We start from the raw sequence: 70699 nt of genomic DNA on the forward strand, positions 1-70699 counted from the left end.
AATTATATCTACTTCATGCATAACATTCACTTGTACAGATGGAATGTAACTTACTTAAATGATTCAGGGAGTCTTTCAATTGCAAGTGACAGAAAATCCATGTCAAACTGACTTAAACACAAAGTCCAGGGGGAGATTTGGTCTCAGGCATGGCAGGATTCAGGGCTCAAATAACGTTGTGACATTTCTGCTTCTCTTCCTCTCCTTTTGCTCTTCCTTCTGCGCTTTGGTGCCACTCACATGTTGCATGTAGAGGCAACAGTTCCAGAGAACGTGCGTCCGGGTTTTTGCCTGGCAGAGGAGAACAAAGCTCCATTCCGGCACTCGCCATGAAAACCGCGTTGCCCTCGTCCCATAGCAATCTCGGAGTCTTCACTGCAGCTTATGCCCAGGTCATGAAAGACTCCTGGAATCCAAGTGTTTCACCAGAATAACAGAGATTGAGAATGAGGGGTGAGGGGGTGGAGGAAAGGATGGGTCTTCCGGGGGAAAAAGAAGGATGGTTACCAGAAGGAGAATGGAGGAATATTGTGTGGCCAAAATAAGTCTCACAATTCATATGCTTGAACATTTAGAACGCATTTTGTATTGTTTCTTAGGGCTTTTGTCACAAACTACCACACACTGGATGGCTTAAACAGAAATGTATTTTCTCACAGTTCTGGAGGCTGGAACTCCAAGATCAAGGCGGGGTTGGTCCCTTCCGAGGGTTGAGAAGGAAAATCTGTTCCATGCCCCTCTCCTAGCTTCCACTGGTTCGCTGGCAGTCTTTGGCTTGTAGATGCATCACCCTGATCTCTGCCTTCATTGTCACATGGTGTTCTGTCTGTGTCCAAGTTTCCCCTTTTTATAAGGATACCAGTTGTATTGGATTAGGGGCCCAGTACTTCAGTATGACCTCGTCTTAATAATTATCCCTGCAAAGGTTCTGTTTCCAAATACAGTCGATCACATTTTGAGGTACTGGGGGTTAGGGCTTCAAAATATGAATTGTGTATGTAGGGGGCACAATTCAACCTATAATATGTCTTTACACACTTAATGTTTCCGGCTACATTTAAGGCCCATGCAGTCTAGGTTTGAATGATGAGTCTGGCTACTTCTCTCTTGCTGGTGTGTGGACTAGCAGATTGGATGAGGTGACCTCTAGGGCCCCTTTGTGTTTAAGGCCTTGGGGGCTAGGGATCCATCCTGTTGCCTGAATGTACCCCCACAGAGCCCCACCACTGCCTAGCTTGTGGACTTTGGACAAGTGACTTACCCTCTGCAAACCTCAGTCCCCTTAACCAGTAAAATGAGGATAACAGTCCTCCACTCCTTGGGTTGTTGTGGGCCAGGCACATAGCGCTCAGGAAATGTTAGTCACTGTACCACCTCTTCAGACATGTGAGGACCGGAGAGTCAGAAGAGCCTGACATAACCCCAGTGTTCTCACCTTTTGTGATAATTTGGCTCAACAACTTCTGAGTTTGTCCCAAAAGAAGCTTAAGAGATGCCTTAGGCATTAAGGGATGCCTTGTTAGAGAGCAAACCAGAATTCAAATCCCGTCCAGGGAACACAAAGTATTCTCTTTCTCTGCTAAAGCCAGATGCTGTAAATGCTGAGCAGGCTCCTCCTAGGCGGTGCGGTTACGAAATAACCTGTTTCTTTTACGTCCCCCTTATCCGTCTCTCTGACACTTCCTTCTTTCTCTTACAACTTGATCTTTCCCACCATCTATCAGATGTGGGCTGGAACCAGTCATTTTATTTACAATCTCTCTCTTTTTGGCTCTATAAATTTGGGGATATGGAACAGCTGTCTGCTGCTTGCCAAGGCGCCACATCTTTTAGTTCTTTCAGACTTTTTCTACAGGGCTTAATTTAGCTTGTCTAAATGCCTATTGAATAACAACCAGAACTTCCAGTTCTTGCAGGCTGCAGGACCTATTTGATAAGGTGTATTAAGGCCTTCGCCAAGGTCAAAGCAAGAAGTGTAGGTCACCTTTAAACACATGGTTACTTTCATTTAGCAAATATTTCCTAAGTGCTGACTCTGTGCCAGGTGCTGTTCTAAGCACCAGGGTCCCTTACCCTTGAGGACTGCACATTCTAGGGGCATTCATTCACACGGAAAATATGCAGTGAGAACCTACTACACGGCAGGAATTGTTCATCATTAAACAACACAGACACAATTCCTGCACTGATGGCTATTTTGTGTGTGTGTGTGTGTGTGTGTGTGTGTGTGTGTGTGTGTGTAAGAGGGGATAGAATACAATACACACAAGTAAATTTTTATCGTAGTAAAAGGTGATAAGCACTATGGAAAAAATACAGCAGGGTAAAGGGGATTAGGAGTGGTAGTGGAGTTGCATTTTAAATAGGGTGGTCAGAGAAGGTCTCTTTGAGAAGGTGGTATATAAGGCACCTGGGTGGCACAGTTGGTTAAGCGTCTGCCTTCAGCTCAGGTCATGATCTCAGGGTCTTGGGATGGAGCCTCGCATCAGGCTCCTGGCTCAACCGGGAGCCTGCTTCTCCCTCTGCCCCTCTCCCTGCTTGTTCTCTCTCTCTCAAATAAATAAATTTTTTTTTTTAATTTTAAAGAGAGAAGGTGATGTGTAAGCAAAGACTCAAAGGAAAGATGAGAGAAAGGTGAGGAAGACAGCCCTCATATTTGCTGGAAGAGCAAGTCCAAAGGCCCTGGGGCGAGTGGGCCTGGTTTTTCCAAGGATAGCAAGGAGGATAGTTTAGCTGGAGCAGAGTGAACAAGGTGTGAATAGAAGGAAGTGAGGTTAGGGGCAGATCGAGTAGAGTTTTTGGCTTGAGTGACACGAGGAACCAGCAGAAAGTGCTAAGCAGAGTAGCAACAGGATCTCAGGACTGACCCGGCTGCAGTGTTTAGGCCAGACTGTGCAGCGCCGGGGGCAGTAGGGAGGTCAGTGAAATCAATCACACAAGTGCGCCAGACCAGAATAGGACTGTTGGGGGCGGGAGGGGGGCGGTGAGAGGGGTCGGATTAGGGATTTATTTTAAAAACAGGTGAACACGATTTTGTGGCCGACCTGATGCGGTGTTTGAACGAAGAGGGCAGGGGTGACTCCAAGATTTTGGCCTGAGCATCCTGAAAGAATGGAGCAGCCACTGACTGGGATGGCCAAGACTGGTGGAGCACAGTTTTGTTTTGTTTTGTTGCTTTGGGCCGGGAGCGCCGTTCAGACATGTTAAGTTTGAAGGGCTTGTTAGCTCTCCAAGTGGAGTGGCCAGCTGGATTTGGACGTTGCCTGGGGAAGTGATTTTGGGGGACATCTCTAAAGCCTCAGGAAGTGAGACCCTGCTGAAGTACTATGAGAACTGGCTTCGTCTCTCTCCTCTCTGCCCTCCTCAAGGCCGGAACCTCCCTGGAGGGCAGCTCTTCGGGCCACAGCCCTTTCAGCCGGCAAAGGCCCTTTCTTCTCTTTGGGGAACAGTGAGAAAAATCAACAGAAATGGTGCGCCGTGGCACGCCTCCACCGCCTAACTCGCTGCAGGGAAAGAGGCAAAGCCCACTGGGGTGGAAAGCTGACCCGCCGCCTGCTTCCCGCCTCCCTGACCGCCCCCTGGAAGGTCCGCGCCGGTGGGCGGGGCCTGCTGGTGGGCGGGGCCGCGGCGCGAGCGCACGCCACAGAAGGGGGCGTGGCCTCTCGGCTCGCGCGCTTGCAGCGTGCGCGCCGGCCTCGCTCCTTCCTGCTCTTCCCAGGCTGATCAGCTGGTCTGCGCTCCCCTGACGTGGGTCGGGGCACGTCACCGCCGAATGGCAGCCTCCAGAAAGGCACCGCGAGTAAGGTGAGGGACTCTGCCGGGGATCCGGCTTCTGGGCAGTGCGCGATCCCCGGGGCCCGGACGAGCATGTTGCACCCCGGAGGGCAGGAACGAGAGGGGTAGAAGCGGCAGGCGGCCCATCACAGTCTGGAGAGGGCTCCGGCTTGCGGGAGCCCCCTGAGCGGGAGCAGGGGGAGGGGGCCATGCAGCCGGGCAAGTTCCGGTTCGTTTCAGGAGGGCCGCGGGCATCCTTGGGCAGCCCGATCCCGGCCCCCGGATGTGTGTGCCCGCCGAGCTGCGGCGCTCAGCCCGAGGGGCGGTGGCCGTGTCCCACCTCTCCCCCTGGCTTGGCAGGAAAGCCCCCGCTGTTGCAGGAAGTTGGCCCCTCCAGGCGCCTCCGGGTGCCCGGGGAAGTGGGCGAGCCCCTGCCCTCGCCCCGCTTCCCGTGGAATATAATCTTCAGATTACAACCTTGACAATACACCAGCAATTCGCCTTATTGATGTGCCATGGCCAGGAAGATAGGCACCTGCGGGCCCATCCCCACCCACATGGTTTCAGAGGTTGTATTAGGGAATACTTCGGCATAATCTCTAGAAAGATCCCACCAGTAACCTGTCCTGGGCTTTCCCTGGGGGTAGGGAGGTGGGAAGGATAATCTCCTGGTCTCAGACACATTTCAGCCTATACTCCCCCCACAACTAGGGTGTACTTATTACAGTAGCTAACAAGGTGGGAGACTGAGAAATGTTCTGAGATCACAAAGGCTGGAAGCCAGAATCCCTGGCGATCCGCATGGGATCAGGGATCAGCCATCCTCAGATCCGTTGAGACTTGAATGAATACACTTGGCAGCATGGCCAGGCTCCCTTGCTGAACACAGACCATGGCTTGTACTTGTGATTGTGAGTGGACAGATCCCAAGCTGACCTTGACCTGGCCTTGGCCTTGCTATGTCAGGTTGGGGGTGAGTAGAGAACCAGACCTATCTTGGTGTAAGGATGTGGGGAGGTGTGGCAAACCTAGTGTGGAAGGAGTTGCCCCTATGTTAAGTGCTGGCAATGGGGTTAGGCAAGTGGATAATGATGAATTAAGTCCTAGGCACATGAGTAGCTTTGAGGACCAAGATTAGATTTATAGAATCACAACATTTTGGGGGCAGAAGGGTCTTTCAGCATCAGCTGGCAGAGCCTCCTTACCACACACAGAAGGCAACTGAGAGGCTGAGAAGGGCCATTTGCCCCAGGCCCTTCCCCTAGTGGCAGAATTTAAGTGATATTCAGTGTAAACACGAGAACTTATTGCAGTTCAGGTAAAATTGACTTAGGTAAAAAGGGGTTGAGCTGTCTTCTAGTGCATCTGAGTCCAGGAGACCAACACTGGCATCAGACTTGACCTCTTTTTTGCATCTCTTGGCTCTGATTTCTTAAGGCTTCGTTCTAAGGCAGACTTTCCTTCTGGGAGGTATGACCATTCTGTGCTGGCAGCCCCAGCAGAAATAGAGCCCTCTTTCCTAATGGTTGGAGCACAAATCCCAGATCTGATTTCCAGTGGGCTGACTTGACCTTATGTTTATTCCTGGACCAGTCGTGGACACAGGGATAGATTGGGTCCCAGAACTTGGTGGGTTAGGGGATGAGATTCATCCCAACTCTGTGGACTGAAATGGAGACAAGACAGTCTCAGATGGAAACCATTGTGCTTTGACCAAAAGAGGGAGGGATAGATTTGGGGTGGGAAGAGACCACATTTCCCACTACTGCACCCTATAACTTGTTTCGGTCTACCCTTATCTGAACTCCTGAGGTGTGATTGAGCAAGGTGGTCCTTGTTTTGCCCCATCCCGAGTGATAGATGTGTCTGATTCTCATCATGGACCAGGGTAAGGGGGATGATAAGCACACAACCCTGCTGGGACTTCTTTAAAAAGAGAGACAGAGAAAGATGTGCCCTTCCCATCTTATGCAAAGATTGAACAGGAAGTTCTCTGCATGCTTCTTTCCCCTGACCCACCTCCTGGCACATGGCACATCATGATGTTGAGAAGGTGTAGGCTGAAGAAATCCTGGAAAGGGGAAGAGCACTGTGCTGGCAGTTGGGAGGCTGGACTGTAGTTCTAGACAGCTGCTCTGTTACCAGCTAGCTGTGGGGCTTCCAGCAAGTTGTTTGATCTGTTTCTGTTTCTTTGTCTAGAGGAGGGAGCTGAGTTGGATGGTCCCTAAGGTACATTGTAGCTCTAACAGTTAAATGGTAGCGCTGCTTCAACTGAGAGCCTGAGAATGTATCTGTTCAAGTAAGTGAAGGGCTGCTGGATCTTGGATTCTGCAGAGACCAGGGTAGGGCCTGAGCAGAACAACTATAATGTTTAGCTGCTTCATGGCCCCTTTGATCTTGATAGGAAGGTAGAGGTAGTGATGCTAAGGGAGAGAGCTTGAATTGAAATTCTCCCATGAGCATCATGTGTCAGACCTGATTTCTTGTGCTGGCTTTGCAGCTGAGGTGTATGGCCTGTGGCAAGTCATCTTTGTTCTCTCGTGAAGTGAATGAATAGAGCTACTTCTGAATAATTTCCCTCCAACTGTCTTGCCTGTGTCTTTTTTTTTTTTTAAAGATTTATTTATTTGAGAGAGTGAGAATGAGAGAGAGAGAGAGAGAGAGTACATGAGAGGGGGGAGGATTAGAGGGAGAAGCAGGCTCCTCACTGAGCAGGGAGCCCGATGCGGGACTCGATCCCAGGACTCCAGGATCATGACCTGAGCCGAAGGCAGTCGCTTAACCAGCTGAGCCACCCAGGCGCCCTTGCCTGTGTCTTAATTAGTCACTGGGCCCAGTTAACTCTGAACGTTTAGAGAAACTGACTTCCTTGGCTCACCATCTTGTCAACGGGTATATGAAGTCAAAGGAAATGGTGACAATGTTACATGGATCTCTGTCCAAAAAAGAGAGGTTTCTTACTTTGTAAAATATTATAACAGCTTTCTTGAGATATAATTCATGTACCACACAATTCACCTTTTTAAAACATACATTTCAGTGGCTTTTAGAATATTCATTAGAGTTGTACAACCATCACCACCATCAGTTTTCGAAACATCTTTATCCCCCCTGCCAAAAGAAACCCTGTACATGTTAACAGTCACTCCTCATTTCTCCCCAGCTTCACTCTAGCTCTAGGCAATGGCCAATTACTTTCTGTCTCTATGGATTTGCCTCTTCTGGACATTGCATGTAGATTCATACAATATATGGTTTTCTGTGACTGGCTTTTTTCATTTAGCATAAAGTGTTTTCAGAGTTCACTATGTTGTAGCATGTTATCATTACTTGATTCCTTTTTATTGCCAAATAATATTCCATTGTATGGATAGGCCACTTATTTATCCATTCATCAGTTGATGAACATTTGGGATGTTTCTACTTTTTGGATATTATGAGTATGCTATGAACATTTGTATACAAGTTTTTATGTGGACTTATGTTTTAAATTTCCCATACCTAGTGGAATTGCTGGGTCATAGGATAATTCTTTATTTAATGTTTTGAGGAGCGCTGGATTGTTTTCCAAAGTCACTACACCATTTTATATTCCCACCAGCAATGTTTGAGGGTTGCACTTTTTCCACATCCTTACTCATACTTGTTATTGTCTGTTTTTTTTTTTATTATAACTTTCCTAGTGGATGTGAAATTATATCTCATTGTGGTTTTGATTTGCATTTCCTTAATGGATAAAGATGTTGAAAATCTTCTCATGTGCTCATTGGCCATTTGTTTATCTTCTTTGGAGAAATGTCTATTCAGAAATGTCTATTCAGATGCCCTGGACCATTTTAAAATTGGGTGGTCTTTTTATTGTTGAGTTGTAATAGCTTTTTATATACTCTGGATGTTAGACTCTTACCAGATATGAGTTGCAGACATTTTCTCTCATTTTTTTGTCGTCTTTTCACTTTTTTGATGGTATCCTTTGAAGTACAGAAGTCTATTTTTTTTTTAAAGATTTTATTTATTTGTCAGAGAGATAGAGAGCACAGGCAGGGGGAGTGGCAGGCAGAGGGAGAGGGAGAAACCAGCAGGGAGCCCAATGTGGACTCAATCCCAGGACCCTGGGATCATGATCTGAGCCGAAGGCAGTCGCTTAACCGACTGAGCCACCCAGGCGCCCGCACAGCAGTCTTTAATGAAGTCCAGTGTATCTGTTTTCTTTGGTTGCATATGCTTTTGATGTCATACCTAAGAAATCATTGCCCACTCCAAGATCAGGCAGATTTGTGTCTATTCTTCTAAGAAAACATTTATGTTTATGATCCATTTTGAGTTAATTTTTATTTATGATGTGAGGGTGAAGGTTCAGCTTCATTCTTTTGCATGTGGATATCTGGTTGTCCCAGCATTTTTTGTTGAGGAGACTATTTTTTTTTTTCCCTCCATTGAATAGTTTTGGCACCGTTGTCAAAAATTGACAGTAAATGTGAGGTTTATTTCTGAACTAATTCTGTTTCATTGATCTATAAGTCCGCCCTTATGCCAGTATCACACTATCTCTTTTTTTTAAGATTTTATTTATTCATTCGAGACACAGGGATAGAGAGCATGAGCAGGGGGAGAGGCAGAGGGAGAAGTAGGCTCCCTGCTGAGCCAGGAGCCGGACGTGGGGCTTGATCCCAGGACCCTGGGATCATGACCTGATGCTCAACCATCTGAGCCACCCAGGCGCCCCTCACCCTGTCTTGATTACTGTAGTTTTATTAGTTTTGACATCAGGAAGGATGAATCCTCCAACTTTGTTCTTTTTCAAGATTGATTTGGCTGTTCTGGATTGCATTTTCATATGAATTTTAGGATCTGCTTGTCAATTTTTGCATATACAAGCTAGCTGAAATTTGATAGGGATTGCCTCTAGATTATTTTGGGGAGTACTGCATTTTAACAATATTGAGTCTTCTAATCAATGAACATGGAATGTCTTTCCATTTATTTACGTCTTTAATTTCTTTCAACAATGTTTTGTAGTTTTCAGAATATAAGTTTTGCCTCTGTTTTGTTAAATTTATTCCTAGGTACTTATTCTTTTGATGCTATTGTAAGTGAACTTTTCTTAATTTCATTTTTGGATTGTTCATTTTAAGTATATAGAAAAACAATTTATATTATATATTGATTTTGTATCCTGCAGTCTTTTTTTTTTTAAAGATTTTTATTTATTTGAGAGATAGAATGAGATAGAGAGAGAGCATGAGAGGGGGGAGGGTCAGAGGGAGAAGCAGACTCCCTGCTGAGCAGGGAGCCTGATGTGGGACTTGATCCCAGGACTCCAGGATCATGACCTGAGCCGAAGGCAGTCGCCTAACCAACTGAGCCACCCAGGCGCCCATGTATCCTGCGGTCTTGATGAACTTGTTGGTTCTAATTTTTTGGTGTAGATTCTTTAAGATTTTTCTATACTGAAGATAATGCCCTTTGCAAGTAGAAATAATTTTACTTCTTTTCTAATCTAGATGCCTTCTGTTTCAGTTTTTGCCTAATTGCCCTGGATAGAACCTCCAATACAATGTTGACTGAAGTAGCAAGATTGGACATTTCTGTCTTGTTCTTGATCTTAGGGGGAAAACATTCAGCCTTTTAATATTAAAGATGATGTTAGCTGGGGATTTTTGTAGTATTCTTGATCAGGTTGAGGAATTTCTTTTCTGGTTTTTGGAGTTCTTTTATCATGAAGAGGTGTTGGATTTTGTCAAAGTGCCTTTTTTCTGTTGAGGTGGTCATGTAGTTTTTATTTATTCTATTGATAATTGTGTATTACATTAATTTTTGTATGTTGAACCAATCTTGCATTCCTAGGATAAATCCCATTTGGTGATGGTGTATGATCCTTTTTATATGTTACTGGATTCAGTTTTGCTAGTATTTTCTTGAGGATATTTGCATTTAATTTATAAGAAATATTGATATGTCTTACTTTTTAATGAAAGAATACATGATTCCCTCAGTAAAGAACATCCCATTCTGTCCAACAAAATTAAATTCTCCATCTGAGAACAGGCCTGGAGTGATTAGTGAAAGTGTCTGGTCTTCTGGTTCTCTGTGTGGGAGACTGAGCTAATGCGGGCTCTTCTCCCTCTACTACCACATAAAAATGTGGTAAAATTATAACAAAATTACTTTTAAGTTCATAACTGAATAAAATCCAAACGCTTTGTATAACCTATTACGGGGGCTCCTTGTTGCCTCTCTGATCTTGTCTCCTAACCACGTACCTCCTCACCTGCCAGCACAGGTAACCAACTGGCCTCCTTGCTTTCTCTGATGTATACCAGGCATACTCCTGCCTTAGGGCCTTTGCACTTAAAATTCCCCTTTTCTAGAACGTTCTTTTCTTGGACATTCACATGGCTTGATCCCTTACTTTTTTTTTTAGGACTCTGCTAAAATATCATCTGTTAGCAAAGAGACTAATTTTCATACATAAAGTAGTTTCTCCTGAAGATAAGCTCTTAATAAAAGATTACGAAACAAATAAGGAATAACTTACTGAGGGGGAGCCAGCAGACCCAGCAAACTTGAAGATTACTATCCCAAGACCTTCTAATGGGAAGTCTGAAATGAATTTTATTTTTTTATTTTTTTAAGATTTTATTTGTTTATTTGAGAGAGAGAGAATGAGAGACAGAGAGCACAAGAGGGAAGGGGGTCAGAGGGAGAAGCAGACTCCCTGCTGAGCAGGGAGCCCGATGCGGGACTCGATCCCGGGACTCCAGGATCATGGACCTGAGCCGAAGGCAGTCGCTTAACCAACTGAGCCACCCAGGCGCCCTGAAGTGAATTTTAAAATAAAGGCCCCAAATAATTAAAACTAAGAGAAGGAATAGAAACCACAGTGAAAGAATGGGACACCATGAAGAAAGAGCAGGCAGATTTAAAAAGAACCAAAAGAATTTATACATGTGAAAAATACAGTCATTGCAAATAAAGTCTTTTTAGACTAGGTAGGAGATTAGACATAGCTGAAGAGAATTCAAGAATTAGAGGTTAGATCTGAGAAGGTTTGCCTACCATGGTGCTCTTTTAGCTGCAAGTTTTATCCGAAACTTTTACTTATTTCGTTATGATACTGGGGTGAGAGTCCTTCTGAGTCACGAAGGAAAATTGCTAAGTCAGGTAGATATCCTCGCTAACTAAGCCTTGCCACGTTTCCTATGGTCAAAGTCTGCAATATCCTGTTTTTTCTCTTCTTAAGGGCGAATCATCAGGATTTTCAGCTGAAAAATTTAAGAATAATTGAGCCTAACGAGGTGACACACTCAGGAGACCCAGGTGTGGAAAGAGGTAATATTTTACTTATTAATTAGATGGAATGTCTCAAAAGAATTTTAGGTTCCTGTACCCTAACCCCAAGCTGGGAGAGAATAGAGGGTAAAGGATTAATAATTGCTCATGGCTGGGACTACGGGGACATATATCTGGAAATTAAAAACCATTTTGTCCTTTGGGTTCTGGGTAGTTGGTTACTATTTGTATATTTACCACTTTTTTTAGGTAGTAAGTTAGGGAATTATAATTTTTGTATGTCCTGTTTCTGGGGATTGGGCAGTGGTGGTAGAGGAGATAGGTTATTACTGAAAATGCCCTATTCTAGGGTCTAGGGGGTGCCTGGGTGGCTCAGTTGGTTAAGTTTCCCACTCTTGATTTTGGCTCAGGTCATGATCTCAGTCTTGTGAGATCAAGCCCTGCATCAGACTCTGGGCTTAAGAGTCTCTCTTTCCTTCTCCCCCCTACCCCCTCATGCCCCCACTACCCCCCCCCCCCGCAAAAAGCCCAATTCTAGTTTTTCTCATCTCTAATATAAACTTTTATTGATTACCTTAGAGGTTGGCTTTCAATTTTTGTCATAAGATTTTGAAAAGAGAAAAGTTTAGAGTATATTACTCTGCTGTATAAATTATGCATTCAGGAAAATCTTTTTGGGAAAAATTTCTGGAACCATGCTCTCTTCCCAGAACTGGTTATTTGTATTGTTGGGTTGCCAGAAACCTGAATTCTGAAAAGTGGTATATTACTATATTTCTATCCCTTGAAAGCTAGTGCTTTTCTGTAGGCCACCCAGGAGAACCAGAGCATTTTCTTTTAGTTGACTGAAAAAATTGATTACCTGAGGTTCATAAATCATGACTGGTCTCTCTTTGGAAGAGCAATGCTATAATTGCATGCAATTAGGTCTCTTTTCTTTAAAAATACAGATATCCAACATATTTTGGGCCATAATTCGGAAGGAGAGGAAGAAGGAAGAAGGAAGAGGAAGAAAAGTAAGGAAAGGGAAACTGATAGAATTATCAAATGTAGAGTTTAAAGAGAACTTCTTTTTAGTTTGTATGAAGAAATAGAGGTTCAGGGTACATCAGTTGTCTGAGGTTGCAGATCCAGCTGGAAACTGGAATCCACTTGTTTTGATTCCATTGGCCTTAGGATGTTTTAAGAGAGCCTCTCATGTCCTCTAGATAATATGGTATAATGGAGCATCGACTTGGGAGTTGGATAGATATTGGGTCCTGGTGCTTGATAACCCAGTTGGCTGGGGCGTGTATTTAACTCTTGTTTCTTTATCTGTAAAATGGGAATACTGAAACCTCCCTTGGGAGGCTTATTTTGAGAATTAACCACTAATGCCGTGTAAAGCCCTTGGTCCTTGCTCAGCAGTGAGACAGAGAAACAAACCACTGTCTCTAAAGCTATTGATGCTGGAAGAGCAGCCTGGCATCTATGCGTGTGTTAAGATGCTGAAATTGGCGTAAATCAGCCCCTTCTAGGCTTATAACAAGGTGTGTAAGAAACCCAGCTGGTGCTGCAGACCCAGATTCAAATAATATTTCTTGAGCCTTTATGATGTACCAGATGCTGTACATGGTGCTTTCACACATGTTGTTTCAAGTTGAATTCTCCTACCCACCCAGTGAGGTAAATACGGTGTGCTTTTCATGCACTCCTAAGCAGTGAAAAGTTTTGTTTATGATAAAGGCTGAAGGTTTGGGAACTTATTTCTAAAAGCAGGCCCACATATGCAAGAGACTTTGAAATGAGTCATTCTCTTTAAAGCATGATTTAAACATACCTGGCAGTGTATGGGCTAATGTTACATCATGGACTAGGCTTGTTGCTCCTGGCCTCCTGCTTCCCTGCACACCCTGATTAGCTCTTGGCTGCTTCTTAATTTCTGAAAGTCATGGAATGTGGAATGAGCAGATGCTGTAATACGACGTCATCTGATATCCTAGCTCTCTTCTTTCACTGAAGGAAGATTCATTACTGTTGATTATATTGAGTCTGAAAAGATCATGACACAAAGGTGGGACATTCCCTCAGCCATCTTTGAGTGAGTTATACGTAGGTTTAGGTGGCGGGCTAGATACCTGGATTCAGGAACGAGGATGACATGTTCCTATCTTAAGGAGAGGCAATATATATACACCTGTTGCACTGTTTATCACTTTGCTTTCATGGCTAGTTAATTGTGTGTCTAACTCTATGAATTAAGCACACATAACATTTCCTATGTGCCAGGCACTGTTTCTAAGTGCTTTGCACATGGTAACCCATTTGATCCTTGTAAGACTCTCATCTGTGTCTTGGCTGCTTCTCGTAATTGTATCAGCTTTGTCCCCTCCTCAGCTAGCTGCTCACCCGGTCAGTCGCTTTCACGGCCTCTTGTGCTTGTGGCTACAGCTGCCCCAGCCATCTTTGGGCATTGTCATCGCCTCAGTGGAAGCTGCCTCCACGGCCACAGCCCATTGCTTTGGCCATTGCCCGTCACTGTCTTCTTCACCTTTGCTGTGGATGCCGCCGCCGCTTACCACGTCCTAACTGCAGGTTGTGGTATTGCGAGTTCTCTCTTTGTGTCTGATGTGGGCGGCAAAGCAGTGGCTGCCTCTGACCCAGGCGGCCAACCAAATGTGAAGGGCACGGAGGAGGAGGGAGCAGGGGCAGTGGTGATGGCAGCTGGCATTGTTTAGGAAAGTGTGAAATGCCGCGCTAGAGAGTAAGGCCGGTCAAGGGGAAGAAGGTGATGGTGAGGCAGGAGATGGTAATGAAGGCCAGAATGTGGTGGTGAGGAGGCAGGAGGCAGGTTCTGGTGCCCAGGAGCCAGGGGATGCCTTTGACCGGTTCCATTTCACCTTTGATGGTTTTCAGTTTGTAATTGAGGATTTTGTGCTTGCCGTTGGTTCTGTTGACTTCATTGATGAAGTCAGTGGCTGATAATGTTGATACATGCTATAGTCAGTGCTGTAAACACCCAGTCGGTGCCATCGAATTCCTTACGTCAGAATGTGCCCAAATAGAAGCCACATTCTATGAGGAAGTTAATGATCTTGACAGAAAATACATTGGCTTCTATCGTATATTTGCTTTTTAAGATTCCAGATGCCCAGGCTGTACTCCAGACTAATTAAATTAGAAGTCCGCCAGGTAGTTCTGTTTTGTAATCAGGATTGAAATACTGCTCCAGAGGAAGTCTACATTTTGGCTTGACTCTTTTATTTATTTATTTATCTATTTATTTATTTTTTATTTATTTTATTTTGTTATGTTATGTTAATCACCATACATGACATCATTAGTTTTTGATGTAGTGTTCCGTGATTCATTGTTTGTGTATAACACCCAGTGCTCCATGCAGTACGTGCCCCCTTTAATACTGTTAACTTGCTTAGAAATTTGGTTTGAAACCCCTGGAAGTGTCCTGAAAAAGTTTCAGATGCTGGCAATCTTACAAGGTCACAATGGGCTTTATTTTGAACCTAGTTGGAGGTGTTGACATATAAACTTGGGTTGGATCAGGTAATTGTGATCTCTCTTTCTTAGATAGATGAGAAATTACAGGTTCAGTAGATTAGACAAAAGGAGAGGATGCTCTTCTGTAAAGTTTTCAGAAGCAGCTATAATGCAAGGAACATGGGTATGTTTGAATTGTGACTAGGACCCTTTCCCGTGACTCTGTCTTGTAAGTATGTCTGTCCTTTGGAGGCTCTGAGTTGGAGTTCTGAGGCTGGTGGTTGAAACTACCCTCGCAAATTAAGAATGGGGCACTTTTTCAGTGAGTCCCAACATCAGTTTGGTACCTCAGAGGGGAATCTGTGGGAGGTAACCATCATGACTGAGACTTCTGTAGCCCCAGATGCTGGTAATGATGGAGAAGAAGCGGATGAAAATGTTGAAGAGAAAGAAACTTAAAAAGATCCATACCTAGCAGAGTTCAAGCTACAGTGAGTCAGGGTGCCAATCCTTGAAGATAACTGGTGGTGTAATGGCCCCAGTGTAACTCTGTGTTACTTACAGCATTGTGTGTTAGGATGCTTTTGGTTAAGTAAAGTATTTTTATTTGTTTAAAAAAATGAGTTGGCAAAATCTGAATGCTGGTGAGGAAGTGGAGCAATAGGACCTGTCATTCATTAATGGTAGGAATGCAGAATGGTGCAGCCACTTTGGAAGACAGTTTGGCAGTTCCTTACAAAACTAAATATATTCTTACCTTATGATCCAGTGGTCATGCTCCTTGGTATTTACCCAAAGGAGTTGAAAACTTATGTCCACACAAAAACCTGCACATGGATGTTTATAGCAGCTTCATACATAATGGCCCAAACTTGGAAGTAACCAAGATGACCTTCAGTAAATGAATGTATAAATAAACTGTGGTATACCCAGACAATGGACTATTATTCATCACTAAAAAGAAATGAGCTATCAAGCCATGAAAAGCCACAGAAGAACCTTAAATACATATTGCTTAGTGAAAGAAGCCAGTCTGAAAAGGCTGTGTACCTCTATGATTCCAGCTGTTGGACTTTCTGGAAAAGGCAAGACTATGAAGACAGTAACAAGATTAGTCATTTTCAGTTGTTGGGGACAGTGAGAGGAGGGATAAATAGACTGAGCAGAGAGGATTTTTAGGGCAATGAAAACTATTAAGCTATTTCGTATGATACTATATATTAGATACATGACATTTTGTGGTTGTCAGAACCTATGGAATGTACCACACCAAGAGTGAATCCTAATATGAACTGTGGATTTAGGGGGATAATAATGTGTCAGTGTAGGTTCATCAGTAATAACAAATAGACCACTCTGGCGAGGGATCTTTTTTAAATAATTTATTTTATTTTTTTTCAAGTTTTTATTTAAACTCCGGTTAGTTAACAGATAATGTGATATGAGTTTCAGGTGTACAATTTAGTGATTCAGTACTTACTTACAACACCGGGTGCCCATCACAGTAAGTGCACTCCTTGGCCCCCCTCCCCTCACCCACTTCCGCTCTGGTAACCATCAGTTCTCTGTAGTTATGAGTCTGTTTCTTCGTTTTCCTCTTCTTCCCCACCCCACCCATGTTTGTTTGTTTTGTTTCTTAAATTCCACATATGAGTGAAGTCATATGGCATTTGTCTTTCTCTGACTGACTTGTTTCACTTAGCATAATGCTCTCTAGCTCCATAGGTGGGCGTCCTGATTGTGGGGGAGGCTGTGTGTATGTTGGGAAAAGGGAGGTATATGGGAACTCTCTGTATTTTCTGCTCAATTTTGCTGTGAATCTATAACTCTTTAAAAAAGAAAACTATTTAAAAAATGAGCTGGAAAAACTCATTATTCTACCTGAATTCTAAGTTTTGTGCTACTGTATGGGATATAGGAAAATATGTATGGTCACTGTTTTATAATTGGCATTTTTTTGAAGTTGTTTTGTTATACACCCATGGGACTATAGCTAGAGATAGTCCTTATGTATTCATTTATCTATAGTTATCAGACAGTATGATTTATCAGAACTGTTCACTGATATCAGTATTTTTTTGAGAAAAGATTTTTTGAAGAACCAACAAAAATGATTTGAAGGTCAGCTTGCATCATCTGTGCCTTTATCACATAGAAAGTCTTCTGTACTCACTAGGAGGCAATGTTCTTTTTGAGTACATAGAAATTAGTAAAAGTTTAAGAATTTTTAGTAAGACTACATTTATCATTTTCTTTTTAATGATTTTCATATTTCTGTTTCTACTTTGTATTTTCTGGAGCTGGTGACTCTATCCCCAAAAAGTCTAGCTTTATTGGGATAGACTCCTAGGGACCCCTGTGACTTTTTCAGGGCTCAGTCTGAAAACCCTGGATCTACTCTGCTCCCACCATATTTTAGAGTGGTGAACACAGACCACTAAGGCCCGGATCCCCTTCTCCTTGAGGTTGCACGCCCTCGGTTGATAGTAGGTATTCAGCAGAGCACATGTCAAAGTCATTGACCTTTCTGCTCCTAATCAGTGGTTGGCTATTTAACAAAAATGTAAAACACGCCTCTTTTAATGCAGTCAAACTTAAGCAGTAAGACGCCAGAAAAAGAAAATGAAAATCATTCCAAGGGTGCCTGAGTGGCTCCATTGGTTAAGCGTCTGCCTTCTGCTCAGGTCATGATCCCAGGGTCCTGGAATTGAGCCTCGCATCGGGCTCCCTGTTCAGTGGGGAGTCTGTTTCTCCCTCTCCTCCGATCCACACTTGGGTGACTGGCCTTCTAGAAACTTCTCTGTGCATATGCACATACAGAATTTTAAATAAGAATGACCTATATATCTTCTTTTGTAATTTTTTTTTTAAGATTTTATTTATTTATTTGAGAGAGAGAGAGACAGAGATAGAGCAGAGCGGGGAGGAGATTTATCTTTGTTTATAGTAAAAAAAGGGGGGGATACGTAATTGGGTAAATGAACTTTCATAGATGCAGTAGTACACTACAAAACAATTTATAGGTGATCTCTAGGGCTCCCTTTGAACTAGTCATTGAGTTGCATGGGGCAGGCTGGTTTTGGAACTAACTCTCCTGTTGTTGCAGACGGCGGAATGGCTCCAAAGGTCACCTCCGAGCTGCTTTGGCAGCTGAGACAAGCCATGAGGAACACCGAGTATGTGGCAGAACCAATCCAGGCCTACATCATCCCATCGGGAGATGCCCACCAGGTACTGAGTGGAGCTGGGCCGGTGGTGGACCTCATCAGCCTCTCGTCTGTTTTCATTCTTTTCCCCCATCTCCATTGTGTTTGTAGGATTCTAGTTGTCAGTCCACAACTAAGCATGTCCTCCAGGGCTTGGCACAGGGACCTGTGTCTAATAGGGTCTCACCAAACGTGTGTTGATTTGTCCCTGGCTTCCTTATTTCTGGTGCATATAGCCAGCTTTCAGTAACTTGTGGAAGCATTAATGGACAAATGAAGGAGCAGAGGTGTGGGCCTTTGTGTTGCTGACACACTTTACTCCATCTCTTCTGCCACACCCTGTCCTTTTTTTTTTTTTTTTTAAGATTTTAAGAGAGAGAGAGAATGAGAGATAGAGAGCACGAGAGGGGGGAGGGTCAGAGGGAGAAGCAGACTCCCTGCCGAGCAGGGAGCCCGATGCGGGACTCGATCCCGGGACTCCAGGATCATGACCTGAGCCGAAGGCAGTCGCTCAACCGACTGAGCCGCCCAGGCGCCCCTGCCACACCCTGTCCTTAACAAGAATTGTCTGTCCGGCCTCCTTTCTCCCCATTCAGACTGTCCCATCCCTCTCACATGGCCGGAGAAACAGCCAGGAGGTTGTCATGGATCTCTACCCCAGCAGATTTTAGGGATAATTCTGAATACCATCCTCTCCTCTCCTGCCACCCACAACCGTTACCTTTGATGGAAGCAGCTCAGTAAGTGTTGCTTAAATCACTGAGAAAACACTAGTGACCTAAATATGGAGGAGTCGGGTCTGGAGAGGTGGAGACTGCATGTGATGGGGCCGAAGGGCAGAAGGGTGAAGGGATTCTAGTATCTTCTCTCTTAGGTCATTGAGTCAGCAAGTGTTTGAATGCCTATACCATGGCCGTGGGACTGCAGCGTTCCAAAGATGAATTTAGGATTGAATTCCTGCCCTCACTATGCTTATGGTTTGATGGAGGGATGAGACAACATAAAAAGTACTATTCTTCCATAGAGTCGTCTGTACATAAATATTTTATATCCTTTGCTTATGTGCAAGGCACTGCGCTAGGTGTGGTGCAGGACAGGAAGATGAGAGTGGTCCTGTTCTCAAGAAGCAGACAGTTGAGTGATGGAGTAAAGACATGTCTGTATTACAAGGTGGAATGTGGAAGTGCCATCAAGAAAATACAGACAAAGCGCTATGGAAGTTTGAGGGTAGGAGGGAAGATGATGGAAGGTTTCATGAGCAGGAGAGACGTTTGAACTGGATGTCGAAGAATGGGTAGAGTTGGAAAAATAGAGGAAGTGGAAAGGATTCTAGGTGGGAAGGTTAGTAGGGGCAAAGGCGGAGAAGCAGGGAAGGTTGGAGTGCTTTTCAGAAACAGCATGGCAGATTCCCCTGGCAGAAGCCCAAGGGGGCATAAGCAATAGGGGGAAATACAGCTACAGCTGGTGCTGTAGGATCCTTTAGCTGCAGGTAATAGAAACCGCCTTGAGATCCTTTAAACAATAAAAAGGCTTTATAAGGGTTTGGGGCAGGGCCACTGCTTAGGCAGAACTCCAGCTTGTGAATGGTGGTCTCTGGACTTGTGGAATGTCAGGGCCTCAGATTGGGTGTCTCATGGAAACTGAGGGCAGGTATGCAGCTGGCCCAGAACTACTGGGATGGGAAGGGTTTCAGCTCTCGCCATAGATCTGTTTCTCCCTTTTTTAAAGGCAACAAGGTAGATGGTAAATAGGGGGCCATCCAACAGTTCTCACATTTATATCTCTTGATCTTTTACTTTCAAGATACCAGATTGAGCTAGAACCTTAATCCCAAATCCAGAGTCCTGGGTGAGAACTTGATTAGCACAGTAGCTTGGTGTTTACCCTTGGTCCTGGTGTGTGTGTGCGTGTGTTTGTCTGTCTGTGTGTGCATATGTGGGATGGCATGTGGTGCAGACATGACTGATGAGGGTCTACCATGATGGAGGGGCAGCATGTAAGAGATTACTGTAAGTTGAGCAGTTGCCAAAAGATGTCCACTTTAACTGGCCTCTTTTCTGCCCCTCCCCAAAGGTGTCAGACCCCCTGGTTGTGACAGTAGCATTAACCTGGGATAGCAGGAAGATTGGACCCCTGCCTGGAAACAAGATTTCCTGGCCTCAGGAGCAAATGAAGGGCTGAAATGAATAACAAGTTTAACATTCAATTTATCATCTCAACTATTTTTTTTTTAAGATTTTATTTATTTGAGAGAGCGAGTGAGAGAGAAAAAGCAAACACGAGTGGGGTGGGGGTTGTGAGGACGGGCAGAAGGAGAGGGAGAAGCAGACTTCCCACTGAGCAGGGAGCCCCGGGGAGCCCAGCCCGGGGCTCAATCCCAGGAGCTGGGATCATGACCTGAGCTGAAGGCAGACGCTTAACTGACTGAGCCACCCAGGCGCCCCCATCTCAACTATTTCCAAGTGTACTGTATAATAGTGTTAACTGTGTGCACACTGTTGTGTAGTAGATCTCTAAAACTTTTTCGTCTTGTAGAACTGAAACTCTATACCCACTGAACACCCCCTACCCTTGCCTCCCACCAATCACCACTCTGCTTTCTCTTTCGAAGAGTTTGACTGCTTTATATACCTCATAGAAGTGGAATCATACAATTGTCTTTTTGTGACTGGCTTATTTCACTTAGCATAATGTCTTTAAAGTTCGTCCATGGTGTAGCTTATGACAGGATTTCCTTTTTAAAGGCTGATAATCCATTGTATGTATATACCCCATTTTTTTTCCATACCACATTTTAAAAAATCTTTTTATGAACATTTAGGTGGCTTTTAGCTCTTGGCTCTTGTGAATAATGCTGCAGTGAACATGGGTGTACAGTTGTCTCTTCGAGATCCTGTTTTCAATTATTTTGGATATATACCACAAGTGGAATTGCTGAATCATGTAGTAATTCTATTTTTTTTTAAGTAAGCTCTGCCCCCACTGTGGGGCTCAAACTCAGGACCCCAAGATCAAGAGTCTCATGCTCTATGGACTGAACCAGCCAGGCGCTCCAGTAATTCTATTTTTAATTTTTTGAGGAACCTCCATACTGGTTTCTATGGTAGCTGTACCATTTTACATTCTCACAGCAGTACACAGGGGTTCCAATTTCTCCACATACTTGCCAGTACTTCTTTTTTTTTTTCTTCAGTAGTGGAATCCTAACAGATATGAGGTAATATTTCATTGTGATTTTGATTTCCATTTTCATGATGATTAGTGATTTTGAACATCTTTTCATATGCTTGTTGGCCATCTGTCTCTTTTGGAGAAATGTCTATTCAAGTTCTTTGCCCTTTTGAACAAGTTTCTTAACTGCAGGACTTCTCAGGGCCTTTAATATGCAGATGTGCACTGTGCAGCTCCAAGGAGAGGATGAAGTATTCAGCATTTTCTGGACTTAAATGTCCATGGAATTCCCACAGTCCTCTCAGGGGTAGGCTCAGGTACTCAGTGTTCCATGGAATTCCTTGGTCCGTTCATCTACAACGGTACTTTTCATGCTGTGATGGGTCAGAACTTGATCCTCGAAGAGGTGAGAGGAAAGGGAGATCCTTGTGTGGAGAGGAGAAGCCACCGAAGACTAGGGTTCTGCATGTAAAAGTGGGTGAAGGGGAGGCGAGAGAGTACGAGACGTGAGTATTGGAGAAGTAGCGGATCCGGCTGGAGTAGGGGTTGGTGGCATGTGAGGAAGCTATGGTAGTGGGGTACATTACTGTTAGATTGAATAAGCAGGGGGAGGTGGGGGGAGGTGGGTGCGGTTTAGGGTGGGGGTCGGTAACAATTCTTCCATTCACCTCTGTTCTCTAGGATAGACGAACAAGATTCACCACCTTCATAGGAATGAAAGTTTCATCTTGGCTGAGGACTAGATGGATAAGTCGGTTGGCCAGCACAGCCTGGGCCTGAGTCATGAGGTCTAGGTAACAGGCGCCCCAGCATTTAAGAAGGGCAGACCCTAGTCTTGTCCCTGAGGAAATGCCCCTTTCCTCCCCCCGCCACCGCCCTCCTGTCAGGGCCAGGCTTTAGCCTCTGGACTTGGGCTTCATGTCATGTGGATTCTGTGCTGATGTACCAGTGGTGTTTTTCATTTTCTGCCTTTCAAGCATCAGGCAGTTGCCCTGGACTGATTTGATCGTAGCTATTTTATCTCAGTATTGAGCAGGATGGTGGTTCCTGTGGTGGGAGCACCTTACATGGCAATTGGTGTATGGGGTCTTCTGTAAGGCCCTCAGTCTGGGTTCTCCAGAGAGACAGAACCAATAGGATATATACTTATCTACGTAGAGAGAGACTACGTAAGATATCTACGTAGAGAGAGACTTATCCTGAGGGGATGGGCTCCCACATTAGCTCCCCTGGTTCTCAGGCATTTGAGTTTGAACTAGAACAAATGCCGTTTGAACACCAGCATTCCTGGCTCTCCAGCTTGCAGACAGCACGGATGGCGTGTGTCCTTGTCTGAGTTAAAGGCCCGAGAACCAGGAACGGTGATCTCTGAGGACGGAAGACAGATGCCTCAGCTCAAACGAGAGAGCCAATTTGACTTTCCACCATACTTTTGTTCTCTTCAGACCTTCAGTGGATTGGATGCTGAACACATCGGTAGGGCAATCTTCAGTCTGCTGATTCAGATGTGGTCTCTTCCAGAAACCACCTCACAGACATAGCCAGAAATAATGTTTTACCAGCTAGCTCTCTGGGGGTGCCTTAACCCCCAAGGTGATGCAGAAAATTCACCATCACAGTCCCCTAGCACTGTGTTGTGTGAAATCGGGTCTCTCCTCCGAGAGGGTCGTACAGTCTGTTGTGGAGTGCCAGCCAAAGACTCCTTACAGTACTACTTCATTTGTGAGCTTCCCCTCCAGGGGAGGCCTCGGTGTAGGAAAGGCTGGACCGTGAATGTTATTTGAATTAAAAGTTGAAAGTTTCTGGTTAAGGGTGGGTTGGGATTTCAGTTTGTATTCTTCTGCCTGGAGTTAGGATACAACCTATATGTTTACTAGTAGGGGATGTCCTTGTAGCCAAGATAAGCCAGGTTTATTTTGATATTCTTGGTTCTGGGTGCTGTTTGTGAGCCATTTTTTTTTTTTTTCTGTCATTATAAAGCTGTTTCTAGTCTGAAACCCTGATTGGGCCTAATATGCCCAAAGCAGTTCCTTATTAAACTGGGGAATGGCAGTGAGACTGGCCAAACCACAGGTGATATTCCAGGCTCTTCCCAGCTCTTCATCCCCTGCTAATGACCCCAGAATTTTAGAATTGGATGGCTTCTCCCTGGATGAGGAAACTGTGACTCAGGAATTTAGGTTTTTATCAGATAGTAGGGACCCATTGAGGGCTTTTGAACAAGAGAGTGACATGATTAATCAAAGGAGTAGTGTTTAGCATGGAATGGAGAAGGGACATCCTGGGAGCTGAGAAGCCATTGGGAGACCATTGCAGGATCCTGGAGTCAGGGTACGGAGGGCTTGGACTTGGTGCTGGCCTTAGGAGCAGAGAAGAAGGGAAGGGTTTGGAGGAGAAGCAGAAGGACATAGATTGAGTGCGGACCTTACAGGCCGTTGGCAGAGAGGCTTGGGAAGGTTGGAACCTGGGAGGGTTTGTGGTGCCATCCAGAGAAACAAATGAGAAGTCCTCAGTTCCTTGTTTCAGTTCCTTTGGCGAGGTGGGGCGTATTTGGGGTGACTGCTAATTGGGACTCTGGGGCCTTGCCAGGGCTGTGAGGACAAGGAGCAGGGGTTGGCTTTGTGTGTGACCTGCCATAGCAGCCTTCTCAGTAATAGAGAGGCTACTGTTCTCTGTGGCTCTTGTTCCTAATTGTTTCATTTCAGGCTAGATTCAGGGTTGATGGAATTTCTCCTAAGGGTGGGGAAGGGAGGGTGTTGGAGAATGAAGGGGAATCTTGAATTCTGTCCTTTGTGTACTTTCCAAAACACAAATACACACACCCACACACTGTTCCGTGCTAGCGAGAGAACGCACCCCGAATGCATAATTACGCAAGGCCCGGGCGCTCCAGTTGCTGTCCTCTGCAACTCTAAGGGTTCGTTCTTTGTAAACCCAGAACAAGGGTTGTGGTAACCATGAGTCTGGGCCCAGGGGCACTTTCACAGTGAGGAATTTGTCCATTCTTTCTGGTAATCTGGATGCTTTCAGGTACCATTTGAGTCAAACATTGAGATTCGTCGGTACCCCTGGCTCCAAACCAGGAGAATCATTGGTCGGGGCCAGAGCCGTACCGGCAGCGCCTTTTAGAAATCCCAGTTCTTTATCCTCCGCACCTTTAAGGCTTCATATTCTGCTCTTGGGCATAGTGCAGTCAGAGGGTCATGTCTGTCAGAGGTGACTCCACCAACTTGAGTTTTTGGCTGTTTTTATGATTCCTCCTTCTGGAAGACGTGAGTCAGATCCTCCTAACCTCTGTCCTACGCCCATTCCTTCTGGAGTTGGCTTCCTGTTTGGTATTTCTTAAACAGGCTCTCTCCTAGGGTGGAGTAGTGATTTTTATCACAGTGATTTTACCCACTGTATTAATTAGAGCATTGCTACTGCGATAACACATCTCACAGCTGTAGTGGCCTGGTACCTGTCTCTTGTTTACGCAGTGGTCTGGCGTGGGTGTTCTTGGTTGGTGGGTGTCTGTCTTCTCCTAGGAGGAGAGTGATGCAGAGATCCAGGCTCTTTCCATTCTCTGATGCCACTATTCCAGCTGCTGGCCGGAGGAGGAGCTTGGAGAGGCCACACTGCTTTTTAACTGTCCTGACCGGGACATCACTTCGGCCCCACGTTCCATTGGCGGGAACTAGTCATGTGACCCTACCTAGCTGCATGGGGACCTGGGAAATGAAGTCCCAGATGGGAATATAGTTGTTGGCAATAGTAGGAGTTTTGTTTTCATCACCTAAGGTAGGGCATGGATAAATGCCCGTCTGGATGGTCCTGAAAAATTCTGACACGTGGGAGTTCTCGGAGTGGAGTGGGAAAGCTTTGTGGAAGAGGGCATGTTTGAGCTGGATTTTGAGAGGTGGCTGAAGCTTTTTTTTTTTCTTCCTTATTTATAGATGTGCTTTATTTGGCTGTGTATTATTTACATTGTTTGTATTTGATGCCACCACTTAAAAGTTAGGTTATCTCTCATGAACACACATATATTTAGCTTCTGAAATACGAAGGGGTGGCAACATGTGGCCTGCATTCCAGCATGACTGGAATCAGAGCTGAGAAGAGCTGCTCTCTGGAAAAGTCACTTCCTTATCCTGCTTTACTGGTTTAGTTTGCTTGCATGTACCCCAAGACATTTGAGTTTGAAACCACAGTTATAATACCTTCTGGTCTGAATAATATATTATTTCCTACTGCTGCTGTAACAAAGTACCACAAACTTAGTGGCTTACAATAACACAAATCTATTAACTTACAGTTCTGGAGCTCTGGAGCCTACAGTGGGTCAGTAGGGCTATGTTTTTTTTCTCGAGGCTCCAGGGTCAATCTATTTCCTTGCCTTTTCCAGTTTCTAGAGGCCACCTGCATTCCTGGGGTTTTAGCCCTTTCTCCGTCTTCAAAGAGATGGCTAAGGTTTTAACTAGATAGAGGGAAAAAGGTTCATCTTTCCTTTTTTTATATAAAGATTTTATTTATTTATTTGACAGAGACACAGCGAGAGAGGGAACACAAGCAGGGGGAGTGGGAGAGGGAGAAGCAGGCTTCCCGCAGAGCAGGGAGCCCAGTGCGGCGCTCGATCCCAGGACCCTGGGATCATGACCTGAACCGAAGGCAGACGCTCAACGACTGAGCCACCTATGTGCGCCAGGTTCATCTTTCCTTTTGCTTGTTCGTTTATTCGGCAGATATCAGTTGAGGACCACATGCTGTGATGAGGAGGAGCTAGCCATGCCATGATCAGAGAGAGCCTCTGATTGGCACAAGAAACAGCATGTGCAAAGGCCCTGAGGCAGGAACGAGCTTGGGAAGTACAAAGAGCAGTGTGTGGCTTGAATGTCTTGAGTGGCTGGGAGAGTGGAGGAGAGCTCTGAGAGGACAGTAGGGCCTGGTCAGGCAGTACCTTGGGAACTGGGCTGGGGTTTGGATTTTACCCTAAGTATGATGGGGAGCTATTGGCGGGTTTTGAGCAGGATGCTAACATGGCCTATATAGACATTTGGGAAAGCTCACTCTGAGTGTGTGTGAAGAATGGATTGTTGGGTCCCTGGTCCAGGGGGAGATGATGGAGGCCTGGACTGAGTGCTGGTCTTAGAGATGGAGAGAAATGGTGGTTTTGGAGAAAAAGCCAATAGCTCTGCTTCCTTGTTTCTTTTTCCCGGCATGCTAAGGCTTTGGCTTATTTTAGACCTTTTTCTGTTCTCTGGGGAGAATGTTCTTGGGTTTTGCCAGCTTCACAACTGGGGGAAGAGTGGGCGGCCCAGGCCCAGTGCTTGTCTGGACTCTGCCTAGCCCGTTGGTGTGGAGGTGACAGCTTCGGTCAGTGACGGCTTCCTGGCGTTTTGACTACTTAGGTCATGTCTAGACGTTCTTGCCCAGACCTTGTCTTGATCCCAAACCAAACATGTTCACCTGCTGTTAATTCCACCTCCCTTTGGAGAAACCTGCCCCCTGCCTTTGCTGATAGGCAGCTCCTTCGAGAGGCCCTGTCCCTGGAAGAGGCAGGAGAGCTGCGTCCCTGCGTGGAAGAGTCTTGCTGGGCCGACACGAGCAGGGCCTTCTCTGCCAGCCCTGCGCTGGCATCCTCACTGTATGTCGTAGGTGGGTGAGCCCCAAGCAGGGGGACCGCCTCGCCCGTCAGGAGTGTCCCCTGTGTTGTCCCCATTGTGCACCCTGAGTTACAGCACGAGAGTTACTTTTGTTGACCTCATTTGCGCAGCCTCTTGGTGGCTTTTTCACACACGATTCAGGAAGAAACTAATACTGTCTGTTCCATTGTGCATATGCAGCGTTCTCAGCTTTCTGGTGAGTTGTTTTAAACATTAACTTCGTCTTCCTCACAACAATCCTGGGAGAAGGGTGGGAACTCTCCTATGCCCTCCATTTTTCTTTAGTCTTGCACCCAGGGATTACTGGGTTATAATCAAATGAGAAATCTGCAGCTCATCAGTGCTGCTGGCGGCCATTTCTTCTTGTTCTTACTGCTAAGAGCAAGTGTTCCTCTGTGTTCTGGGGTAAAACATGTACCTGCTCCCGCTTGCAGCAGTCTGAGGAGAGCTGCTTTAGATGAGGAACCCAGCTGAGAGGTGCAGTGAGACTTGCTGCAGACCACCTAGCGGGGCCTGCTGGGCCTGGGCAGGGCGCCCCGAGAGCTCCTCCGGCATCTCCGTGGGTAGCGGTCCTTTGCCTGCAGCTGCCTCAGTGAAAGGGGCAGGAGTGAGACGTGGGTGCCTTCTCACCCCTCCTTCGTGGTGACCTAAAGGTGCCTTGGTCCGGCAGCGCCATTCTCCATCCTCAGCGCTCCTACGCCTGCCAGGCGCTTTAGCTCAGGAGAAAGCTGCCAGCGCTAGAAGGGGCAGCAGCTTTGGTTTCCAGCACACCACATCCGGGCCCTGCTCCTGACCTGGGAGTGGGCACGTTGCTTAAAGATTCTGGCCTCACCCCTCAGTGTTCTCATCTGCCAGGTGTCTTACCCTGGAGAGTCGTTACGAGGATGAGAGATAATGTGTCCTATGGGAGCAGCATGGCAGAGTGCTTCAGAGCCCAAGTTCAGAGCCCGCCCCGTCCACTGTGTGACTTTGGGGAAGTTACTTCACTCTCTGTGCTTCAAGGCTGTTGGCAGAAGTACCCCATGGCCATGTACCCTCTGCACGGGAATGAGAACTGCCTGTGTTCTTCAGTTTCCCAGCCCCTTCCATTTAGAGGCAAAGGGATGGCAAAGACCTGGTTTGGGACATGACGTTTTCTTTTGCTGAAGCCTCCTGGATCGGAGGAAGTGTTTCCATTTATTCCGTAATAGGAAGGGACAGGGTCTGCATGGGAGCGTTTGGTGATGCTACCTTGGAGGGGAACACACACAGGAAGTTCGGAAACAGGCTCATGCCTAAAGAGATCTCAGAGAATTATTGGCACCTAAAACAGAAATTCAGCCTTTCCTTTCAGAAAAATAACAGATGCCTAAATGTCAGTGGCAAAGGAAGGGGGGGGAGGCTGTTGGGGTGTTTTTTGAGTAAGATCTCGATGAGGAAAGAGCAGTTTATTATGTTTTGTCTTGATTTGCTTTGTTTTCCAGAAGAAGAAATAGAGGCTAGCGGGAATAGCTCTTTTAGCCCTTACTTATTTAGGGTCTTCTGCAGTGTGTGCTAATTTTTTTTTTTTCATGTTCAGCTTGACTTTTAAGCTAGACTGTTCAGCTTGAGTTTTAAGCTAGACCGTTCCTTGAAGGTGCCAAGGCTTCGCCAGCCTCTGTGTCCCTGCTGGGCCTTGCACACAACTGGGCACGTGGAGAGCAGTTGGTACGTGATGGGTCCAGGTCCACTTCATCATCCTTTTTGTTTTCCAGAGCGAGTACATTGCTCCGTGTGACTGCCGGCGGGCCTTCGTCTCTGGATTTGATGGCTCTGCGGGTGAGTTGCTAAATTTTCTCTTCTGTTCTTTCTGTACTTTTGTTCGCTTCCCAAAAATAACTGGGCCAAGTTTCAGCCTGTGACAGAACCAGAAAGAAAATGTAAACCAGACACTCCCCCCTTGAGCCTCTGCAGAAAGGTGTGAACTCCCAGCATCCCCCAGCTCTCAAAGTTCACCTTTTAGTGGCCCTTTTCTCAGTGCTTTTGCTATTAAAGTTTTATTTATTTTTCTTGCCGTTATTTTTTTTTTGCTAGTAACGTTTTAAAACATTTTTATTTAAAAATATTTTGAACTTTTTACTGACTATAGCATACATACAGTAAGTTGTATCAAACTGAAAATACCAAGAAATGGGACCCTAGGGGCACCCCAGATCCCCTGCCTTAGCTTGCTGGTCCTGTGTAATTCTCTTACGTGCTTGGCTTTGGGGCTCAGTAATTTCACTTTCAGTTTAAATAACAAAGGTTAACTTCAAGCTACATTGGTGCCCTGCCCTAACTTGTCCAAAACTGTTGTGCTCTTGAGGTTTAGGGTAATTTCCCCCGCCCCTCAGACTCCCATCTGTTGAGCTAGCTAGACTCGGCAAGAACTGCTTCCTTTCCTATACGTGCTTGTGTTGGTTGGCACCTCAGGATTGCTTTTGGCTGGCACCTCTGCTGAAAGCCTGGGGTTCTGCCAGGCCTGTAGGAACTGGGCAGGTGGGGGTGGGAGGTGTCAGCCCCCTGCTGGTGACCAGTGAGTCCTGTGAGTACTTAAGAGTACACTTGGTTTCTCTCAGAAAGGTGAAGCAGTTCCCTTGGGGTATTTGGTGGAACAGAAGGCTGTGATCACTGTGCAAGAATCATTTTCACCTCCATCTTGTTGAATATGAGGCTGTTTTGACCATAGGTGCATAGTCCCCGGTTCTGCTGGCCTTGACTTGTGCTGTGCAAATGGGGTTCTGGGCCAGGACTGGGCAGCCAGGGCTGCCTGCAGACTGAGTCCTTCAGAGCTTGACCCACAGCTGGTTCTCAGTGGCATCGTCTTCTCTGGCCTAGAGTTTTTCCTGGAGTCGAAGGCCCATCTGTCCCGCTAGAGTGAGTGCTGGTGGGAGGCTGGGCCACACAGGAGCCAGTGCTTCTCACTGTGCTTGCCAGCCTGTTGCCGCTGTGTGCAGCTTCCATGTGGTCATCAGAAACCTTTCGCTTTCTTTGGCGCCCCTGCTCCAGGCACGGCCATCATCACAGAAGAGCATGCGGCCATGTGGACTGATGGACGCTACTTTCTCCAGGCAGCCAAGCAGATGGACAGCAACTGGACGCTCATGAAGATGGGTGTGTAGAGGCATGGCCAGCCCAACCTGAGTTGGCCAGCTTTGGGAAGGGACCCTCGAGGCCTCAGGGTTTCTGGATCTTAACCTTTTGATGAGGTCGAGGACCCTTTTGAGAATTCAGGGTGGGTTAGTCTGCTTGGGCTGCCATAACAAAATACCATAGACTAGGGGACCTAAACGACAGAAATTTGTTTTCTCAGTTCTGAAGGCTGGAAGTCAGAGATCAGGGTGCTAGCCCGGTCAGGTTCTGGGGACAGCCCAGCTCCTGATGGACAGATGGCCGCCTTCTCACCTGGCAGAGAGAGAGCTCTCTCTTCTTCTACTTAAAGGGCCACCAGTTCTGTCAGATGAGAATGCCACCCTTATGACTGCAACATACGAATTTTGGCAGGACACGATCCAGTTCATGGCATAAGAAAGCCCTCTTTCTCTCACATATACATGCAGACACACACACAGAGGAAGGCATTTGTTATAAATGGACAGGCTGGCAGACTTTAAACTTTTTGATTGTATGCCTCTGTTAATGGTGCGTGCACGCACCCTCAACATATATGTATACTTATTTATAGGTTTATACACATGTACTGGTGTCCATCTGCATTTCAAATGTGAGCATAGCTTAATTTCTTTATTTTTTAGAAAAAATACAAAAAGACATCTTAATACTTTCTGTTTGCACCCCAGTGGATCATTCAGTGTACCCCTGGGGTGTGGGTATCTCTCTTTGGGGCCCACATCTCCAGCTGTCAGCACTTTGGGGGTCAGAGTGTCAGAGAAGCGAATTCTGTCTGCCTGTTCCTTATGTGGCGGCCCCGGGGGACGAGTCCTCCTTCCTTCCAAGTCCCTCTCTACTTCGCTGTGTCTTCCCTAACCCCCCCTTTCCTCAGGCATCTCTCCTGTGTAGGGAAATTCTGGGGGGTTTGGTTGGGGAGTGATTCATCCCTGGGATTTTGCCAGATATCTGTCTGCTAGGAAATAGCATGACTTCATCCTATAAAAGTCATACTAGGGGCATTAAAAGAAACTTCGTTAGTAAGTGGCTTTTTAGCGGTTTGGAAGAAAATAGCAAAGAATCAAATAGCAAAATAACAAGTCAGTGCCAGTTTTTAGGCAGTTTTTTGGAATTGAGATTCATGAGCTCATTTCTTTATAAACCTTTGAGCTTCCCCTCTGTGGTTATGTGGTTATCAGCAGGCAGTAGGGAAAACAGTAAAGATAAGTACTGTTTTAGAACATATGAACTTTCACTCTAAATATAGATCTGTTTCACCAAAATGATAACTTTTTAGTAAAAATCTGATCAGTTAAGAAGCATACATCCAAACGTAGAAGGTATTGGCTTAGATTAAAGAAAAACTGGAATATCAAAAATAATTTCAGTTCCTCTGTTGAAGCTTATTTGCGGTTCTAGGACTAGTCTCTTGGAAACGGGAAGGGCTGTTTGCTCTTGGGAATTGGGAAGGCAGGGAGCCATCGTAGAGATGATGGTGACGGGACCTGTGCAGCCCTCTTGTAATCTTTCGAAAGATTTCTTTGCTTCTGAGACTTGTGTTCAGCTGTCCAGTCAGGCCTGGTTCAGGAGTGGGCGCCTCCTGTCTGCCACCCACCCTGCCTTCCAGCGAGGGAAGAGCACTGTGGCCCGTGTTTTCCTTACCTGGTGTGGGGTGTAAGCGAGGTCCCCAGCTCCCAGCCTTCACCAGTCGCCACCCAGGTGCTCATCAAGTGCCCAGTAGTGGTAAAGTGACCAAAGGCTGGGGGAATGTTCTTTGCAATGACACATGTACCATTGTTGCTGTGATTCTCAGGATGCCATTTTTACCAGGAGTCGAATGAAAATCTTGCCTTTACTTTCTTTCTTTCTTTTTTTTTTTTTGGTCTTCTTATCCCTATGCTTTTTTTTTTTTAAGATTTATTTATTTATTTTAGAAAGAGAGATGGGGGAGAGCATGAGTGGGAGGGGCAGAGGGAGAGGGAGAGAGAATCTCAAGCAGACTCCATGCTGAACACAGCCCGACTTGGGGCTTGATCCCACAAACCTGAGATCATGGCCTGAGCCAAAACCAAGAGTTGGATGCTTAACCAGCTGTGCCACCCGGGTGCCCCATCGTATGCTTTTGAATATACCATCTTACCCTCCTTGCATCCTTCCAGGATTAAGGAAAGTTCACATTTTTCAAGTGCTGCCAACCCACCTTACAGAAGGTGCTTCATAAGGACCCTGTTATCATGTTGGTGGATTGCATCCTTCTGGGTAGAACTATGAGCTTGGGTCCATTGGGAATAGTTTCTTCTATGTGCTTTCCTCTGTAGGTCTGAAGGACACACCAACTCAGGAAGACTGGCTGGTGAGTGTACTTCCTGAAGGATCCAGGGTTGGTGTGGACCCATTGATCATTCCTACAGGTGAGTGAGCTGGAGTCCTTCCAGCGTGGGTGAGGAAATGACTTCTAGATGGGTCTCCATACTCTTTGTTTGCTTGTGGGACTTGGATTATTTGGGGGCTCAGCATGACTTGATGTCATGATAAAGGTCAAGGTGAAGAAAAGAGTTCTGGCAGAGAGGCAGGGGAAGGCTATGGGTGGTGAAGATAACCTTTTTATAGTTCCTCACCCTGCGAACCCGGCACCGGGCCACGGGAGGCTCGCCTTTCAGAAGGCACTGCTGCCTGCCTCAGCTGAAATGGCATTTGGTTCACGCATGGCTGGGCCGCGTGTATTCCTCCCCAGATTACTGGAAGAAGATGGCCAAGGTTCTGAGAAGTGCAGGCCACCACCTCATTCCTGTCAAGGAGAACCTCGTGGACAAAATCTGGACAGACCGCCCTGAGCGCCCATGCAAGCCCCTCCTCACACTGGGTCTGGACTACACAGGTCAGAACCCTGCTGCACCCATCGGGGGCCCCCGGCCACCATCCCCTCCACCTGTCACCGCTCTCCCCATCCCAGTCCTCTGCATCAGAGCTGAACTTGAGCTGAGGGCAGGATTTGGCCCCACCCTGGCACCAGTGCGGCATTTGATGAAAGCAGGAGCTTTATTTGTTTCCACAGTGGCTACCTACTTGCCACTTATTTTACATAATTTATTCTTGCCACGCTCTTCTGGGCAGACCTTTGGCGGCTGCTAAGATGGCTTTTCTACCACACTGCCTCTCTAACATGTCTGATACTGGAAATGGCCGGGGCGGGGGTGGGGCGCGGGTTTCTAGGTTCCATTTCCTTTCCTTCTGCCCACATTGGTAGATTTACCTTCCTAGGCACCACCCCCCAACCCTGCATCTAGTACCTTCTGCCTTAGAGGCTTTGGGCGTGGGTGGGTTTCTTTGGCCTGTGTGATAGTGGTTGGTGAAGAGCGAGCGCTGTGAACCATTCGTGGGAGCTGAAAGTGTGGATTTATGGAACAGCGAGGGATGCAGAGAGAGGCCAGGGATGTGGGGCTGCAGGGGAGGGAGCCGTGCTGTAGAAACAGAAGAGGAGAGGTGGATGGGGGATGTCTGGAATGCAGGCAGATTGCCCAGAGGGGTCCTGGGAAGAAAGCATTGCAGCCCAGACTCTTGCCAAGTTTTAAACAGCATTCCCGAGCTGATCTTCAAAGCGGTGTTGGTTGTGGGGGCAGCCCTCAGCTTGCTTTCCCTGTGACGCCCTAACCAGAGGGTAGCACAGACTGAGGGGGATAGGTCCAGTGAGTGGCCCAGGGTCAGCTAAACATTTTCCGTGAGAGTGTTTTGAATTTTTTTTAACTGAATCAGAGGCTTGAACCTATTACTGGTAGGAGAGGGGAGAGCAGATGTTGGGGGGTAAGACATTTGTTTAGCAAACATGAGTGCCTACTACGTGCGGGACACTGTGCCAGGTGCTGGGTGAATATGGCAGATGGTTACCCTGTTCCCAGGGGGTTGTAACCTGAGTTGTAAATAAGTGCTGTTTCATGGCGGGTGGTAGTGGTGGTCATGGTGGTGATGGGGTGAGCTTCTCTAGGGCCACAGTTTCATCTGGAGAGCCACAGGGAGACCCTGGCTGTGACAGGGCAAGTGTGATTTGGGAGCATTAGTCACAGTGAGTCAGACGGCAGGGAGTTCCTAGGTCTTGGCACCAAGACGCGAGTCTCTGGGCTCCAAGAACGTGAAGTGGTGGGTGGTATCCCCCTGGCCTCTAAGACTGGCTGAGTTTTCTCTGCCAGGCAGTATGTTCTCATAGCCCCCTGTGCTTCTGCAACTGTGTCAGTCTTTACACAGAAGTATAGCTATTGCTGGATTAATTGTCTGTCTTACAATCTAGAAGATTCTAGAGAGATTGTAAGCCCCATGAGGTCAGGGGCAGGGCATCGCTCAGAGCTGGAACTACAGTGACCAGGCACAGCGCCTGGCAGATATCTATGCCTGGGAAGTCTAGATACTTCGTACACACTTGTTCGATGAACAGATGCATTAATTTTGTGGGTGAGGCAGTCAGGGCTCTGGAAAGTCAACAGGCTAGGACTTGTTTGCTCAAGTGATATGCTCTCTCTAGGATGTGGTGCTGGTTAGCGGTGTCCGAGATGGGTTCTTCTACTTGGTTCCCGAGGGTCCCCGGAGCGAGAGTTGCAAGCACATTTGTTTCTTGCAGGCATCTCCTGGAAGGACAAGGTTGCAGACCTTCGGTTGAAAATGGCTGAGAGGAACGTCGTGTGGTTTGTGGTCACTGCCCTGGATGAGATTGCATGTAAGAGCTCTGGCTTTAGTGTTTGGGCATGTTACCCCGTCTCTCCCTGGGTTCTCTGGGAATCTGTGTGTTCAGGCCAATCAGCTTTCTGAGTGGCCAGGGAATAAACAAAAGACTGTGTCACCAAATGGGTATATGATACACCAAATAGGACGGAGAAAGAATTATAGAGAATGCGGAGAGGAATGTGGCTTTTCCCAAAGTAGTATTACAGCTAGGGGCTGATGTTAAATCAGTGGTGATGTCCACCCCTGGCCAGTCTCTTCAGGACTGTGACACCACTGAGGAAGGACATTTCTTCCTAACATTTTGAGTCTATCGACATTCATGTGTGTCTCTGTTTGTAGAAGTGGCATCATAGAAGATTATTTTTTTCTCTATGCTTTTCCTCTAGTTCCCTAAGTTCTTCACAGTGAGAGTGTTCTAGAAATACTTCTACCTCAGAAAACTCAGGAACTAAAAATTCTTCACCAACCTTTTTGATACAGTAGCAGTTTGTGAATCTTTATGTAACCCTTATGTAATTGTTTAGTACCTTGTCATCCTCCAGAACCTGAAGGAATCTGGTTGAACCTTCCTGTCCTGTCTTCTGTTTTCTGATTGGATTTGACCCAGGGTTAACTGTTAACTACTTTATCTTTTTATTTTCTCACTAGAGAAAGAGACCCTACTACACAGTGTCCTATCTTTCCAATCCCCAGCCCCAAAACTTTGTCAGATGTTAGTGATGCTTGACAGGTATGTCACGTATCAGTGATCGATATTCTTAATTAATTAACAACCTTGACATTAGAGAAAATAGCATATATAAAGTTAATTTCTCCCTTTGATTTTAAGAAAACACATTCCTGTTGTGGAAAACCTGGAAAATGTAGAGGAAGTAAAAAGAAGAAAAAAAATCACCTAATATTTTGTTGCCCAGAGATAGTCACTGTTAATATTCTGTGCATATATAAATTTTATAGCTTGAGTTTTCCAATGTATCAGTATACTCTAAGCATGTATAATCATGATTTAAGTTAATATAAATATCCTATCATCTGGTTATACCATAATTTATTTAACCGTTACCCTAAGGATGACCTTTGAGTTATTTCTGATTTTCCCATGATTTTGTTATGATGCTACCATCAAAATCTTAGTGCATCAGAATCTGTGTCTTGGTTTCCGATGATTTTCTTCTATTTGTGGCTGGCTTTTAGGGGTGGTATTACGGGTTAGAGGGTGTGTGCGCGGTAGTGCTTTGGACCCATCTTGCCATTTACCTGCCAGAAATGTTTATGGTGGGTGTGAATATGCCTGTCCTGCCACACCCTCGCCAGTCCCAGGTACTGTCGTTTTTAGAAAGTGCTAGTCTGATAGGTGAAAGAAGTTGCATTGCTTTACTGAGAGAAGCCATTATTCTAAAATAGAGCCAGTACTTTTCTCACCAGGGTCTTTTTTGTTATACTGTGTTCTTCAGGAGAGCAAGCATCAGGCTGTGCTTTCTGCTGGCCCCCGTAATTTCTTAAACATACAATGACCTCCCCCAACCCCTCTTGACACTGGCTGTAGGCGGGTCCTCCACCCTGGTTGGGTACCACAGCCTGCCCTTGGGTGGGCTTGGATTTGAGTTTCATTCATGGGCCTAAGCCCTGCTGACTCACTGCTTTTGTTCCTGTGTTGGAAGCTCCGCCTCCATGGGGGCTCCTTGACTCTTAGCCAGAGGGCCTTATTTGGGTTCCCTCATCGTGGGTGGGTCTCAGTTTTTCTACCCTAGTCGTTTGCTTCGGAAGGGAGAGAGCGCTTGGCTCTTTTCCCTTCACTTGGGAGTGCCAGAGGTTTTCCCTGCGGCAAGGCCAGGCCTGGCAGGTCACCACCGGGTGGACCATTTCAACTCTTTGTTTGGAGGGTAATTCTCAAGTTTTTGACTAACTTCCACTTTGTTCCCGGGACAGTGATGCGGCAGCTTGAGAAACAGTTCTGGTGCCATCATTTGGTGGACATGAGCAACTGCAGCTCAGAGGTGGAACCAGGAAGTCAGGTTTCCTGCTTTTCTGAGAGATGCCACCAAATCCTTCCAGGGAAGCCTTCCACAGATGCCAAAGTGCTTCCCTCCCCCTCTAATCTACCTGTTAAAATCTCAAGTCAGGCAGGTGACAGGGTCTTTCTTTTTTTTTTTCTTTTTCTTTTCTTTTTTTTTTTTTTTTTAAAGGGCTGTTCAATCTCCGAGGGTCAGATGTGGAGCACAATCCGGTGTTTTTCTCCTATGCAGTCATAGGATTGGAGACGATCATGTGAGTGTTTGCCCCACATCGGAAAGTCCTTCCTTCCTCGAAGCTCCTCAGATGCCCTGTCTCCCCTTCCTTGCTGGTCAACCCCATCACTGTCTGAGGTCCTGCTGATGTGCTGCTTTTCTTCTGCGAATTTCCCCTTTCCTGCCTCTCTCTTCCTTTCCCTCTGGTCTTCCTAAACACTAGGTATTTTTTACATCTTGCCTCTCTCTTAATTCTCAAATGACTTGAAATCTATGGAAGTATCTCTAGTACTAGGAGATTAAAAAAATAAGTAGGCAGGGACATCAGAACAAAACCGGAATGAGGTTAGTTCACAAAATTTCTGCGGCAAGGTCTTGGTCAGGCCACACATTTGATTTTGTTTTATAGCAGCCATTGCAAAGGGATATATGGGCTCCATTATACAATCCTGGGTCCACAATTCAAATAAACCCAGGCATTTCGAAGGTCAGAAATGACACAGGAAAACCCCCTCAGTTGTGCTTTGTCGAATTGTCTATCTGTTAAAGAATTGCTGTGGCCTTCCTGTGGTTGCTCTTTGATTTGGATGGCTCTCTTTATTCTGATAAAGTTTATGAAGTTGCTAGGGTCTCTATTGCGTGCCAGGACGAATGAGGCAGGCAGGGTCCTGGGATAGAGTTGGGGAGATGAGTGTCTCTTCAGGGGATTCAGGCATGTAAGTGGGCACTGACTTGACAGTGGGGTGGGTTCGGGTATTATCGGAGGGGCCTAGCCTACCCTGGGGGGGCGGTCAGAAGAGACTGACAAGTAATATTGAAGCAGAGATCAAGGGCACGTGAGAGTTGGCTAGGTGAATGGGGAGCAAAAGGAATGGTGATCTGAACAGAGGGAATAGCATTGGCGGTGGCTCTGGGCAGGAGAGAGCACAGTGCCTGCAGAGGACCTGGAGTGGTTCAGTGCGGTTGGAACGTGGAGTGTGAGGCCGGAGGGTGAGCAGGGGCCATGTAACAGAAGACCTGTGAGCCAAGTCCAGGAGCTCAGACCTTTATTCTGAGGACACGGGAGAGCGTTTGAATGGATTTTTCACAAGGAACCACAGCAGGATCAGGTTGGCAAGTCATAAAGAATACTGTGGCTGTGCAAATGGGCTGGCGGGGGGCAGGACTGGGTGCAGGGAGACCAGCTAGGAGGCTGTGGCACTAATCCGGTGGGGAGTCCGTGCAGCCTGAGCCTGGCTGGTGACTGGGGAGGGTTGGAGGCAAAGCTGGACAGATTTGATGGGGGTTTAGACTGTAGGTCCAGTGATCTTAGTGGAGGGAAGGAAGGACATCAGGGACAGTGCCCAGGTCCTGGCTGGGGGAATGAGGTGGACGGTGATAACATATACAGGGGTAGGGACACAACTTGGAGAGCAGGATTTGGGAGAGGCATGGGGAGGAAGGAGAAGCTGCTTGGTTTTGATTGCTAGAAGATGGAGTGTGTCTGTGGGTCCGTCTTCCCCCAGCTCTCGCTCACATGCCCTCCTTTCTCTGTTGTCTTACCTCTCGCCCCTCTGCAGGCTCTTCATTGATGGTGACCGCATAGATGCCCCCAGTGTGAAGGAGCACCTGCTCTTTGACTTGGGCCTGGACGCAGAATACAGGATCCAGGTGCTTCCCTACAAATCCATCCTGAGCGAGCTCAAGGCTCTTTGTACCAATCTCTCTCCGAGGGAGAAGGTGTGGGTCAGCGACAAAGCCAGCTATGCCGTGAGCGAGGCCATCCCCAAGGTTCGTAGCCCTGCTAAGGGCCATGCGCGTTCAAAGCCTGTCACGTTCCAACTGCCAGCCTCTTCCCAGTTCCAGCATCTTGCAGCTTTGTCTTTGAAACAGACGCTGTGCTGGAAGATCTCTGGGACTAGCTGTCAGATCAGAGATGCCCCCTCGCTGGAAGAGCCCTTTGGGCTGGAGCCATATTCAGAGCCTGAGGGCCCTTAGAACTCATGGAGTCCTCTGTGTTTTCCAGAGTGTGGCATGAGAGATGATTTTAGGTGGTAGACATTCAAAGTTAGGTTTATTTAAATGTTAACTGTTTTAAAAGCAATTTAGTCTATACTAGAAAACACATTTCTAGCATTTGAGACCGTAAGGTTATAAAATTATTTCTTGAGACAGGGTTTAACAGACTAAGTTGATCTAAAGATGGTCTAAAGAAAAGTATTAAGTGAACAGGGGTCGAGAGGATAGGCAGCCAGGGTACGAGCTGCGTAGGTGGTAGGAGAATGCCTGAAGTCTGGGAAACGCTTCGCGTGCCCCCTCCCCACCACATTTTACAGCTGAGGAGACTGGAGGCCCCGAGGGGCTTGGGAAGTTGGGGACTTGTTGGGGGTCAAATGACAGTGATAGCCTTGCCCTTTCCTGAGCCCCTGCTGGGTGGTGCCAAGCTATGGACACCTGTCTCCTCATTTTAACTAGGGCTCAGGGCAGGACTGGAATCCAAGCCACCTTGGATGTAGCCTTTTCGACTGTCCTGCCTGGGTCTCTGGCTGCCAAGGGGATACCCAAGCCCAGGGGTATCCTCTCTTCTCCATCCTGGGAAGAGCCTAGGCCTGGCCCACTGGCCCTACCACTCTCCTGCTGCGTGACCCTCAGTTACTCAGAGATTGGCTTCCTTGACCTGAGTTAGGGGATCATGCCTGCCTTCTCAGTTTCGTGAGGGATATGCATGTGAGAGCGAGGGAATAGGAGAGTGGAGAGAATGAACACCTTTCAACAAGCTCTGTGCAAGTGCAAGGTCGTCCTGAATCCCCCTCCTGTAACTCAGGGCGGGGTTCTAACTTGTTCTTAAATCGGGAAGGGTCTTCCCTAGCCCTTTATGATCAGACCATGAAGAGTACGTGATGTGTGATTCCTGAGCAAGATGGAGGAAGGAGTGGGAGTGGGAGCCCTTCCCTCATCAGTCATGTGTGTCCCCAGACTATGGGAAAAAGCCTCCTTTGTGCGGCAAGAAAGGGGTTATTTTGGTCAAGCTTTGATCGTTAGTGAACTCTGACCATGACCGTGGAGGCTTGAAAAGCAGTATCTTCTGATGGCTGGTGGCCAGCAGTGTCAAAGAGCTGAGGATATGGAGGATAGAAGAGAAATACCTTGTTTGATGTACTTTATCTTTTTGGAAGAGCCCAAGCCCCTTTCGTCATGCTCAGAGTCATCAACCAAAAGGCACAACTAGGGGGGTCCTGAGAGGGAGCTCTTCAGATGATTTGTCTTAAGTGTGATGTTGCCAGGTGAAGAGGTGATTGCCTTGGTCTTGGGTGTGTGGAGCCAGGCTCGATTTCCCATACTACTCCTTTTGCCCGTAGGATCATCGATGCTGTATGCCTTACACTCCCATCTGCATCGCCAAAGCTGTGAAGAACTCTGCCGAATCAGAAGGCATGAGGCGAGCTCACGTGAGTAAAGCAGCCTGTGCAGAGGAGGGGTGTATGGTGGTCGGAAGGCCCAGTCCCTCACCTGCTAGGTGGCTTTGAGCCTGGCACAAGATGGGAAATTCTTTGAGCCTTTCAGCGTTAATGAGAGCATGAAATAAAATACTCAATAGGCTAGATCTTTACAGAGTATAGCATACCCCACAAAAAAAGGTGATGATGATGATGCTTCTTAAATGGCCCAGAGTATGTTTCAAAGCCCGCAGTGGGTCTGGAAAGATGCAAGGCCCACAGATGGCTTTTGCCAGTGGCTTGCCTTTCCTGCTTCGGGAGGGTGGGAGTGAACCCGCTGAGGGATTTGCCCCTGCTCTCCGGTGGGCCCTTTCCTGGTTGTGCCTGAGCTACTGAACAGCTGAGGAGCCCTGTCCCTGCTGGTGGGAATTGCTGCAGACGTGTTGACAGGGCGTGCCTGCGTGGGAAGCCCTGATTGCTGGTGGTTGTGCCCTGTGGGTCCAGCCTTCTCAGTCCCATGTTGGGGCTGGGCTCTGAATTTGCCCAGCTGATTTTCAGTAATAACTTTTTAAAAAATGTCTCCATTGTTTGCACAGATTAAAGATGCTGTTGCCCTCTGTGAACTCTTTAACTGGCTGGAGAAAGAGGTTGGTTCTTCGTCTTTGTTTAACACGTGGATTTCGATTATTCTGAAACTGTCAACATGTGATTCTAACCGTGGCCCCCTCCGTGCTCTAGTGACCATGAGGTCCAAGGTCTTGATCTAATTTTAGGACTCTTCTCTTGGTAGTTCTTTCTGGAAATTTGGTGTGTATTTAGAAATTTTTTTAATTGTAGAAAATAGTAACACAGATGAAGGAAGAATTTCCTTAACTGAGAGGATCCTTTTTGGGTCAAGGCATTGTCTTATAACTAAGTGGAATTTCATTATAAGGAAAAGTGGTTCATAATAATATTATCGGCAAGCTGACAGTATTAAGAGAAAAAGATCTTTGTGTACATTTTGGACTTCAGTTTAAGATGTAAAACTTTTGATAGTAAATTGATTCTTGGCCATTAGTTTCTTGCCTTTTCATTCCTTATGGTTGACAGCAGGGGATTTCTTTGTGCTGTTATTAAACAGTCTCATGTTCCCTTTAAATATTATATAAACGACTCTTTAAAAGTAGCTTAAAGTGGAAAAAGAATATCACGCTTACTCCCACCTGTGTAACTAGTTTATTCCCTCTGGCTCTTGTTCTTCTGTGTAAATCATTTTTACATGTCTCTCAGTGTATAGATATGGTTTTGTATTTTATTTTATTCACTTAGTACCATAGTGTGAGCCTTCTCCATGTGCTTTGAGGCCTTTAAAAAAGAATCCAAATTGTGAAAGCGTTGTGTGCTGACAGATGGTAGCTACACTTCTGGTGAGCACAGCGTAACACAGAGATGCTGAATCACTGTTTCGTACACCTGTAACTAACGTAGCATCGTGTGTCAGCTACTTGCATTAAAAAAAAAAAAAATAAACAAAAAAAAGGGATCCAAGTAGAGAGGTTGTGTTTGGTGGTTAGACCGATTTGCTTTGCCATTCCTCCTATTTTCAAGTGTTTAGATCATTTTTAATTTTTCTTTTGCTATTATCAGTCACCCTGTAATATTACCTTTGCATTGGTCTTTTTTATTTATTCAGGATGACTTTCTTAGGATGATACCCTAGCAGGAGATGCTTTTGAATTTTTAAACTTAAGATGGATTAAGTTTAGGGGAGGCTTTAGGATATAACACTGAGACAAATAGTTGAGTGGAAAATTGAAAGGATAGAAATCCTTCTACTTTAGATAGCTTTGATGAGAGTCTTTGGAAATTCCCTCCTGGTTAAAGATGAGACATCGGCTGTGTCCTGGAGGTGGGACAGTTGGGACATGGGAAGTGAGGAAAAAATAAGCTTTTACTGCATCCCCTTTAACTTGTATGAAGCACATGAATTTATCACCCCAGACGATTTATAAGCAACTCCCTTGTAGGTGCCCAAAGGTGGCGTGTCAGAGATCTCAGCTGCTGATAAGGCCGAGGAATTTCGCAGGTGAGGATCCATATGTGTGTGGGGGGGCCTGAACCTTGTGGGCATTTCTTTGGCGAGTTGCATGAGGCTGAGAGGGCCCTGGTTCTTGGCACAATAAAATCCTTCATGCTGCTCTGCTCTCTTTCTGTGTTCTAGGCAACAGGCTGACTTTGTGGACCTTAGCTTCCCAACAATCTCCAGTACGGGACCCAATGGCGCCATCATTCACTACGCGTAAGGCATGCGGAGGAGCTCTCTGCCTGGCTTTGCTGCTGCTTCTGCAGGAGCCTGAGTGGGTGGGTGGGTGGGGGGGCACTAGTTTACCAGGGGCCCTAGTGCCCACCTCCCTGTGTCTGTTGAGACTGTTCTTAGATAGGAAACGAGGACTTGCTTTCTCTCGTTTCCTCTAAATCTCTAAGTCTCTGCCTTTTGGGAGCCTCCTCTTAGGCTTAGGTGTATGGTGTTGACCTTCTCCATGAGGTAGTCAAATGGGTTGTCCCCCTCTTTCCTTTCCGAGGCAACAGGAGGTGTATTCATAGCTCTTGATCATGGTGATCAGAATATTTTAGTGTTTGTCTTTACTGATAATGGCAGCCTTTGTGATGCATGAGTCCAGACATCTTGTGAGCTCCATCACCCCCATACTGAAAAACTTAGCACTAGGTTGTTGAGTATCCTGTTGTGGTGAGGGAGTTAATTAGCACCCTTTCTTCCCTCCCTGTGGGCTTAAAGCTGGGTGCCCAGCCTGTGGGGGATTTCAGCAGATGACCTCCAATAGTGTGTGGACTCACAGAGTGGAGCATTCCCTGTGCTGTGAGACGGGAGGGGTACTGATAAGTTTAGGATTGATCTGCCTGTGGAGACGGTGGGAAGTGGAACGTGGCTTGGTCATTGGATGCCAGCTTCAGATTTGCCCAGGCTAATGGTTTTGCCTACTGTTGGGCATTTTGAGTTCTTTGTTCCGTGTGTATGATGTACACAATCAGTGGAGGGACACTTGGTCTTTCTCACTGTGCTGTACACAGGCAGAGGTCCCCCCTCCCCCCACTCTTAATAATTGCTTTTAGAGCTTTTAGTCTGGGGCATATTTTGAACCTGTGTGTGGGAGACAGTCACAGATGTGATTGTGCAGTTCTCTCCTATTAATGCTTCTATTCGAAAATTAAAATATAAAGAGGACTTTCAGTTTTATGTTTAATTCAGGTGGTGAATTTCTTGGCTGGTTACTAGCCTAGAATTTTGCATGTAATTAACACATTAAAAAATTTCAGATCAGGCAGGGAGAAGTCTGCTTCTGCTTTGGCATTTTTTTGCCGTGGGCTGTTGGAAGCCTGCTAAGAAGCAGGGCCTGGAGCTGGTTCCATTCGTTTGGCTGGAGTGACCACTGATGCCCTTCGTGCTGAAGAGAGGGTGTGGTGCCTGGAAATGAACGAGTCCCTTTCTCAGCTGCAGGGTAGAGACTTGGAATGCCCTTACTCCTTCTAGCATTTCCCAGTGCAGTGGTACTATCTGGAAATGGCATGGGGAAATCAGATCACTTTTTTAAAATACTTCATGTTCATTTAAAAAAAGTACTATGGCATAAGAACATTGTGATTCACTCCTTTTCCTAATAAAAATCCCTTTACTTTTTCTCCCAAATTTGGGACATTTACCTCCTGTGTCTGGTGGTCTGGGAAGCACATGGGGCCTGGGACCCCATACCCAGAGACAGGTGACTCCTGGCTGCTGTATTCCCAGTTCTCAAGACTCTAGCTTGGTCCTCTCGCATCTGATGATTATTGTTTTTGTAGCTTTTACAACTATTTCATTAACCTGTTTTGTTCCAGACACAAATGGAGATAGATATGAGGAAATATGTTATTCTTCCTTCTCTTGAGCTCTTTATCCAGTTGGGGAGATAGGTTGACTGGGTCTTTGAGTAGTTCTAGAAGATTAAATTATTTGGAATAATCGATTTAGTGGGTAACTTTGGATTTTGATATACTTTCAGACCTATGTAAGTTGTAAGAATAGTATAAGGAACTCTCGTATGTCTCCTCCCAGATTCAGCAAGTACATTTGTGGAATAATTAATTTTTAATTAACTTTCTTAGGCCAGTCCCTGAGACGAATAGGACATTGTCGCTAGATGAAGTGTACCTGATCGACTCGGGAGCCCAATACAAGTAAGTGAACTAGGGCTGCCATAGAACGGGATGGTGTCGGGTCAAAAAAGTTGAATAGGGGTGCCTGGGTGGCTCAGTCGTTACTTCCTTTGGCTCAGGTCATGATCCCAGGGTCCTGGGATCGAGCCCTGCATCGGGTTCCCTGCTCCGCGGGAAGCCTGCTTCTCCCTCTCCCACTCCCCCTGCTTGTGTTCCCTCTCTCGCTGTGTCTCTGCCTATAAAATAAATAAATAAAATCTAAAAAAAAAAAGTTGAATAGGGGGCAAGCCAGGCCCCAGCGGAGGGTGCCCAGACGGGAATCTCACTGTGCACCAGCCCCTAATGGAATCCTTCTCATGTTTTGTCCTTTTTTTCACCCCTGCTTGAAGTTGTCCAGTGGTGACTCTTCCCACAAAAGACCGTTTGATAGAAATGTTTAGTTCTTGGCCGGAAGTTGTTAAATACTAAATAAATAACTGAAAGCAAGCTTTCAAAACCGTTGGAAAGGCTTCTGCCCTAGTTCATAAACCGCCTGCTAGTTCTCTGGACTCGTAGTGCCCTCATGGCCTTGGGAAGGGAGGGATTAATTTTAAATGAGTAGATGAGAAACTAGGGTTGCCCCTGAATTTCTGAATTTCCATCTTCATGTCTCACTGCTGTCATGTTCATCCTCTAGGACGCTTCTCAGAGGAGAACCCAAGATTTGGCTGGGTCCCCATGTGGAACCCACGAGAAGGCGCTGGAATAGGTGTTGTCTGTATTAAGATAGCACGAGCAGTTTTAATGCTCCGTTTCCACTGCAGTTGGGACTGTGGCTGATGGAGAGCCTGATTGTTTTTTTATTTTTAAAGATTTTATTTTATTTTAGGGAGAAAGAGAGCAAGAGCAGGGGGACGGGCAGAGGGGGAGAGAGAGGGAAAGAATCTCAAGCGGACTCTGTGCTGAGCGTAGAGCCTGATGCAGGGCTCCATTCCACCACCATGAGATCATGACCTGAGCCAAAACCAAGAGTCAGTTGCTCAACCAACTGAGCCACCCGGGTGCCCCTGGAGAGCCTGATTATTAAGCGGGCTCCACCACATAGATGGAAATCACAGCCTAGCCTCGGGACACATGGGTCTGTATTCATAATAACAGCTTAGAGCTCGGTGTTGAAATTGTTTGGGTTCTGGTGTAAATTTTGGTTCACGTCTAAATTTTAGCAAGATACCAGAAGTTACCCTTTCTGTGTCAGGGGTGTGGATTAGTGCATTCTAAGAGATGTCTTTGGGTAATTGTAGGGTCCAGTCCTTTGCTGTCCTGATGGGAAGAATTAGAGGTTGGCCCTCTTTTGATAGAAGTAGGCTCCCACTTGCTCCTGTTTCCTTTGTCCTCCTTCTCGTTTATAACCCTGTGATAGTGTCACCCATGAAACAGTCCTTACACTGTAGACCAAGAGTGTGTGTGTGTGTGTGTGTGTGTGTGTGTGTGTGTGTGTGTGTGTGTCAGGGCCCGACTGAGTTCATTCTCACTACCTCAGGCCATCCTTGCTTTCATACTTTGTCTCATTTTATTTATTTATTTAGAAAAAGATTTATTTATTTTAGAGCACAAGCAGGAGGGTCAGAGGGAGAGGGAGAGAGAATCTCAAGCAGATTCCTTGCTGAGTGCCGAGCCCAACATGGGACTTGATCTCACAACCCCGAGATCATGACTCGATTCAAAACCAATGTTCAGATGCTTAACTGCACCACCTAGGCACCCCTGAGCCAAAGCTTATTTTGAGTGAAAACTAATTTGTCCTTTCTTTTGGAAAGGGATGGAACGACAGATGTGACACGGACCATGCATTTTGGGACCCCTACAGCCTATGAGAAGGTAAGGTGGGGCAGGAAACTGGAGAGCCCTCTCTGCTTTCTTAACAACGGCACTGCTCTTAGGAAAAGGAATTGTGTAATGAAGGAAAATTTATATGTGGGAGAATAAAACAGGTCATTACTGTGGAGTCAGGCTTCTCTGCTTTATGATGTCCATTTAATTAATTACTGGAGAAGTTTTAAAAGCATTCTGTCTGCTAAGGTCAGAGTAACTCAGATTCAAGTTTAAACAGCGTCAGTATTCTCTTGACTCAGGAAATCTCTTTGTGGATGGGAGTAGGGTAGTGAAGTGTATACTTTTTACAAACAGTGTCTAGATTTGATTCTGAAAGCCACCCCATCCCTTCTTCTTTCAAGTTCAGCATTTCCATTTATAGGCTTAGCTCAGGAAGCCTCTAAAATGGTATACACTGCTCAGTTTCTGGTCTGCCTGGCATGGAGAGGAGGAGATGATGGTGAGGTAGGAGTCTGGAGACTGGACTTCAGGTCTTCTCTGCCGTTTGCTGGCTCTGTGGCCTGGAGTAAAGCACTTAGACACATCCATAAAAATGGGGATATGAGTACCTGCCTCCAAGGCTGGTTATAATGGTTCCAGGACCCTCGCAAGTTCCCGGATCAGTCACTACCCAGCAAATGTTGGTTGAGTCCCTGAGTGAATCTGTTTTTCTAGGAGCTCCTACAGGAAGAGAGTTTTACGCAGTGCGGCAGAGCAGATTTTAGTTTTAGTCCTGCACCTGACCTGTTTGTAGGCACGAGCACCTTAGGAGAATCTGACCTCGGCTCCACGTACCTTTGGTGTGACTCCTTTCTGTGCTGGATAAAGAGCTCTAGACCAGATGGAAGAGTGTGGGTTCAGTCCTCGCTCTGCACCTTACTGGCAAGCCACTAACCCTCCAAGCATCACTTTTCTTACCCGGGCAGTAGGGATCACCCCCGAGTCTAACATAGGTAAGGGACAGATGTTGATGCCGGACTCCTGGCTTCAAGGCCAGGTGCTGCCACTTACGAACTACGCTGCCTGGCAGACTGGTTAATCTGTCAAGTGAGGATGACAATAGCATCTCCAGCACCAAGTGTGGGATGAAGTGCTCAGTGCTTAGTACCATGCCCGGCACAGAGGAATAGCTCGGTAAATGTTAGCTCATGTCATTGGTAGTTTTATGACTTTTGCTCATCTTTCTCAGGCTCAGCTAGAGTGTGTCAGAATGTTCAGTACAAGGGGAGGACCTGTGGGGTCATCTCTCTGACAGTTCTTTTAACTAAATTTAATTTCAAGATTTTCTAGATGATTGGTCCCATGGCCAGGCTTTTTGTTTTTCCACCAGAGTTTTTTCTTTTTACTCTGATTTTCTCTGTGCTGTTGCTAAAAACCTTCAGAGGCAAGGTTTTCTGAGCTGCCGGAAAACTCCAGGACTGAAGCATCTGTCCTCGTCTGCAACATGCCCCTGGGTTTTCTTTGGCAGGAATGCTTCACATACGTCCTCAAGGGCCACATAGCTGTGAGTGCAGCTGTTTTCCCGGCTGGAACCAAAGGTAGGTGGGTCCTTCTGTCATCTGGCAGGCTTTTCCTTGTTCAGGCACCAAACGTGTCTAAGTTTGAGCAGAAGAACATGTCCTTTGTTTCCCGTCAGCCTTGGCCCCTTCAGGCCCAGCCGGGGCAAGTGCTGTGTGGAGTGAGTCTCCTAGACCCCCTGACTGAGCTCGGCGGGCCTCCCAGGGAGCCAGGCTTCGGTTTGGGCTTGACGTCAGTGGTGGACCTCTCTCCTGACCACCTGGGGTGTCAGATGACACAGGCAGGTGGCTCCCAGGAGAGGGCGGCCAGCGCATGAAGGCCTCCGGGCCCAGGTAGAAGTTGGTTGGTGCAGCCTCCTGTCTCTCCTGCCTTGCAGGGCCAGTGCCTCCTTTTGGGACCCTTGTTGGGCTTTATTTTACTGGGAACCTGACTTCAGATACATACCAGTCTGCTCGAGGACTGATGGATGGGGCATTGGACGGGGAGTTGACAAGACCTGGGCCTTGAATCTGCTTAGGTGGGGTCTGCACTCATACCCCCCTGGGCATCTGTTTCCTTAGAGTCTCATCTCTGTAATTGTGACGCTTCAGGGTCCCAGAGCTGGGAAGGGAAAGTCTGCCTCAGCCACACCCTTAGTGCTGCAGGCGTCCAGCCCCTTTACTGGCTTCCTGGACACACAGTCCTCCCGCTTCAGACTGAGCTCTGGCTGGTGGGGGCGCGGCTGTCTCAGGAGCTCGGGTGGTTGGTTCTTTCTTGTGCTGGCTTGAAATCAGAACCCTCTAGTCACTTTTACATGCTGGTTTCTGTTTCACTTTCTGGAGCCAAACATAATAAATCTAATCTCTAAAGTGCTTTGCAAATTGAAAAGTACTGGACAAATATCATCAAGTGGTTCTTTATGTGTCTTTCAGGACACCTTCTTGACTCATTTGCCCGCTCAGCTTTATGGGATTCTGGCCTGGATTACCTGCACGGAACGGGACACGGTGTTGGGTCTTTTCTAAATGTTCACGAGGGCCCTTGTGGCATCAGTTATAAAACGTTCTCTGATGAGCCCTTGGAAGCAGGCATGATTGTCACCGATGGTGAGTGTCCTTCACATCCAGGGTGTGCATGGGTCTTCGAGCCTGTTTGAAGGCTCTCTGTTGTTGCTTATCTTTTCATTATCTTAAAGTAAATTGGATATAATTTCCCCCTCTTGTCACCTTGAATTAAACAAGAACAACAACTTTTTATGATTATAAAAGTGATACGTGTTCATTTTAGAAAAGGTGAGGCCATGGGACAGCATGTGGAAGAAAATGAAAATCACTTGTAATCCAGCCGCCCAGGGGAAACATTGCTTCGTGGTTTGATGTATTAGCTTTGGGTCTTCTGTATACGTCTACGTCTTTTGTTCTCATCATTCAGATTATACTGGACGTATTGTTTGTATTCAGCTTGCTTACTTAGTGTACTTTCCCCATGTCATTACCAGATGTCTGTGCCTAGAGTTTGATGCCCGCTTCGTTATGTCTTATGAATAGGCACTGTGACTTATTTGGTGGATCCTCTGCTGTTGTACTCCCCACCCTGGCACCAGTTTTCAGGGACTTTAGAACCTTTCTTTCTGTTCCTCGAGTACCTGTTGGAAGTGGCCGTGCGAGAGGAGGTGGCGTCTCTGGGCTCTTGTCGCCGGACTGAGTGGGCTGTTTGCCTGTATCCCCTCCTCCAGGGTGGGGCTGTCATCTTGGGAGCAAGCACTTCTGCTCCGTGTGTGCGTGCGCATCACGGGCTGCTTCTCATTTCTGGGTTTGATTTTTTTTTTTTTTTTTTAGAGCCAGGGTATTATGAAGACGGGGCTTTTGGAATTCGCATTGAAAATGTGGTCCTGGTGGTTCCTGTGAAGACAAAGGTAGGTAATTGGCTATTTATTTATTTTTAAATTTTCCTTATTTCTTAATGAGGGAGGATGAAGATATTTGTCTTTGGAGCCAAGAGTGTGCCATTCCAGAGCCAAAATGGAGCTTCCTCCCCCTGATACCAGGGAGTCTCCTAGAAATCACTGTCCTCTGCAGAAGCCAGAAAGAAAATCCGTAATGAACTGGGACCCAGAATTGGGATTCCTGGGGCACAAGGCAGGCCCCTGCTTGAGGGGATTTGGGTTTGGGGCTCTTGAGTTTACTAGAGGCAGCTCCTTGTCATGATGCTGGGGGTGGGGGAGGTGCTTGTTTAAAGGCAAGGCTCCTTCCAGACCTGAGGCCATGGCCTGGAAACTGTATCTTCTTCTTTTTTTTTTTTTTTTAAGATTTTATTTATTTGACAGAGAGACAGTGAGAGAGGGAACACAAGCAGGGAGAGCGGGCAGAGGGAGAAGCAGGCTTCCCGCTGAGCAGGGAGCCCGAAGTGGGGCTTGATCCCAGGACCCTGGAATCATGACCTGAGCCAAAGGCAGATGCTTAACGACTGAGCCACCCAGGCGCCCTGGAAACTTTATTTTCAACAAATGCCTCAGATGATTTTTACCGGGTAAAGCTGAGGAACCCTTACTTATACAGTGGGTCAGGCCCCACAGGTTGGTGATTAGACAGGTCTGTTGCCTTCCAGAAGACAAGCGCTTCACCTTCTCCCCATCACTATTACCAAGAGTTCGCAGGGCTTAGGTGCTAGGCTTTACCTAGAAGACCCGTTTACTGCTCTTCTGTGGGTGACGGTGGAAATCGAACAGTTGGAGGGAAGTGGCATCCTCAGCGTGTGGGCGAGCCTCTGCTCTCTGCTTCCACATCGAAGTCACCTTGAGAGTGGCCTCTCACCTCGCTCCCAGAGGTCTTGCCAGAAACAGAGACCCAGCATGCTCTCAGGTGCCCTGGCCAGTCCGTACTCTGTAGCGTGGACACACCTGCTGTCTGTCACCAGATGGGACTGGCTGGTCGAGGCAGGACACGTGGTTAACTGTTAAATAAAAGTGATGTTGGGGACTTGCACTCTGGTAGAGTCTTGAGAACCAAAACCAGTGATGCCCCTCATCCATGCTCTGCCCCCACTGCTTCTCCATCACAGTGGACGTTAGCCTGGGGACCTGCCATGCTCTGCCCCCACTGCTTCTCCATCACAGTGGATGTTAGCCTGGGGACCTGCTGCTCAGAGCCCCTCGGCTTTCCCCAATGATGGCTGTTGGCACAGCAGGGCAGCTCTAGGACAGTGGCGTCCAATGGGTTCATCGTGCCTCCTGGGCCCCCTGAAGATGCCGACCAGCAAACCCCTTCTTGGTTCCCGGTCACACCTGCCCTGGGGGCGGGGGGGGTCATGGCTGGTGGGAATGACCTCATGGTGGTTCATTGGAGTAGATAGGAGTAAAAGCTTCTGTTTTCTTCCTTTTCCAACAGTATAACTTCAATAACCGGGGAAGCCTCACCTTTGAACCTTTAACTTTGGTTCCGATACAGACCAAGATGATAGATGTGGATTCTCTTACAGACAAAGAGGTAATGAGGGTGGCTTGGAGGAGACAGAGTGGGAGTGGGGCTGGAGAGCTACCTTACATTCTCTCATCTCTTCTCACTTTGTAATTTAGAGATCTGTGCCACCTGCGTCTGAAAATCCCAGGTCTCCTGAGGACTTTGGATGCTTTTCCTGTATTTGTTGGCTCTCTAGGTAGAGATAGTCCTCCCTGCACCATTGTGGGGCTGTAAGGTTTCATGAGTGGGACTAGTTCGCCATTGCTTTCCTTGAGGGCACGAGCCATGGCTGCGCTGAGGAGCGTTTAGCAAACCATGGGCCACGTGTCTTCCTAGGAGGAGCCAGATGGGTGGTAGGGCCTGTTGGCCATTGCATGTACCAGATTGTTTTCTCGTGTTGAATGAAACATTAAGGGAATGAGAAGCAAAATCTATTATCATATGCCCAGTTTTCACATAGACAAGGAGAGAGGCAGTGCCTACTCTTCTCGTCACTCCGGGCTGTGAAGCTCATCATAAAGCTAGGAGCACAGTGGGGCTCACTGTCAAGCTCAGAGGGATACAGGTTTTGAAACCCCTTCAATCCTGTGCTGGGTCCCCAGGCCCACAAGGCCAGGTGAGGTGATTGGCCCCGGGACCTGGGGTGAGTCAGGCTTGAGGGATCAGGCAGGTGATAAAAATTGGAGCAGAGACGGGTCAGAAACAGGGCAGGAAGAGTCAGCACTGGACAGACCAAACAGTTCCTGAGCCAGGGAGCCAGAAGCCAGAAGGAAAGAAGTTTCAGAGCAAGAGGCAGGTGGTCGGAAGTCCCTGCAAACGGCAAATGAGTGGTGGGAGCCAAAGGCAGGACGAGCCTGGCAGGTCCCGTAAGAAGTAAGTTCTTGTTGCCAGAGCAGCTGCTGACCTCACCCCGGCCACGGTGAAGCGCCTCTTGAGGCGTCCTCTGTGGTGCACACCTGGCCCCATGCTCGGCACTAGGAAAAGTGCCTCTGAGGCGCGGGGAGGCCTCTTCTGCTGGACCGTGGACTGGAACTCTCCCAGCCAGAAGCCTCTTCTGCTGGACCCAGCTCACAGAGGGGTGACAATAAAAGGTCATCTGCTTCCTCCTTAGCGTGGGCACTTCTGCTTTGCCCGTCAGTGTCCTTGACCGGCCAGACATCCCCACTTAACGGCCCCTAAATGAGGCGACCATTGTGGGTTTATTCAGCTTGTCAAGGGTGCCGGGCAGGAAACAGCTTGTTAGCGGCACAGTGTCTGCCGTGGGCCTGGCAGGAAGAGTCCCTCCAGCGGTCCCTGGCTTAGGGGAGAGGGGACAAGAACACGTGAGCGGACGTGGAAGCCACCGGCTTGAGTCCTTTGTGCTCTGTAGGAGCCAGGGTCTCTTCTCATGGTCTCGGGTACAGCTTCCAGGGTCTTAGTAAGGGGCTCTCCCGTACGAAGTCACTTTGCTCTCAGAAGCCCAAGGCCGTGGCTTCCTACCATGCAGCTCTAGGTCATGCAGTCCCTGCTGTCCACATAAAGTGTGCTCATCAGGAGGCTTCCTCCCAATGACATTCCACCTTATCCACAGAAATAGTGCATGAGGAAGGTTGAGTGAGGCCATTCTTCCTTGAGGGAGGAATTTTGTTAACCTGACTCGGCCCACCCCATGACATTGAACATAGACCAGTGGGCTCTGTTGTATTCAGTGGTTCATTACTATACCTTGCGTGGCCGAAGCACTGAACTCTTCTTTCTGCCAGTTAGTTTTTATGGGGCAGATAATAGCTTCTTACCCTTAGATCATAAGCAAGTTTCTACAAATAACAGTAGATGTATTTAATATACCAAGCAGAGTACATTTATTGTCTCTTTTAGCAAAAAAAACCCAAAAAAACAAAACTCCTTCCATATACCACTTAAATCTGGGGCCTCATTCTGTCAGAAGGCACAGTGATACCCCACACCCAGATTCTGTCTATTTGGCTTTTTAAAATACTCGGTCATGCCCCTTACCGCCTCCCAAACCGACAGTGTTTTTGGTTACTTTAAGGACTTTTTGGGTTGGGTTTGCATTCCCGTCATTTATCACCAGATGGCAGCTGAGGACTTCGGTCATGAACGTGGGCAGCTGCAGACTTTCAGGGCCTTTGGAATGTTGGTCAGGCCCCCCTGAGGCTGCGCATACAACTGAAAGGGTCTCGGGGGTTTCACCTTGGCTCCAGGGTTGGCTGCTTTGGACTGCAGGCTGTCTCATAGCCCTGCCTGACCCGCAGCAGTTGGCTTGCTTTTGACTCCCTGTCCTGCTCCTAACTCCTAGCAGGGGCCGGTAGGCTCTTACCAGTGGGGAGTGGAGCCCTGGCTGGGTCAAAGCCTGTTGGCAATACTGCTGTGTCTGTCTGCCCATCTCAACCCCTGGGCTCATCCTTGGTACCCGGTCCAGACTGTAGGCCCCGATGCCCGTGTTTCTGTAACACCATTGCCTTCCCAGATGGCATGTGGCTCATGGCAACAGTGGCACAGATGGCGGGGTCTGTCTTGCCAGCTTCGCTGCAGCTGAGTGTCGGGTCGGGCCCACTTCATGGCCAGGGAAGAGAATGGGTGGTCGTCCTCTGGGTAGAACTTGCATCACTCCAGCCTTCACACCCGCCCCGCCCCAAGGGGGGAGAGTTTACTCTTTTATGGCCGCAGAACTTTCGCCGTTAGGCCCCTGTGGATCCGCCCCAACCCAGACACCAAGTCCTGTCAGACCTCCTTCCTTCTTACCTCTTTTTTAAAAAAATCTCCTGGGGTGGTGGGCACATTCCTTTGAGTGTCTGAAAGTTAAGCAAGCTCCCGGCCCCACCCTGCAGCACCACAGTCCTTGGTCACCAGAGGTTTGGGGTTTATCTAGATAGCCACACTCATAAGACCATGGGGGCTTGGCTGATCCTAGTTTATTCAGCTTTGGCAATGGAAATGGGTAGGAAACTCCGTGCATCGGTGCGACACCTTCAGGTGTGTCTCTTAGCAGGAGTTTAACCAGCCCTCTAGGGGCTAGTTTTCAGCCCCCCTCCCCTCCACTGCCACCCCAAGATGGCTGAGGTGTAAGGGAAGGAGGCCACATAGGTGGGTGTAGGACCTACCAGACCCCCTGCCCCGTCCCTCTCACAGTGTCCTGTGAGTATGGCTTGGGGCTCCTGTTGGGAAGGATACCTGGTTACAGGTTACTCTGCACTCAGGGAAGCCCGAAGCCATGACTTGCTCTCAGGTATTTTTAGTTCCTTCACAGTCATTGCCAGTCCACATGCAATAGACTGTTCTGGAAGCATTTTACCGTAAGCAGTGTGGCCTTGTCCCCTCGGTTTCCAGGGAAATGGTGCCCAAGGAAGTTACTCGTCCCTGAGCAGGGAGAAAAGGTTTTGTGTATCTCTGCTCTCAACTCGTGATCTCCGCGCCCGGGGGCCTCTCCCTGTTTGCCCCTGTAGCCGCTGGGAGAGGTGTGAATACTGCCTGTCTTTCTCCCGTCTTGCAGTGTGACTGGCTCAACAATTACCACCTGACCTGCAGGGACGTGATCGGGAAGGAATTGCAGAAGCAGGGCCGCCAGGAAGCTCTCGAGTGGCTCATCAGGGAGACGCAGCCCATCTCCAAGCAGCATTAATCCTCCCTGGTTTTCATTTTTGTAAAATGCTCTGGGGAAGGGAAGAAGCCTGGCAGATCCCTGACATCTGTCCCCTTTCCTCTCCTCCCTGCTTTCCTTCCCCTTTTTACTTTGAGATTCTAAGAAGAACTGAAAAATCTTATCCTCTTTGATATTTTCTTGCAAACACTCAATCTTTTATGATTTTTTTAATTGTTGAGAACGAGCCAAGAATAAAATTGCTGCACCAGAAGGAGGGTCCCCACAAAGCTGATCACTCGCTCAGGGAGACGCCCCGAGCAGCCGCAGTGAGTTCTCTGGCCAGTGATGGTGAAACACTGAGTGCTTGCTCTCTGATGGTCAGGTTCCAGGTGCTAGTACATTATTCATGATCACCTTGATTCATGAGACTGTATTTATGATCAGTGAATAAAATGTCAGAATGTGCTTTGTCTCGGCTGTGTCTTTCCTCTCAGCACTGTCCACCCCGCATGTTAGGCGAGCTCATCTCCAGGACTGGTGGCCTTTGGGGGAGATTTTCTAGATAGAAGGTCCCCTTTCAAGAGAGATCTCTGGCCTCCCCACATACTGTCTGGCTTAACTGGAAAGTCTTTTTCTTTTCTCTGGAAAACCTAATATTTTGGTGAGTGTAATGTCAAAAGTGAGTCTTCCATGGTCCACCATGTGTTACGCATTGCGGAGTCTCAAATAGATTTGACTATTTTTGATATTTTGTTGTATGGCTAGTTCTTTTTTAAAATAGTCTCATTACATCTTAAACCGTATCTTGGATTTGGATGGCTTTGAATGATGAATAAATATAAGATACTTCGGCCATCCACCAAAGCATGGTTGGCAACGTCCATTACTTTGTAGCTGGGGAAGCAGAAAATGAAGTGAGCTAATCTATTTTTACCATTCAGAACCAGGGTGTCAGCAGGGAAAGTTTCCCCAGTATGATGAGCCTAAATTGACAAGAGTGCCTTAAAACCCTTGCCAACATTTCCGTTGTCCCTCCTCTCTCCTTTTCTCTGAAGGATCGTTGGCTCCAACTTGCTGTGTGGGAGGAAGCAAGATACACGGCTAGTTCTCAGGTTGTATTTGTGATGCGGACTCAATAACAGGATGTATTTTGATCCGCCAGAGATCCATTCTTGAATGTGTTTGTTTTGCACTTGCTCCTATTTCTATGTCCCACGGGATTGTTCTTAAAAGAAGTTTCTCCTTGAATGATAGGATGTATTAATTGTGTTTCTCCTCCGTCATCCCTCTAAAAGTCAGAAGAACCTCCCCGTTCGGACTCAGACCATCATCTTCTCTGCTCCCCCCAAAGGTTTTCCTCTCCCAGAAAACGGGAGCTGTGAATGAATTGCAGTTGGTTTGGAGTTCAAGCAGGCCGGAACTCAAGCATGACAGCCACTCCACTGTTTGTTCATCAGGCTCGTAAACCTGTCCCTTCCCAAGGCAGCCTTAGAGCAAAGTTTGATTTAATTGCCTCAAGCCCCAGAAGCAAAGGTTCCTGGTGCCGGGTGCCTGGAGTTTCCTGCCTGGATCTGCATGTCTTGGCATTAAGTCCAAGAGACAAAACTAGGCAAGCTGATCCCAGAAAGATGGTTAACGGGAATAAAACTGCAATGTGCAAGTGCCCAGAGGGAGGATGAGCTAAACGAGAATCAAAAGACTCTTCTCTACTTTTTGAATAAATGATTAAAAAAAAAAAAAAGGTTGGGTGTAAAAACAGGCAGTATGCTAAATTTATGGAATAAGTCCAGGGAAGCTGATTTTCTTTTTCTTGCTCAGTTTATCCCTTGGTGAAGTCTGATGTACAAGGTAGTAAGGATTCTAGGAAGGGTACAGATGGGGGGCCTACACTGTGGACATGCTGTCAGGGGCTGACTTCCCCCTGGTAAAATGAATCCATCCATGTCATGTGTCCGGTGCGAGGGACCAGCCTTCACTCGGCCCTCCGTGCTGGTCCAGCCTGAGGGCCCGTCCTGGCATCAGCTGCCCGGTACTGAGAGAGGAGTGAGCAGTTGTGCAGGAGGCGAGGTTGTACCTGTGAGAGCCACAGAGGAGGTTTTGCCCTCTGTTTCCCCACAGCCGGGGGGATTTATGCCGGCAAGGACATGAAGACTCGACAAGAAGCACTTTGTGACACGTTTCATGCAATAGCTTGAGTGCTTTGGCTCTGAGGAGAAATGTAGGGGGGCGGGGGGGAGGTTGACAGAGGGGCGGAGGGGCTTGGCAGGTAGAGCCCATGCTGTGGTTGCTAGATGTGAAAGTGTTGGGAGTACAGAGTCGGGATTCAGTACACAGCGTCGGTGTTTAGAAACAAAAATGCAGACTTTGGCAAGATGATGTATCTAGATCAGGCCCCCCCTGAGGCTGCGCGTACAACTGAAAGGGTCTCAGGGGTTTAGCAAGGGGCTCTCCCGTATGAAGTCACTTTGCTCTCGGAAAGTGTGCTCTGCAAGACGGGAGAAAGGCAGTATTCACACCTCTCCCAGCGGCTACAGGGGCAAACAGGGAGAGGCCCCCGGGCGCGGAGATCACGAGTTGAGAGCAGAGACACACAAAACCTTTTCTCCCTGCTCAGGGACGAGTAACTTCCTTGGGCTCCATTTCCCTGGAAACCAAGGGGACAAGGCCACACTGCTTACAGTAAAATGCTTCCAGAACAGTCGACTGCATGTGGACTGCCCCTCGCACCGTACACGTGACAAGTTGGGTTGTAGTTTGTGGATTTCCCCAAATCACGCCCTATAAATGGGGTTTTGCTGGGATAGCTCATGGAGGAGCTCTAGACCAGACAGAGCTCGTGGAGAAGATCTACACCAGATAGAGGTGACAAGTATCCCCACAAACTCTTAATATGAGCATGTCATCAGCGTCTGTGCAGGAGGAAGCCGAAGGTCTGGTGGACCCAAGAACCCCCAAATAACCATCAGGAAGTTGAAATCTCGGTGAGCCAATTTGAGAGCAGCCCCTGGAACTGGGGCGTGGTTTGCCCACTCCAGTAGGTGAGCAGGAGGGATTTGCGGTAAGGCCTCCTGGGGCTGGAGCCGTCAGTGTCCCAGGAATGCCTAGGGCAAAGTCCCACGCCGAGGAGAAACTGCCGGAGATAGGATCCCAAAGGAAGCAGCGCCGGTGCAGGAGACACAAAGGAAAAGACTGCTCTTTCCCTCCAGTCAGACGGAACAGAGTCAAGACTTTGCAGAAAGTAAGAGCTGTATTTTTTAACACATCACAAAGTCAACAGCAAAGGGGGCTCTAGAGCCCTGAATAAAACTACCCTAGTTCAAGTCTCTCTTCCAGAAGTTCAGAAGAATTAATTTCACCTAAAAATGGGCAAAAGAGAATAAAGGTTGAGGTAAAGTACTATTGCAAACTTAAAAATAATGTGCAGAATGACCTGCCTACAGTGAAATCACATCGTCGGGACATGCCCATAAAATAAATGAAAATGATAATGTCTCAAAAACATATCTATAGATTTAAAAATAACATGCAAGAACGACATAAGACAGAATTAGAAAAGTTGGGAAATTAAGAACTCAGGAAAGAATTAGAAAAAGCAATCATTTAAAATACGAAGGAAAGGGGCGCCTGGGTGGCTCAGTTGGTTAAGCGACCGCCTTCGGCTCAGGTCATGATCCTGCAGTCCCGGGATCGAGTCCCGCATCGGGCTCCCTGCGCAGTGGGGAGTCTGCTTCTCCCTCCGACCCTCCCCTCTCTCATGTGCTCTCTCTCTCTCTCTCATTCTCTCGCTCAAAATAAATAAATAAAATCTTAAAAAAAAATGAAGGAAAAACCAGAAGGAACACGGGAATGAATCAATGCAACAATGTTTGAAGAGCAATAGAAGATGAATAAGGAGAAAATAAAAAATAAGAAAAAAATGAATAAAAAGGATTTAAGAGAAAGTGACAGTTATAAAAGATAGGTAAAAAATGTAACATTTGTGCAATAGGTTCCCCAGAGAAGAAAACTAAAGCAAGGAAACAGAACAAAAATTAAAAACTGTAATTTTAGAAAACATCCCCAAGATTAAAAGAAAACCAAAAAGTTTGAAATTACACATTGCAGGAGAATACCCCAAAACTGAATAAATAGACCCAGAATGACCACCAGGACATATTGTAATAAAGTTATTGTACTTTAAGAAAAAGAATGAATCCTTTAGTATTCAAATGATCTAGTAACTTAACAATAGGAAAAATGTGGGATTGCCATCCAGAATTGTTATTATTTTATTATTATTTTGAAAGAGGTAGAAGGGACCACGGGAGGAACCAGGTCAGATTGAAGGCCCACACCAGTGTGGCACCGATTCTGGGGCCCCTGGCTCTCCAGCCGGGGCTCTTTCCACCAAGGAGAGCTACTTCCCCAACGCCTGCCCTACAGCAGGTACAGCTGAGGGCTCCAGCCTCACTGCAGGGGCCCCCTCCTGTGCTAATTCATCCTTCTTCCCTTCTTCAGAGTCTCTATGAAGTGTTTCCTGATTGCTCCAACTGAAAGTCCCTGCTCTAAATTTCTGTTGCACTTTCTTCACAGACTGTAGTGGATATTCTCTTCATAAAACCAACTTTTCCCATGTCTTTCCAACTAGACTTGTAGCTCGTTTGGGTCCGACACCAGCTATTGCCAGGACTGGGCACACAGTAGGTACTCGTAAATATTTATTGATATAGTGGTGAAGACATTCCAAACAGGTTTACAGCAGAGTGAACCACAGGAGTGAATTGAATTCGGTCCCACCTCTTAATTGTTGGTGTGGGGCAAGTTAACGTATCTTTGACCTCATCATCGTCTGCAAATGGGGATGATATGATATTTACCGGCAGCACATTTGTGAGGGTTACGTGAAAAAGTGAGCACAAAACAGCCTAGTGCTAGGCAGGTACTAAGTAGTAAGTACTCAATTAGCTGGGACATCTATATTTTTAAGCAGAAGGTGAGGTGCCCGTTTTGAATTCTCTGCTTATTTCCCCCTATTTCTTCCTTCTCTAATTTTCTCATATCTTTACTTAAAAAAATAAACTTTATTGTTTAGAACAGTTTTAGATTTACGGTGACGATGGTATAGGGAGTTCCTTTACACCCTGCCCCTGGTTCCCCTGTTACTAGCATCTTATGTATTATGGTACATTTGTCACCATTAATGGACTGATGTTGATGTGTTATTAGTAACTACAGACCATAGTTTACTCAGATTTCCTTAGTTTTAACCGAATGTCCTTTTTCTGTTCCAGGATCCCATTCAGGATATCACATTCCATTTTGTTTTCATGGCTCTTCTTAGCTGTGTTTCTTGGACTTTCTTTGTTTTGGGTGACCTTGGCAGTTTTGAGGAGTACTGTAGAATGTCTCTCTACTGGGAGTTTTCACATGACTAGACTGTGGTTATGGGTTTTTGGAGGAAAACCCCAGAGATAAAGGGTCATTTTTATTGCATCTTATCAAGGGTACAGACTTAGAACATGACTTTCCCATTGTTGTTGACCTTGGTCATCTGGCTGAGGTAGTGTTTGTCAGGTTTCTTCACTTACTCTTAATCTCCCCTTTCCATAGTGTACTCTGGAAGGAAGTCACTATGTGTAGCCTACTAAGCTCTGCTCAGTTTTCTTGAGGGTGGACTGTCTGCATCAATTATTTGGAATTCTGCATAGAAGATTTGTCTCTTTTCTCACATTTATTTTTTCAATCATTTCATATCCAAATTGACTTGTGCTTTGGTTTATAATGAATACTACTTATTTTGTTGCTCAAATTGTTCCAGCTTTGGCCATAGGGACTCTTTCAGTTGGTTTCTTTGTCTTTTTGATACACTTCCATAATTGTGTGTGTGTGTGTGTGTGTGTGTGTGTGTGTGTGTGTGTGTGTGAAGCATGTTCTTACTTTCTGGCACTCCAAGAAGCCCCAGGCTCATCTTGTGTATTTCTCACCTCAGTTCTAGAATCAGCCATTTCTCCAAGGAGCCCTCGTTCCTTTTATTGGAGAAAGGTATTTAAAATTACCAGCTGGGCAGCAGATGGGTTCTTTGCTACTGGACTGTCATTGTTTGTAGGCCCTCTCAGCGAGAGCAAGGAAATGTATACATGCACACTAATGCATCTCTATCTATCTATCTATCTATCTATCTTTTATTTACCTACCAGTTTCTATATGTAACCATCTGTGTCTATATGAAGCTAGATGTGAGTTTGTACTGATGTCTCCAGCTCTAATCCATGATCACCTCCCCTTGCTTATCTGGAACCTCCCACTCTACCTTTGAGAAACCTGGCTCCTGCCATCCCCATCCATTTGCCAAACTGTCGAATTCTGATGTACATGTGTGGCAGTATTAGGATTGTGAGCCTGTGCCACTGTGGGAAAAACTCTTATCAACTCGAGTACAGTGTTTGTGTGCAGTTCCTTGTGCTTTGGTTTGCAGACACCACTCATTTCCAAAGTGACTTAAGTCAGCACCCTCCCGCCTCTCCCTTCAGGGAACTTGTTTCACACATTTGAATATAGTTAGAGTGTCTTGTCACAGTCTGCGTTCCATCCTGGGATTCTCCCAACCTCTTAAATGATTTTCCCAATGTGCATACATTAAGATTCACTCTTTGTGCTGAATGGCTCATTGAGTTTTGGTGCATGCATAGTGTCACGTATCCACACCTACAGTGTCATACAGAATACAGAAAACCCTCGAAATGTCCCCGGGGCTTCACCTATTTGGACTTCCCTCCTCTTCCCCTGCTGTTGGCACCCACTGATCTGTTCACTGTGTCTACAGTGTTGCCTTTTCTAGAAGGTCGTATATTTGGAATCATACAGTATGTAGATTGTTTCAGACTGACTTCTCAAACTTAGCAATATATAGATTTATCCATGTCTTTTTGTGGCTTGATAGCTTATTTCTTTTTATCACTGAATAATATTCCATCAAATAGATACGCCAGTTTGTTTATACATTCATCTATTGGAAGATGTCTTTTTTATTATAAATTTTTTAAAGATTATTTATTTGAGGGAGAGAGAGAGAGAGCATGAGCAGGGGGAGGGGCAGAGGGGGAAGCCGACTCCCCGCTGAGCAGGGAGGCTGATGCCGGACTCGATCCCGGGACTCCAGGATCATGACCTGAGCCATGCTTCACTGACTGAGCCACCTAGGTGCCCACCTATCATAATTTTTTTAATAAGAGGGAAAGTTTTTTTCTTTCTAAGGGAATTTTTATTTTATTTTTTCATGATAGGAATAGCATGTGAAAGGCAGGGTACTGTAGTGATTAGGAACCTGGTTCCAAAGCAGATGGTACAGGGTACTCACGGTGAGTCCTTGGGTAAGAGCGCAACTTTTCTGAGCCCCGGTGTTCCTTTCTGCAAAGGGAGATTAGTGGTGGCATCTCCCTGTCCTTTGGTTGTGAGGACTGATTGGGAAAGCTCCTGCAGAGCATGTCCCCGAATGTAAGCTCAGCCTGGATGCCCATAACTTCCAACCCAGCCAGAGAGAGACTTGTTTTTGAAATTGCAGTTTATTGAGATATAATTCACACAATATGCAATTCTCTGTTTAAAGTGAGACATTGATGCTGGTGCTTTCTCTCGATATCCCCAGAAGGTATCAAAGAAGGTTTTCACACAGAGACATAACTCTAAGATGCATCCTCAGGTCTGAGTTGTTAGAATGTGTAACAAACCTCATTACAGAAAACCTGACTACACCTGCTCGGGTGATCTGGGGCTGTGGTAAAGCCTCTTGGAAAAGGAGTGAGTGGGAGATGGCTTCTTCACCACCCCATCCTCTCTTCCCTTCCTCCCAGGGTCAGAAGAGTCTGCAATATGCTCAGGGGGACGGGGGAGAACACACTTCACTGAACAAGAGAAATTTGTTTTTAAATTTCTTTTTTTCAGATTTTATTTATCTATTTATTTTAGAGAGAGGGATGGGAGGAGGGAGAGAGAGAATCTCAAGCAGTCTCTGCGCTCCGCACAGAGCCCGGTGGGGCTTAGACCATGACCTGAGCCGAAATCAAGAGTCAGACGCTTAACTGAGCCACCCAGGTGCCCCAAGAGAAAGGTTTTTGAAGAAAAGGATGAATCCCCAAGGAGATGCTTGGAAAACCAGAGGGGGGAGAGCCTGGAGTTTCCAACAGTTGAGAGTGTCGCACACCAGAGGTTAGTTGGGCATTACTCTGGGAGTCGAACCCTGCGACTTCAGAGCAAGCCCCTGCAGTGCGGGCATAGCGGCGTCCGAGGCCCTCCTGTGTTCCGCCAGCAGATGGCAGTGTGGTTCTTCAGAGAGAGCGGAGATGGCCAGCCGCGGAGGAAGTGCATGGAATTCTAGGTACTAAGAAAGACCTGAGGGGCACCCTCGTGTGCTCCCAGGGCTGCCACTCAATGTCCCCTCAGAAACCAATGTGCCCAGCCCACGTCTGTAGGCAGGAATGTCGGTAGAGTTCATTTAACAAAGATGGACTGAAATGCCAGCTCTGATGGGACCCTCAGCTGGGTGTGATGGGTGCGGAAAGATGCGTCCTGTGGGGCTCCTCACAGAGCATGTGCGTTAACGGAGACACATGTCCCAGTGTGACTACAGCACAGGGAGGTTTATAATGTAAGTGGGGCAGCCAGGAGGTTTCTATAGAACCTCTCTAGCCCCCCGCCCATTGGCACATCCGGACTTCTCAGCTTGTGTGAGTCCATCCAGCAAAAGTAGCCGACCTCTGCTAAGCTGGCTCACCATGCCAGATGCTAGAAAAATCACCACAGCTTTGCTCTCTGGCCTTTTAAAAAAAGACTTAATTATTTTAAGAGAAGTTTTAGATTCACAGCAAAATTGAGAGGCAGGTACAGATTTCCCATGTACCCCTGCCCCCAGACATGTGCAGACTCCCCCATTATTAATACCCCGCCCCCGAGTGGTACATTTGTTACAATTGATGAACCTACATGGATGCATTATAATCACTAAAATCCATAGTCTATATTCTGTTTCGCTCTTGGCGCTGTGCATTCTGTGGGTTTGGGTAAATGTCTAAGAACATGTATTCATCATTATGGTATCATGCAGAATTTTTCACTGCCCTAAAAATACTCGTGCTCCAGCGATTCATCCCCCACTCCCTGACCCCTGGCCAGTGCGGATCTTTAATGTCTCCATGGTTTTGCCTTCTCCAGAATGTCCTAGAGTTGGAATCACACAGTATGTAGCCTTTTCAGGTTGGCTTTTTTCACATAGCCATCCATATGCATTTAAGTTTCGTCCATGTCTTTTCATGGCTTGGTACTCATTTCTTTTTAGTGCTGAATAATATTCCGTTGTTGGGAGCTATGACAGTTTATCCATGCACCTTCCGTAGGACACCTTGGCTGCTTCCACATTTTGACAAACATCAATAAGGCTGCAATTATGAATTAGACATTCATGCGCAGGTTTTTGTGTGGACGTGTTTTCAACTCCTTCGGGTAAATATCAAGGAGCACAGTTGCTGGTTCGTATAGCGAGAGTATGTTTGGTTTTGTAGGGACCTGCCAAACCGTCTTCCCCAGTGGTTGCTGCCTTTTGGTCTTCGCCATCAGCAATCTCACCTCCTTTCGCTCTCCCTCCGGGACTCTTACTTTGCAGCCCTTTGTGGTTTTCCCCTGACTGTGTCCCTTTTTGTCTTGAACAAGGAAACTCCATGTGGATTTCATTATCTGTAGCAGGAAATATACAGCTATGGGTTCCCCTCTACAGTGCTATTTCCTATCTAAGCAAAGGCTAAAGGGTTATGTTCTCTCTGACCCTAGAAACTTTTTCTGCCCTCTCCATGTGTTGTGATTTGTACTCTGTAGCCTCAGGACTCAGGAAGTCTGGTTAGTTTAGTGATTTGGAGCTCAGCACCAGTAAGATCAGAATCCTTTGTTGAGAGCCCAGGTGAGCCAGTAGATTTCTTTTGTTCCATGATCATAGCCAGTATCTTCAAACTTGTCACCCTTGTCATGGTGTCCTGACTTCTCCTCTTTTATCCCCATCTCTTCAGTCTAAAAATGAGGTCTTTTAGCTCCCACCTTCAGGCCTGGCCCCTTCCACACTCCAGGACCATACCCATCCTCTGCCCAGCTGAATGCTGAGCTGATTCTGAGTCCTTTCTTGTGCCCACTTCTAGGACAGGGCCTGGGCTTCTGAGTGATCCTGCCTGCTTGAGGTCCAGCTTTTGTTTCCTGCTCAGCCTTCTGGTGGCTCCTGGACTTCACAAGGGCAGAAGTACTAGCCTGGTGGGGGTGGAGTAGACCTACCACTTACCCACTGCACGACCTTGGCTTGGTTCCCTGGCTTCTCTGAACCGGTTTCTTCCTTTCTTAAAGGGATGGGAGTGGCTAATAACCTTGCCTGTACAATCTTCCACAAAACATAGTTGCCATTTTCCCACTTCCTCTGTCTTTGCGTTCCCGGGAGCTGGAATGTTCCAGCTTGATTGGTGCCAACTATTTGCCCATCTTTCTCACGCCCAGACTACAGAACCCCATGTACCTTCATACCTGGTGGGACACTCCCCTTTTGCAGGACTCTGCTGAGATGCCACTAGCCTGGAACACTGCCTCTCACTCCCTCTCCAGCACCATTGCTCTGCTGCTGTTTTGGTGTAGCTGCCTGCCCCAGGGCTGTGTAGGTTCCGATCCCTGATCCTGCCAGGCCACTCCCTGCTGTGGTTTATCCTTCTCTCTCAAGGGCATCAGAAGACACATGGCTTACTAACTTCTATAGCACTGGACTTGGTTGCAACCAGGTGAGGGAGCCTGGATGACAATGTAGCCCATCACCATCCTGGGTGCCTGGTTCAAAGAACATCTGGTAAGGAAGGTGCTTGTGAAACCAAACCCAACCCAACCCAACCCAACCCAACCCAACCCAACCCAACCCAACCCTGACATTGATGATTTGGAACATCTGGGTCTATCAGTTTCCTGTAAAGACTGGCAGAAAAATCCCTATAAAGTACATATATTGGAGGTAGATCGATAGAGAACACTTATTTTTCTGAGTACTAAGTGTGGGTCCTCTTCTAAGTACCACATATTTCTTCTTTCCTGTAATCCTCCCCCCAAACCCTATAAGGTGGGTACTACTAAGAGTCCAATTTTGTTTTTTTTTAAAGATTTTATTTATTTATTTGAGAGAGAGAATGAGAGACAGAGAGCACGAGAGGGAAGAGGGTCAGAGGGAGAAGCAAACCCCCCTGCTGAGCAGGGAGCCCGATATGGGACTCGATCCCGGGACTCCAGGATCATGACCTGAGCCGAAGGCAGCTGCTTAACCAACTGAGCCACCCAGGCACCCAATTTTGTATGTAAAGAAGCTACAGAGGAAATGAAATAAATGACTTGTTCATGATTGCACAGCCAATAAGTGATGGAACCAGGAATCTCACCTGGCCGTCTGACTTTGGAGACTATGCTCCTGTCATCCCCACCCTCACGCTGATCCCAGGTAGGCAGCTGATATTTGCAGAGCTGGACACACTCCTTGCACAAGCTGGATGTGATGGGAGGTCTTGGGGGCCTGGAGGAGCACTCTGAAGGGCAATTGTATTTGCCATGATCATGGGCCAAGGAATAGCATCTACAGATGCAGATGTAATGTTCCAGCTGTCCTTTGGCTCACATTTGGTGACCAAATGTGAGGTGCCAGTGGGTGAAAATACTCCTGTGCATGAAGTCAAAGGGAAGTCATTACCTTCTACCCCCCTACCCCAGGGTGCAAGTGCAGAATTAGAGGACATGGCTATAAGGTAGACCTGATGCTAATTGGCAGGAATGCTTTCATTGCCTTATGAAGCAAGGTTCATTAACTAAAACATAATGTTCAGTGTGACTTTAAAATTAAATACCTAAGACATAATGTCTCATGAGGCGGACATGAAGTGGAGTTATTTATATTCTTGCTCTTTAGCATGTTAACTTATTGTATTATTTAAAACCAAATCCACTCCGGGAGATTTAAGGTGCCTATTTGGCCTCTTTTCAGAGAACTTCATACTAAGTTTTGATACCTTGACTTGTGAGGTCATCAAATCCCTTTCTCTTTCTTTTGTTAGTATCAGTTAGTGTTGCCCAACCCTTTCATTGAGCATCTATGGGAAGAGGTAATAGAACATGTCTCTACTATGGAAGAATCTGTGATGTTTTGGAGATTGTGCTTATTGAGCGAACATATGGCCACATTACACATATGGTAGAAACTGTACCAGCTGGGTTCTCATTTGTAAGAATCAGACTCTTTCCATATTTAGGGGAAAAAAAGTGGAAGGAGAAGAGGTTTATGGAGGGTGGTTGGTGGCACTGGTGTTGGGCATCAGGAACAGTTGGTGTCAAAAGGGTGCAGTCCTGTGCTGAATCTGCCCTCTACATTCTCTCTGACTTACCACCAGGTGGCCAAGGCTCAGGGTTCCAGGAACCTGCCCTGTGAAGCCTGGGTTCAGGGGGCAGTGGAGAAACAATGTAGCGCCTTGACTTCTGCTAGCATAGGAGGCAGTGTGAGGTGACAGGGGCTGGACTTACCTTCTGCCAAGGCCTTGAAAGTTGGGGAATCCTCCCAAACGGGAGATGGAGGGGCTAAACAGAAATGGAATGGTGGGTGTTGAAGGCTGTATAGCCAACAACAAAATAAAACTGCCCCCTGTTGACCCAGTGGTAAAAAAACCAAGGATAGAGAGCTACTGCTATATATTTTGCTTTATGCAATATGTAAGGTTTTTAAAAAAGTTATGTTTGTAAGGAATCCTATGTCAGATGGACCAGGGTACCACCTATAAAAAGGAGCTCTTGGGGTGCCTGGGTGGCTCAGATGGTTAAGCGTCTGCCTTCGGCTCAGGTCATGATCCCAGGGTCCTGGAATCGAGTCCCGCATCGGGCTCCCTGCTCCTTGGGAGCCTGCTTCTCCCTCTGCCTTTCTCTCTCTCTCTCTCTGTCTCTCATGAATAAATAAATAAAATCTTTTTAAAAAAAGAAGACTGTAAGGTCACGCTTATTAAAAAAAAAAAAAAGGAGCTCTTGGTGCATCCTTTTACAAACTGGTGATGTGAAACATAGCCTCAGATTGACTTGATTTGAAGTGGATTGCCTTATAATGGATTGTTCTGAAGGAGATTCAGCTGCATACTTAACTGCGCACCTGTGGGGAAGGTAGATCTGAGTTTTCCCGTGAAGTCCCCTCCCCTTGATTAGATCTTGCTGGAAGATTCCATCACAGGCTCCATAATCTCCTTAAGAACTGGGCACACTAGGATTTCCATTTTTTCTTCCATGTTTATCCTGTTGCCTTCATGGCTCCCTTTGGGGCAGTGAATGAGCCTGAATGGTTTTTCTTTAAGGGTTTCTTCACTGGGTGCTCTTGTTGGATGGAAGGTGTTGCAGATGGACTCAAATTCCATCACAGCTGGTGTTTGCTGCAGCACAGGATTTTCTTACCCCTCTGCCAGTTAGTGTAGCAAGTTGTTGTTGTTGTTGTTGTTGTTTTTAATTAACTGAGTGCCTGCCATGAGGCCCCGCAGGTTCTTCAAGGTCCTGCTTCAGCTCTGAGGGTCTCCTAGCACACAGCCCATGGCCTCTCTTCTTCCCTGAACTCCACCTGGGCCCCAAGGGGGGGACACTCAGACGTGACTTCATGTGGTTCTGCTCTGTTCTCTGGTCCTGTCCTGTAAGTGGGTTACACACCGTTTCCTCGGGCTGCCTGACTAAACCTCATCTGGTCTGTTTTGAAGAGAAGTTGACACTGTTGTTTACTATCACTGTGTGGACACAGCTTGTGTGGGCTATATACCTCCCTTCCCTCTCTTCATTCTCCTCTTAAGAAAAGTCCAGAGTTTTAGTTCTGCGGCTTCTCAGGAGCCAATGGGCGTCTGTGGACTTCTCCACACTCAGCTGTCCGGGAGGCTCTAACCAGGAAGCTCAGAGTCTTGAAGAAGCTCTGCCCAGTGAATCACAGTACCCAGAACCCACAGTACCCAGAACCATTCACACCAACAGGGCCCACGTTTGGGGATTTCTGGGCCCAGCCAAATTTCAAGATGATATAATCTAGAGGCTGAATTTGCTAAACAGGGACAAAGACAAATGTATCAACAAAAGAACAAAACCAGCCAAATTATGGAAGTAGCCCAAGTGTCCATCGATTGAAGAATGGATAAAGAAGATGTGTATTTATATACAATGGAATGTTATTCAGCCATAAAAAAGAATGAAATCTTGCCATTTGCAATGACATGGATAGAACTAAGGGATACAATGCTAAGCGAAATAAGCCAGTCAGAGAAAGACAAATACCATATGATCTCACTTATACGTGGAATTTAAGAAACAAAACAAATGCACAAAGGAAAAAAAGAAAAGAGAGAAAGAGACAAACCAAGAAACAGACTCTTAACCTTGGAGAACAAACCGAAGGTTACCAGAGGGGAGGAGAGTGGGGGCATGGGAGAAGTAAGTGATGGGGTTTAAGAGAACACTTAGCATGATGAGCACTGAGTATAGAATTGTTGAATCACTATATTGTATACCCAAAACTAATATAACATTGTATGTTAACTATATTGGAATTAAAGCTAAAATCTTAATTTAAAAAAAGTGCTTGGTGTGGCTCCAGGTACAGAGCGAGTGCTCAGTGAGGAGTGCTCCCTTCTGGGGGCCTCCTCCCCCTTCACCCCTGGACTCCCCATAGTCTCTGCCTTGCTCTCCAATGCTTTCTAGGCACTTTCTCTGTCTCTTCATCCTTTTCTGCCCTAACCTGCTAGAATTCTATGATTCAACCCAGTCTTGTGATGAGGGGTGTGAACTGCGAACGATGATGCTCTGGTTCAAATCCCAGGGCTGCCATTTACCAGCTGTGTGTGCATGGGCAAGTTGTGTAACTTCTTGGTGCCTCGGTGACCACACCTGCAGAATGGGGATGCCCACTTCATGGGGGGGGTATGAGGATCCTGAGGGCTAAGATATGCATCAGTGTTCAGCACAGTGCTTGGTACCCAATAAACACCCAGTAAATGTTACTATTCCCAGCTCCCCAGGTGTCTGTCCTCTCTGACACCCTCTGTATGGAATCTCGTTCATTCTACCTCTTGGGGCCCTCATGACCCTCTCTTTCCCTTCCTGAGCTGCTGGGTGGGAGCTGCCCCGTCCCTGTTGTTTCATTTAGTTCCCTTTGTTCATTTTGTTCTGACCTACTCAGACCAGCATCCCTGCTACAAGTCTCTTTCTAGTACATTTCCCATATAAATAGCAGATGAATATTTTCTGAAGCACATTTCTGATTGCACCACTCCTCTGCTCTAAAACCTCCTATGACTCCCCGTTGCCCACAGACTAGATCTCAAATCCCAGTCTTGTGGTTCAGACTCCGCCCATCTGGACCCCATCCACCTAACCACCTTCGTTCCCCTGCTCCATCCTTCAGATGATGCACCGAATGGATTTGTTCTTTCTCCCTTGTGTCTTCCCCGTGGTTACTCACCTCGAGGCTTTTGCCCTTGCTGTCCATCTGGAGCACCCATCCCCTCCCACATACCCAACTTCTACCATTCTTCAAAGCCCAAGGGGAAATGTCACCTTCTCCTTCTAGCCTGCCCCAAATTGGAAGGATTCTCTAGAACTTTGTCTGAACCTCTCCAGTCACTGCTCCACTTTCCACTCTGCTTTTTGTTGGAACATAATTCGTTCACAGCAGGCTACCTGCCACTGTTCCTGTGTCTGCTTGTCTCCTGACGGCTGTCCGGCTGTCCGTAGCCACGCAGCCTCCCTCAGCGAGCGTGTCCAGGCCTGGAGCTACTGAATGTCGCCGCGTGCAGAACCTGAGGGGGGCGCTGCGAAGACAGGCCGAGTCTCCTCTGCCGCGAGGGAGCATGAAGCCCAGCTGGGGGAGAGTGTGCGCGCACGTGTGAACTGTCTTAGGAACATTCTCAGAGCCGCACAGCAAGCAAAATGGAGCGGGTGAAGGCAGTGCCCCAGGGAACTGGCCAGTTCTCCAAGGCTGCAGGGCAGGAAGGACTCAGCCTCGTGTGTGATGGGGGAGGCTCCGAGGAGCGGCCGGTTTGCACAGAGACTTGAAG

General features: G+C 46.8%; 1 protein-coding gene across 3 annotated transcripts; it reads left to right on the forward strand.

Annotated features, from left to right (window-relative positions):
- Positions 1-3674: 3674 nt before the first annotated feature.
- On the forward strand, positions 3675-54779 carry XPNPEP1 (X-prolyl aminopeptidase 1). 3 transcript variants are annotated; one of them, XM_025880699.2, is made up of 21 exons: positions 3675-3804; positions 11018-11106; positions 17651-17775; positions 28297-28360; positions 29570-29674; positions 31987-32079; positions 32403-32546; positions 34278-34373; positions 36568-36649; positions 38169-38379; positions 39948-40037; positions 40622-40672; positions 42035-42093; positions 42229-42306; positions 44169-44240; positions 46016-46076; positions 47539-47608; positions 48500-48673; positions 49406-49482; positions 50954-51052; positions 54519-54779. In XM_025880699.2, the coding sequence occupies exons 1-21, from the start codon at positions 3773-3775 to the stop codon at positions 54645-54647; spliced, it is 2001 nt and encodes a 666-aa protein (XP_025736484.1). In that variant the 5' UTR covers positions 3675-3772; the 3' UTR covers positions 54648-54779. The 3 variants fall into 3 exon arrangements, with proteins under 3 accessions (XP_025736484.1, XP_025736485.1, XP_073760322.1); XM_073904221.1 differs by lacking the exon at positions 3675-3804 and adding an exon at positions 4642-4747; XM_025880700.2 differs by lacking the exon at positions 11018-11106 and having other exon boundaries at positions 3708-3804.
- Positions 54780-70699: the final 15920 nt, after the last annotated feature.

This window comes from Callorhinus ursinus, unplaced genomic scaffold (genome assembly GCF_003265705.2).
Source record: "Callorhinus ursinus isolate GAN/ISIS: 27379988/994484 unplaced genomic scaffold, GSC_fseal_2.0 scaffold20, whole genome shotgun sequence".
In the NCBI taxonomy this organism is placed as follows: domain Eukaryota; kingdom Metazoa; phylum Chordata; class Mammalia; order Carnivora; family Otariidae; genus Callorhinus; species Callorhinus ursinus.

Bases quoted from the DNA above. Each gene is read 5' to 3' on its own strand.
- XPNPEP1 (XM_025880699.2), top strand. From the start codon at position 3,773: ATGGCAGCCTCCAGAAAGGCACCGCGAGTAAG. The intron at 34,374-36,567 runs GTAAGAGCTCTG...TTTTTTTTAAAG, and splicing joins TGCCCTGGATGAGATTGCAT to GGCTGTTCAATCTCCGAGGG. The intron at 51,053-54,518 runs GTAATGAGGGTG...CCCGTCTTGCAG, and splicing joins ATTCTCTTACAGACAAAGAG to TGTGACTGGCTCAACAATTA.